Here is a 63,483-nt window from a genome sequence, read left to right on the forward strand (position 1 = left end):
AAAGAAACATCAATTTGAAATTCGTGAGTAAAAGAAATAAATTTGACTAATTAGGAAAGGAAAGGGATTTAAAAACGGAGGTCGATCCCTTCCGCTGATTAAAGAAGAAAGCAGCTAACGCAACCAAAGCCGCGATTTAAAACTTTCTTCCTTTGAAAACTCTCAAGTAAACTTTGTCGTCCCCCCTTCTAGCAGGGGGAAGGGGGGGGAGACTAACTTCAAAGTAAATTGCCCTGCAGAAGATTGTTTGAACTGTTGTATCTTCTTTGTGGAAGCAGACCTCCCGGTGGGGGAAGGCTAGACTCTATTGTGACGTCATAAAGGAATCGGATACTTTCAACTTTTGTGTTCCTCTTTGGGAAAAACAAAGTAACTACAGCTGCCAGAACTCTAAAATCACTATTAATAGTATTTCAACCCTCGGAAACAAATTATAGCTTTGAAATAAAACTTATGGGATCTCAGTTTAAGGGAGCGAAGGTTTAAAAAGTTGGGGAAGGAGAGACTGCTGTTTTTTGCATTGGGACTAGTGGAGAGGCTGGGAAGAAAATCTGTTTGCTCTCTCATCTCCCCCTTGTGAGTGAGGCTGACCTTGCTAATAAAATAAAATAAAAAGTGTGGATGGGGGAGAGAAAGGAGAAAGACCAGAGAAAGTAAAAACTAAAGTAAGGAGGGACGCTAGATCACCAACTTTTGAAGAATCTGTGATGCTATTGCTTCAGGAAATTAAAGCAGAAGTAAGAGGAAATCAAAAATCTATATAAGATTTAAAAAACGACTTTGTTGAATTAAAGCAAAATTTGAAAGAAGACAGATGTATCTGCACATGAAGCTAGACTGACACAATTAAGAGCCCCTATAAGAGTCCCTGATTTGGAAACAATTCAGCAGGAAGCCCAGAACTCAATTGCTTTTCTTCAATTGAGGGAGAGGGAGACTTATTTGAGATTGCGAAGGATACCCCAGAAGGAGCAGGATAATTTAAAGGGTGGCTTACTGATGAATTTGCAGCCCACTGGGATCTCTCAAAAGAAGAATTAAATCCCTGGATTGATAAGGCTTATAGATTTGGGCCGAAAAAGGATCCCAAGATTACACATGACTGTATGGTCATTTTTAAAACAAAGGAACAAAGAGACACCATTTTAGGACACCATTACAAAAAAAAGCCTAAGGTTAGAAGAGAAGGGGATAATTTTGTTCAAAGAGATTCCGAAACACTTTTTGGCCCTGAGAAATAATTTGGTGATTGCTTTAAGAAGAATATTTTTTTCAGGTGGGAGTTTCCAGAAGGTCTCTCTTTCAAGTTCCAAGGGAGAAAACAAAGAATAAGAACTGTGGGAGAGAAAGAAAGATTTATGGAGAAAAACATAAAAGAGCTGGGATTGGAAAGTCCTTCCTCACTGGGGGCAGGGGCAGCAGGCCCCTAAAAAAATCAGGATGGTTTTAAAATTTGCTCCTGGAATGTGAATGGTTTAAATTCTCCTCGAAAAAGGAGCCAAGTTTACCACGTTTTGGCAAGACAGAATTTAGATGTAATCTGTTTACAGGAAACACATGTTATTAGACTTCATAGAAATATTTTACAGAATAAGAAACTTGGACAGGAATTTATTTCATCGGATAAAGTTAAAAAAAGAGATGTGATTTTCTATGTTAAAGAAAAATGGAATCTCAAGTTGATGCTTAAGGACGAGGAGGGGAGATACATTGCTGTTGAGATTACAGCACAAGGCAATAAATATTTTTTATTGGGAATCTATGCACCAAATGATGGTAAAGTGGATTTTTAAAAAAAAAAAAATTAGACTCAAAACTCACAGACTATTTGGATTACAAATTTATTTTAATGGGTGACCTGAATGGGGTAGCCTCAACATTTATGGATAAGTCACAAGAACAAAAACATCAAAATTCTGGCAGATTACCATTTTTTTTTTTAATATGATGGATAAATATGACTTGTCAGATATATGGAGGCTACAGAATCCTACAGAAAGAGGTCATACTTTTTTCTCAAATTCAAGGCAAACATTTTTGAGAATTGACTATTTATGGATTTCTAGAGATCTGGTCCCTAGGGTTTGTAAAACTCAAATTTGTCTAAGATTTGTTCTGATCATAATGCAATGTTTTTGGAAATGAAATTATGTCTGCAGGATTCCTTCAGATGGAGGATGAATGATAAGTTGTTGAGGAATGAACAGATGCTTGGTAAGGCCCAAAAGACTCTTAAGAGATTATTTTGAATTAAATATGAATACAGAGGTAGAAACGAGTCATTTGGGATGCTAGTAAAGCTGAGAGGTTTCCTCATACAACAGAATTCAATAAAGAAAAAGATACAGAATGGGGGGAAAAGAAAAAATTCTGTCTCAAATAAAATAAAAAGAGAAGAATTTGAGAGCAATGCCAAAGAGCCAACAGATATCAAAAGAAATTAAAGCTTTGCAAATTCAATTTTCTCAAATCATAAATCAAGAAATAAAATGGAAAATAAAAACAATGAAACGGAGTAATTTGGAATCTGCAAATAAGTGTGGAAAATTGTTGGCTTGGCAATTTAAAAAGAGAGCGAAACAGAATACCATTAAAAATATTGTTTCTGATGGAAAATCTGTTGCAAACCCTGCAAACATAAGGAAATGTTTTCAGAAATATTTTATTTTATTTAGAAATATTTATTGCGGTTTTTAAAACACCAAACATACAAATTACCATCACCATATGACATACAAAACTATAAAATAGAGTTATAGAATAAGGAAAAGTAAAAAAGAAAGAAGAAAGAAACAGATTAGAGTAGATATTATTCACAAATCATACTTTCATAATCTTCAGACTTCCTCACATCTCCCTTCCCTGCGTTCTCATTCAAATCGTTACATGCAGCAATTTATTACCTTACTTCCATTCTTTATTATATAAATCTCCAATATTATGTTCCAACTTATGCTTGGTTTAATCAAAAAATAAACTACTTAAGTCGAACATAATGTTACTTCAAATTACATCCTTTTCACTTATTTTCATATGTCTTACAATAAGATTGTTTTCAGAAATATTTTAAACAACTGTATGAAAAAGGTAAAGAAGGGCTCCGCTAGGGTCGCCGCGAAAGATGGCTGACAATACCATCTCTCCAGCTCCCACAAGGTAATTTAGAGGCTGAGATGGGAGTAATCAGCCTCCCAAATTCTTCCCACTGGAAGGGAAGATGCAGTCTCATCCGTGGATGCCCAGCAAACCACCCCTGAGTTTGTAAAGAAGGAGGGGTGGGGGCACTGGATGGAAAGCCCTTGAGGGAGTTTGGATCTCCTGGGCACTGTCTTCGTGAGTGCTCCAAGTTCCATTTCTTAAGATAAAAAATTGGATTTAAGATCTTGGACATGCTTCAGGAGAAGAAAGGGTTATTAATCTGCCAATTAAGCCACTGTATTCTGCTCTGGTCAGACCTCACCTGGAGTACTGTGTCCAGTTCTGGGCACCACAGTTCAAGAAGGACACTGACAAACTGGAACGTGTCCAGAGGAGGGCAACCAAAATGGTCCAAGGCCTGGAAACGATGCCTTATGAGGAACGGCTAAGGGAGCTGGGCATGTTTAGCCTGGAGAAGAGGAGGTTAAGGGGTGATATGATAGCCATGTTCAAATATATAAAAGGATGTCACATAGAGGAGGGAGAAAGGTTGTTTTCTGCTGCTCCAGAGAAGCGGACACGGAGCAATGGATCCAAACTACAAGAAAGAAGATTCCACCTAAACATTAGGAAGAACTTCCTGACAGTAAGAGCTGTTCGACAGTGGAATTTGCTGCCAAGGAGTGTGGTGGAGTCTCCTGCTTTGGAGGTCTTTAAGCAGAGGCTTGACAACCATATGTCAGGAGTGCTCTGATGGTGTTTCCTGCTTGGCAGGGGGTTGGACTCGATGGCCCTTGTGGTCTATTCCAACTCTATGATTCTATGATTCTAAGAAGAAAGCTCAGCCAAGGGTGGAAGGATAAAGAACTATGCCAGTAGTAATAATCAGACCAATAACTACTACAAAACTCTTCTTTACCACCACAGATAACTTAAACTCTTTCTACTAACTTTACAATTTTTAATTAATAAAGAATGAAATCTAAATTGTTATCTTGGAACGTAAATGGTTTAAACAATAGGAGGAAAAGGCAGAAAATAGAACGTATCTTAGAGAGGCAGAAGTGGGACCTTGCTTGTTTACATGAAACCCACATTAATATTAAGCATAATAGATTATTGGTAAAACTAAAGTTAGGGGAAGAATTCATCGCATCTGATGTAAGAAAAAAGAGGGGGGTTGTAATGTATGTTAAAAGCAAATACAAACCAGAATTGCTATATGAAGATAAAAAGGGGAGGATTGTAAGTCAAAATATCACTAGAAGGGGAAACAATTGTGGTAGCGGGAATCTATGGATCAAACAAAAGATAATCAGAATTCTATGTTAAAGTAAGATCATTATTAATGGAATATATAGATATGAGAATTATTGTGTTAGGCGATTTAAATGGAGTAATGGAACCAGAATTGGACAGATCGCAGAAGAGAGGGGGAAATGAAGGGAAGCTACCAAAAAGTTTTTGGAAATGGTAAGGATTTTTTATTTAGTGGATATATGGAGATATAAATTTCCTGTCGAAAAGGAGTTCACTTATTTCTCAGAACCAAAAAATCCATAGAGCCGAATCGACAGTATATGGATTACTAAGGATATGACAATTAAAGCAGAGAATGCCTAAATATTACCAAAAACACTTACAGATCATAATCTAGTATCATTAACTCTTAAAAGAAAAGAGAAGAAAGGGGGGGGGGAATGTGGAGAATGAATGTTTTCCTATTAAAAAACCAAAGAGTAATACAAGGAGCCAGAAAGTTAATGAAGGAATATTTTGAAAACAATTGGAGGAAAGGGACAGTTGTAAAAACAGTGTGGGATGCTGGGAAGGCAGTTGTTAGGAGATATTTCATACCACAAAACTCAATAGCATATAAGAAAGAAGAAAAAAAGAAAAGGGAGCTTTTAGAAGAAATTAAAAGGAAGGAAAAATTGGCCTATGCAAGCAAAAATAAAGAGAGATTAAATCAAATTAAATTACTGAGAGTAGAATATAATAAAATTATAGAACAGGAGATAGAAAAACAAATTAAATTCTGGAAATATAAAAATTTTGAATGGGCAAATAAACCAGGCAAGATCCTTGCCTGGCAATTAAAGAAACAAAGAAATTAAAAATTAATAAATAAGATAAAAGCAGAAGAGAGGACAATAAGGGATATTACATAAATTTAAAAAGAAAGAAAGATGAAGTGTCAATAGAAGAAACAGAGGAATAAATAAAGAAAAATAAATTAATAGAGATAGCAGAAGAAGACCATAAATTATTAAATGAACCAATATCAACCGTAGAAATCAAGGAATTAATTCAAAAATTACAAATAGGGAAATCCCCAGGCCCAGACAGCTTACCAGCAGAATACTATAAAGAAATGTTAAATGAATTAATCGACCTACTAAAAGAAGTAATAGAGGAAGCGGTAGAGAAGGGGATTATTACAGACTCTTGGACCCAAGCATATAAAACGCTCCTGCCAAAACAAGGTATGGACTTGGAATCTGTCTCAAATTCAGATTATAAAATTTATGCAGGATTATTGGCTAATAGGTTGAAAACAATAATAGGAAAAATAGTACATAAAAACCAGGCCGGATTTGTGGAAGGAAGACAAATAAAGGATATTAGAAATATAATAGACATAATGGAATATTTACAAGTAAGAAGAGATAAACAAGCAGCCCTGATTTCAATCGATGCAGAGAAGGCTCATGGGAATTTATGAAAAAACTATTAAAAGAATTGTGTCTCGGCGAAAAATTCCAAAAAGGTATAAATGCAATATATAACCAACAGAAGGCAAAAATTATTATTAATGGAGAGTTTGGAGAAGAAATTAATATTTAAAGGTACAAGACAAGGATGCCCCTATCCCCAATGTTGTTTATAACAGTATTAGAGGTTCTATTAAAGAAAATAAGACAGGACAACCAAATAAGAGGAATAGCAGTTGGTGAAAAAAGATCTAAGTTAAGAGCCTTTGTAGATGATGTTATGATCACAACAGAAAATCCCTTACAATGCACACCTAGAATATTGGAATGTATAAACGAATACGGCAGATTAGCAGGATTCAAATTAAATTATGGGAAAACCAAAATATTAGTGAAAAATATGGAAGAAAAAGATAAAGTGAAATTACAAGAAATTACAGGATTGGAAAGTAAAAAGAAAATAAGGTATCTTGGAATAAATTTAACAACAAATACTATGGATTTAAGTAATGAGAACTATGGGAAAACATAGAGTGAAATAAAAAAAAATTTGCAAGTATGGGGGAAATTAAATCTTTCCTTATTAGGGGAAATATCGGTAATAAAGATGAACATACTACCAAGGCTGATGTTTTATTTCAAAGTATCCCAGTACTAGGAGGAGAGAAATGTTTTAATAATTGGAACAGAGGTTTGGCCAAATTTGTGTGGTCAATCTGTGGGATTGAGTGCGGGTATGTAGGAATATTTTTAAGGATTGTGTGAAATGTATGTTTGTATATTCGTAACGTATGTACAGTATTAATGCTGAATTATTTTAATAATAAAAATTAATTTAAAAAAGGAAAGAAAATGATGTAGATGTACTAGTTGTGTTTGACTCCTACTAAGTTGGCAAAAATGTACAGGACAAGGACCTTCTGGAAATGTAAAAAAAAAAGAAGGTACCTTTTATCACATGGTGGACATGTAAGGTAATAAAAGCATTCTGGGAAACGATAGATAATGAATTGGGGGAAAAATGTTTAAAATAACTTTTATAAAAAAAACACCGGAAGCTTTTTTATTAGGAATAATAAATAGGTGCCAATATTCCAAAGGAGCAGGAAAGCCTGTTAATGTCTGTGAGGAGAGTCACAGGGCCGTTACTGGCAGAGATGGAGAGAAGACGGAGTTCCTCCCGAGAAGGCGGCAAAGGCGGGGGCTGGAGTCTGTGAAATGGCAAAACTGGGCGGAAAGGTCAGGCCAGAAGACCCGAACTTCAAGGCGGAAGGGGGGGAACCTATAATATACTATCTGGGAGATCACTGTAAACAGAGTGAAATCTTAGGAGGATTACAGTAACACTTGTAATGTGGCAACTTTGATGGAGAAAATGGAGTGACAGAAGAAGCCCCTTTTCCTCTCGGCCAGGCAGCCGCCGGGCTGGTTCTCGCCAGTCAGAGGCAAGGGGAGGCCACGCCCCCGAGGCTCGCTCCCGACGGGGCTCGGCGGCAACTGGGAAGAGCCCTTCCTCCCGCCGCAGCTCCAGGACCCTCCGCCGGGGGGCGCCCGCGCGGCGAGAGAGGCGCGCCTGCGGGGCCTGGCCTGGCGCGCCTTAAAGGGGCCGCCGCGGCCGCGCACTTGTTGCCTCCGGCCCATGTCTCTGCCGGTGGTGCTGCCGGGCTCGTGCTGCCCGCTGGCCCGGCTCTCGGCGGCGCCCGAGGCGCCCAGACCCGCCCCGCCGCCGCCGCCGCCGCCCGCCCGGCCGCCCTGGTCCCGCTCCGGGTGGCCTGGGCCGCGCTCGGCCGCGCTCTCCCCCGGCGGGGCCTGGCGCTGGGCGGGGAGGCCGCCTCCGCCGCCGCCGCCTGGGCCGGGGCTGCTGCCGGCGCGCCCTCTGCTGTCTCTGGGGCTGCTGCAGCTGATCCTGGGCTGCTGCCTGGTGGCGCTCAGCTTCGGGGCGCTGTCCCTCAGCAGCTCCCCGCAAGTCAAGAACTCCTGCCCCTTCTGGGCCGGCTCCTCGGTAAGTGCCCGGGAAGAGGCCAGCTTCCCTTCTTGACCCCGACTGTCTCCTTTCGGTTCTCCGCCAGGGAGTGTTCGCCCTCCGACGGCCGGAGCGCCCGGCCCTTGGCGAGAGGCAGCTCGGGGGTCTGGACAGCGCCTCTATAATAACTCCCGGTCTCTGTCGATGTCAAACCTGCAAGATTCGGCTGCGCCCATTTACCTAGGCATGTATTAAGATGAGACATTCCATGAACCTTCCTCGTGTGGAGAACAGTGGATTTGTTTTGTAAATATCACTTGATAAATATCATTTATCATATGACATTTGATCCCATGCACAAGGCACAATAATAATTCTTATTGGTTCCCATGGAATTTGTTTTTCTATGTGCTGCATCTCCCTGCCTCTGAGGGTTGCAAATTATGTTAACTTTCAGAACTGAAGATACAGTACTCCCATACGTAATGTATCTTCAGTGCTCAAGGAAAATAATGGGAACCTCATTATTACCTCCAAAGTTTTCCGGGTTATGCATCTCTGTTTATTTAAAGAATAACTTAAATATTATTTTTATTTTTAAAATATAACCATTTTTATACCTGCTGATTATGAAGTGCCTGGTTATGTGCTGGCTATGCACATGCACATGGTCCATCTACGGGACTGTGAAGTGGCCCAAGCCACAAAAACTTTGCCGACCCCTGGGGTAGAGCATGTGCTCAGCATGCAGAGAGTCCCAGGTGGGGATGAAAAACCCTGCCTGATACCCCGGAGAAGCACTTCCAGACAGTGTGGACAATACGCACCAATGGTCTGACCCACTGCAAGGCATTTTAAGTTTTGGGCATCTTGTATTATCTCAACACAAGAGCAACTGTTCTTCATGCTATTAAAAAACACCAAAGGCGTGCAATTAATAAGATATAATTGGGGCACCTAGCCCCCTTTTTTTGTAACCAGAGAGCTAAAACCTTGCAGAGCATCATTTCAGGCTCTAGTCATAAATTTGGGTTAATGCAAGGCATTTTTAGATATATGTTTATTTTTGTGGAGTGTTAGTAAACACAAGTGCCTGTTCTTGCAGAGATAGCAGAGTTGGGGAAGGTGGGGGGAGTGTGGAGTCAGTATCCTATCAAAGACCTTCAAAGCAAGTGATTGATGCTATGTGAATGCAGCAGTCTATAGCTGCTTATATGCAGGTGGGTCAGGGCCCATGTGGATAGTTGCTCATTGATAAGGGTTAGTCTCATGAGGTGAGGCTTTGGCTTGGAACAGAGGGGAAAGTTCTTTCTAATTTCTTGTCCACCTCTAGACCAGAAGAGGTAGAAAATGAAAGTTTTTGGGAAAATTTTGATATGTCTCATCATACAGCTCAGGACCAGGGTAGTCTCTTATACACCCAGGAGATTACTGCGGTCTTTAGTATTACTCCAGTTTCACCTGCAGATTCCAAGGTTCTCAGGAGCAGGGCTGTTATTATTATCATTATTATCATTATCATTATTAGCGTGGCTGCCCCTGTTCTATGGAACAATATTCCTGTTGAGACATGTCAGACACTCAGTTTCTGGTAACACTTGAGGAAGGTCACAACCAAAGAAGATATCTTATGCACATAACCTTGGTCAAATGAGAAACATGTACAAATGGGTGCTGTGTATTTAGTGTGGTGTGTCACCTCATGCAGCAGTTGGTTTTAAGAACAGGTCATGTGGTCAAATATGTTGATAAAGGAAGAGCAGAAGGGACCTGGGCTGCCCTTGCCCAGATGATGGACATCATTGCTGATGTTATGGCTCCAGGCCAGCAATTGTCCCATCTGTATAGTTATTTTATTCTGTTCTGATGTTAAACCACCAGTTGTGGGGGTCTGTGATTTGAATACTGATGCTTTGTTCCATATTAGATGTTCGTTTTGTAGCTGATGGCTTTTAGTATCTTTTTTTATAACCAAGAAAAAAAAAGTGAACATTTAAAAGTTCTCAAATTTATGCAAGTTTATGATTCATATATGAAAGTAGAGATTTCAGTTCTGCTTATATCATCTAGAAAACAAGCATTAGTTTGTCACCACTTCCTTGTCTCATTGGTTTTAAAAATTGATTTCAAGAGAATGTAAGTGCAACTAACTTAATTTTAATATGGATAACAAAATTGATTTGAAAATCAGTACAGCACAGATGGCAGAATTTATCATTGAACCACACTCCTCTTTCCCCCTTTTCTTTCTATCGTAACACTAATGTCTCAACAAATGAAACTGATCTGTAGAAATGTGTAACTTGAAAAAAGAGACATTGGACATACTTTTGTAAACCAAGAAATCTTTAATAAAAATATGGTGTTTGTTTTTATTTAAAAAAACCACACTAATAGAGAAGTTTTCTCTTTGTGAGCATGAGACTTATAGAAAATTGTGCAAAATCAATAACAAACAAAAATGACTAATAATGTAAAGTGTAAAAAGCATAAAGAACATAAAGGCTTGTTAGAGATAAAATTCTCTAAAAGTTTGCCAGTCCACCACCTGTTTTTGCTTCCTGGCTAAAAGCATTCCGTGATAGAATTAGATGAACATCCTTCTATGTTTAATTTTAAATTTAAATTTTAAATGTGTGTTTTAATCTCTGCTTGGAAATGGATCTTTTTTTTTTTTTTACATGTATATGCTTACTCAACTGAAGAGCAAAAGAAATAGTGGAACAAATTTTGGTTCTATTAGCAAAGCAGGAAAATTGGCATCCTACGTTCAGCACTGAAACTGCTTTTCTGTACTTTACTAGTACAGTCATACCTCGGGTTGAATGTGCTTCAGGATGAGCGCGTTCGAGTTGCGCTCCGCGGCAACTCGGAAGTAACGGAGCACGTTACTTCCGGGTTTCACCGCTTGCGCATGCGCAGACGCTCAAAATGACGTCATGCGCAGAAGCGCCGAAACGTGACCCGCGCAGACGTGCGGACACGGGTTACATTTGCTTCTAGATGCGAACGGGGCTCCAGAACGGATCCCATTCGCATCTAGAGGTACCACTGTAGAGCTTAAAATGTGTGGAATACCCTTGAAATTAAAGGGAACAGTGGGAGTCCTCTACTGTTCCCATTCCTCTTCAATAGACCATCCAGGTGTGAAGAGTTGTGTGTTTGGGAGGGTGCACATGTGTGTTACAGGCAGCACACTGAATTGATCATATATGTATTCCTATTGTGACTCAGTCAGTGGGTCTGAGCTCCTACCTTTTTAATCAGAATTTTGTCAGTGCTCTTTTAGAGCTTCAGAGTTAGAGCTATTCAACATGCAAATGATGGGTGATGAACTCTCACTTCTTAATAACTATTTGTTTTTTATTGTTGCAGGTAATTTTATCGGGAATTATAGGATTAACCACATGGAAGAGACCAATGATACTTCTGGTATGTGTTGGTTAATATGTTCTGGTTTGGTTATAGCACAATAATTTATTGTCCAACTGATGCTGTTCTATAGAATTTGTGTGGGTGAAATATTGAATCCACTTACTTGTGAGTAGTGTCAAGAAGATTATTTGCAATAAGAACAAAACCCTCTTGAATTAATTAGAAAAGAAAGATCTCTACACAGTAGATCAATACTTTCTGCACTAAGAAATGCAAACTGACAGAAAAATCTATCTGTATCCAATGTTATACATTATATTAGTCTGCTAATTCTTAGATAAGCATGAAATATACTTGAAAACAAATTACCGTATTTTTCGCTCTATAGGACGCACTTTTTCCCCTGAAGGGGAAATGTGTGTGCATCCTATGGAGCGAATGCAGGCTCCCTGGCTTCAGCGATAACAACGCGAAGCCTCCGAAGCCTGTGCTCCGGAGGCTTCGCGTTGCTTTCGCTGAAGCCAGGAGAGTCTGGTCTTTGAGGCTGGCAGTGAGGGAAAGTAGCACTTCTCCCCACCGGCAGTCCCACAGGCTCAGGGGGCAGTGGGAAGGCGCGAGACACCTCTGCGCAGCTCCTGACCTGGTTTTGAGGCTGGCGGTGGGGGAAAGCAGCGCTTCCCCCCACTACCAGCCCCACACGCTCAGTTGAAAAGCCTGCAGGAGCCGCACGCTCTTTAAAGGGTGTGCGGCTCCTGTGGCTTTTGCGGGAGATGGGGGAATTCCCGCAGGAGCCGCGCAGCCTTTAAAGAGTGCGCCGCTCTTGGGGGCTTTTCCCCAAGGAGGGAGAAGGGACGGACTGGCCGAGTCATAGAATCATAGAGTTGGTATAGACCACAAGGGCCATCGAGTCCAACCCCCTGCCAAGCAGGAAACACCATCAGAGCACTCCTGACATATGGTTGTCAAGCCTCTGCTTAAAGACCTCCAAAGAAGGAGACTCCACCACACTCCTTGGCAGCAAATTCCACTGTCAAACAGCTCTTACTGTCAGGAAGTTCTTCCTAATGTTTAGGTGGAATCTTCTTTCTTGTAGTTTGGATCCATTGCTCCGTGTCCGCTTCTCTGGAGCAGCAGAAAACAACCTTTCTCCCTCCTCTATATGACATCCTTTTATATATTTGAACATGGCTATCATATCACCCCTTAACCTCCTCTTCTCCAGGCTAAACATGCCCAGCTCCCTTAGCCGTTCCTCATAAGGCATCGTTTCCAGGCCTTGGACCATTTTGGTTGCCCTCCTCTGGACACGTTCCAGTTTGTCAGTGTCCTTCTTGAACTGTGGTGCCCAGAACTGGACACAGTACTCCAGGTGAGGTCTGACCAGAGCAGAATACAGTGGCACTATTACTTCCCTTGATCTAGATCAGGGGTCTGCAACTTTTAAGACAAAAAGAGCCACTTGGACCCGTTTCCGAAAAAACAACAACAACTGGGAGCCGCAAAAACATTGCAACATTTAAAACAAATATAACACTGCATATATTGTTTCGTGCCTGATGTAAATAATAATTAATAATGAGGCATTCGTCATTATAAAAATACCTTTTTTGACACTTTTTATTATTTCTTTGTTTGACCCCTCAGAATTACTCCTCCTCATAGAAATAAACATTAAATTAACAAGTTACCTTTTTTTGAGTGTGTGTTCTTCACTCCCCTTCAAAACAGTGACCAGTGTATATGCCCCCTTTCAATGCAGCCTGCTTACAAAGGCGGGACGACTGTTACCGGAAAAATCCGAGGGCTCCCTTGGACAAAAACAAAGACACCAACCAGGATAACTTGGAGCAAAACAGCAGCCTGTAGGCTTGGCCTTTATTGAACTGTTGCAACAGGGTGTTCCCCTCACTTGCAAGAGAGAGGAAAGACCCAGAAAGATGGTCTGCAAGACCTTATAAAAACTTTTGAAATTCCCATCCTCCAGGTCAAGCCCACCCCCAGAAACATCATGCATACATTACAGAAAGGAGGGGTTGACATCATGCATACATTACAGAAGGGGTTGACATCATGCATACATTACAGAAAGGAGGGGTTGAGGGAGGAGTTGTGGTGATAACCTGAGTGTCCTGTCACCTGGCTGGTTCCTCCTTTCCCCCTGCCCATGAGTCACTTCCAGGAGACAAAGGGGAGTTTGCAGTTTCCTGCCCCCACAGGGGAGATCTGATTATTGTCCTTTGTTTCAGTCCATGCTGAATCCACTACCGTATGCAAGTTCTTTGTGATTTTGATTGTCTTCTGTCTGGGATTATCAGGGTTGACATAGCAACTGGGCAGGGCTCCTGTGGATGTGCTGGGATGGTGAAGGGATTATGGCTGACCAGAACCAAGCCACCACCCCCTTTGATAGTCCTTGTCATATGGAGTAAAATAAAAATGGAACAGTGCAAATCTGATGTATGGTTTATTTTCTATGAATTTATAACAGAAATGTGGTGTATGTAGGTGTGAGTGAGTGTGTGTGTGAAGTTTGCACAAACAGAATGATTGGGGTGGGGGGGGGGTTCCTGCTACACGACAAAGACCAGCAATAAGCTGTTGCATAACGTTCCCCAAGGAAAGAACAATTCACCAAACTTCCCCCTGCTTAAGTTTAAAAAGGGGCTTCAGGCAACTAAAAAGGGGCTTCAGGCAACTAACTCCTCCGCCTCCTCCCCTCGCCTCCTCGCCTCCTCCCCTCGTCTCCGCTCCTCGCCTCCTCCCCTCGCCTCCTCCCCTCGCCTCCTCCTCTCGCCCCCTCGCCTCCTCCCCTCCCCTCGCCTCCTCCCCGGAGCCGCAGCAAAGGCTTTAAAGAGCCACATGCGGCTCTGGAGCCGCAGGTTGCCGACCCCCGATCTAGATGCTATACTCCTATTGATGCAGCCCAGAATTGCATTGGCTTTTTTAGCTGCCGCGTTTTTTAGCTGTTGGCTCATGTCAAGTTTGTGGTCAACCAAGACTCCTAGATCCTTCTCCCTCCTGTGGGCTTTTGCGGGAGATGGGGGAATTCCCCCACCTCCTGCAATAGCAGGGAGAAGGTACAGACTGTCCGCTGCTCTTAGAGCTGGGGGGTGTGTGTCATATTTTTCCCCTTGATTTCCCCATCTGAAAACTAGGTGCACCCTATGGTCAGGTGCGCCCTATAGCGCGAAAAATATGGTATCTATTTTTCAGGGTTTAAGCACTGCAAGAAGTTTGTGTTTCATTTAATATTGACTAGTATGTTTTCTTATTATATCATTCTTTTTCTACTGTATAATGCCATAGTTTTCTGTGTTTTCCGTATATAAGATGCCCCCATGTATAAGATGCCCCCTGTTTTTTTAAACCCCAAATTAAGAAATCGATATTTTTAAACATCAAACAGAACAACTTTGATTTTTTATTAAATATTCAAAGCACCGCACCGGAGATCGCCCAATGCACATTTAAATGCCAACTAAATGGAATCCCCCCCCCCCCCCATCATTAATTGGTACCTATCTGGATCAGAGGGCAGGCATAGCTGGGACTGATGTCTTTATTTCCTCCACCCAGAGATCTTTGTGATAATAAAGGAGGCATAATCTGTTTAACAGACTGTGTAATTTTTCCTATTGAGAGTATCAGCAAAATAAATGTAGGTTATGTCAAGAATATATTCTATATTATATTTCGTAGTAGAGGAGAAAGTAAAGTATAATTTGAATCTGTCAAATTTGCCTGTGCCTTTGCTGGAATATGCTGTTTTCAGTTCAGTGTTTGTACTATAAAGCGGCTTCATCAGCTTTCTTTCCCTTATTGCAGTGTGATCATTAGATACTTCTTCAGATTTCATAATATTGAATCCAGTGAAAAATAATGTAACAGATTGAAATATCAAATTCTGCAAGCAGTATTTAGAAGTTTCTATACCAGCCTGTCAAGTTTATGATTGCTCATAAGTGATAGAATATAACTGAATATGTAGGAATATGTTTCAAATGGCAAATCTTTTGGTGGACAATGAATTTAGCACAGTATTTTAAAACCTAACTAAGGCATAGATGGCAAAGGTAACATGCAGGGCAGTGTGTTTTGATAGTGTTTACATAGAATGCCAAGCGGCTTAAAATTCTTGTATTTTTTGTTTTGTTTTAGGTTAACCTGTTTGTTTTGCTTTCTGTCATTTGTGTTCTCTTGAACCTGGCTGGATTCATCCTGGGATGCCAAGGTGCTCAATTTGTATCCAGTCTCCCTAGATGTGATCTGGTGAGGAGACAATTTACCTGATTGTGTCTGAAGCATGACTGTAGATGACTGTGCTTGTCATATAAAGCTTTACCCTGCCAAGAAACTTAGAAGTGCAAGCATTGTATATACAAACTATAAAGCAAACTATACCTCCCTCCCATACTAACTAAGGCTGCAGTCCTGAGTTTGTTTTCTCAGAAGTAAGAAGTCAATTTAGTTAACAGGGCTTACTGCCAGGTAAGTGGAGTTCGGATTGCAGTCTAATTATATTCTACAGTGGTGCCTTGCAAGACGAAAAGAATTTGTTCCGCGAGTCTTTTCGTCTTGCGATGTTTTTCGTCTTGCGAAGCCCGGTCCGTCGCAACTGTGCCTCTTCAAGCGGCTTTAAGAAAAAAGCGGAAGACGTTTTCGTCTTGCGAAGCAAGCCCATAGGGAAATTCGTCTAGCGAAGCAACACAACACCAAAAAACCCTTTCGTCTAGCGAGTTTTTCATCTTGTGAGGCATTCGTCTTGCGGGGCACCACTGTATTATGTTTTGCTCTCTTAACAAAAAAGTGGCTTAGAAAAGGAATAACAGTAACCATATTATCAAATAATAAACGGATTAATTCGTGCATCTATAGATTATCTGTGTTCAGATACCAAGTCTGTACTCCTATTTCCATAAGCCTTTGGCTTACTTGCTTAGTCCTTATCTCCCTGAGCATAAAAATACGCATTATGCAAAACATGGAGAATACTAAAAAGAACATACCCACGTGGTGTTCAGCCCCTAAATTATTTGGATCACAGTAGATGTCCATTACATTGGTAATGAGGGTGTTGATACAAAGCTTTCTCAAAGAGGAGAAGGGATGGTCTGAAGGAACCACATTTGGTGTCCTATAAATAATCCTAATTTATAGTCTAATGGAATAATGCCTCAGCATGTTTTATATTTTGCTAAAGCTGGCAAAGAAGACTGGCAAGCTATGATTTGAGCAGTTGCTTTGAACAAGGATTGGCTTTCAGTTCTGGTTTGGAGAACTCCATCAAACCATCATTTCCTGGTTTGAATATAATGGCACGAGAGGAGGAGAAAAAGGGGGAGCTCCTCTGTTGTGTATTTGGACTTCAGAGTTAGAGGAGGGTGGTGCTTCTTAAGCACATGCCCAGCTCAGGGGCTGATGGCATGCCCTCCAACATTCTCTGATGAAAATAGGGACGTCCTAAGGGAAAGTGGGACATTCTGGGACCACATCAGAAACTGGGATGGCTTCTGTAAATCTGGGAATGTCCCTGAAAAATAGGGACACTTGGAGGGTCTGTGATGGACCCCAGCACCTTTGGGTGGTGAGAGCAGTGGGGATACCCTGGATGTGGTTCACATCCTAAGCGGACTCCTTAACATTAGTCTACCCCATCCGACTCTGTGCCTACAGCAAACCTGCGCTCATCTGTAAACAATAAAGTTGTGGCCAAATTTGAACCCAGTGTATGTTTTCTGTTTTATTTGCTGTTCATACACCCTTCTGTACGGGACGCAGGTGGCGCTGTCGGTCCCAGCTCCTGCCAACCTAGCAGTTCGAAAGCACGTCAAAGTGCAAGTAGATAAATAGGGAAGGTAAATGGTGTTTCCGTGCGCTGCTCTGGTTCGCCAGAAGCGGCTTAGTCATGCTGGCCACATGACCCGGAAGCTGTACGCCGGCTCCCTCGGCCAGTAAAGCGAGATGAGCGCCACAACCCCAGAGTCGGTCACGACTGGACCTAATGGTCAGGGGTCCCTTTACACCCTACAGACCTTACACCCTTCTATGGCCTCAGTGCAACTGGGCCCACAATTTTCCCTCAAGCAATACATTTATTAGAGTCGGAAATTGCTTTATGGATTTTTATTCTTCTGTACTTCGCTTTTGCATTCAGTGCAGTATTTTTCAATTTACTGATTCAAATTTCTCTTTTCACAATATTGAAGGCTGATGTGGGTGAAAGTAAGTTTTGTTTCTGTTGTGAAGAATTTCTGCCAGAAAAATGCACAGAGAAAGATAATGCGCTGAAGCTGTATCCCGTCCAACCATGTGGTGCAGTTCACCTTCTCCTCAAGGTAAGTCAGCATGTGACATGGACTGCATTGGCAAAGAATAAACTGCAAGAAAAATGCATTTTGGCATCATGTTGTAATTTCATAAAGAACCCATTGCTCAGAATGAAAGAGGAGGTTAACTTATAAATTCTTGGCCTATAGAATGAGATAGCCCTTGAAAGTCGTAAGACACCTTACTTCTAGGGTGTAGACGCAATCTACAAAGCAGTGGTTGCCGCTATGATATAAGCAGCTTGTCCGTAGTAGTTATGGATCTTGGAATAGTTATGGGTCTTTTTTAACACAGAGCGATCCCATTATCCTAGTATGGGCACCCCCCCCCCCCCATTTATACATGTTCAATTCCTGTGCAACTGTGCATATGTGTGGTCCCAGAATCCTGGAAGTTGGGGCAGAGACGCAAAGAGCTCCTCAGCAAAGAGGAGCCTGGAGTGGCTATCCTCTTGGAGCTCTGGGAGGGTCTCCGGGCAAGCCAGAGGCTTGCTGAGGCTGCTCAACGTGACACAAGGAAAAGTTTTCCTGTGCGTCAGGTGTGTGGCCTCAGCGAGCTTCTGGCTTCCTCAAATTTCCTGAAAAGAAATTCAGGTGACTTCCAATTTTACACAATTTCAGTGAGATGTGCAACTGTTTAGAACGTAACCCCCGTGTAAATGGAGAGACACCTGTGTTTCAGGGAGTGGAATGTAGCACAACCTGATGCAATTAAAATGTTTCCATTTTGTTTCGGTGTGCTTTATAAAAAAAGTCCACATTTTAAAATGATGCTTATTGTCATCTGTTCTGTTGGCTCACCTTTGCGTACCTTTATTATTTTTGTAGTCTTTTTTTCCTTTTTGTCGCACTACAGAAAGTTCTTTTTGCTCTCTGTGCTCTGAATGCCTTGACCACTACTGTATGCCTAGTAGCTGCTGCCCTACGTTATCTGCAGATATTTGCCACAAGAAGATCCTGCATAGTAAGTGAGTGCAGGGCACAGTTTTGTTTTCTAAAAGTGCAGAAGGAAGTCAGTCTTCCATGAATTCTGCTTGTGGTTTCAGTGCAGAAGTCTTTACAAAACAAACATTTATCTTGTCAGGAAGAGCCCCATGTTTATGTGGAAGAAGCTGAAGAACAAGGCCACGCTTCTGATCCAGAAGATTTTGTGCCACCAGTACCACCTCCCTCATATTTTGCTACATTTTACTCTTGTACGCCTAGGATCAATCGCAGGTAAAATGCTGAAACTCAACTTTCCCTGGATATTCTGGTTCACCAATAACTGATTTAAGCAACAGCCTTATTGGCACTTTCATTGAAATCATGATTTACATGTAACTTCTCACACAAGTGTTACCTGCAGTAATTTTTTACTTACTTCAGATTATAATTTTGTGGTTTTCATGTAAAAACTTCTTGACACTTGTTTCTGGATAAAAGATATATAGTGATTTGTTGAAATTTGATATTATAAAGCTGCTGCCTTGAGCCACCATAGAAACTGATTGCTAGACTCCCAACTGCTTCAGCACAGAAACTCTCTGAAATAGCTTAGAGAAGGGTGAATTGATTTTAAATTTTAAAAATTCCATTTATACTGTAGCTATTTCTAAATAAAGTGCATATGAATTGATTTTTCTAAGCATTAAAGCCTATTGATCAGGCTGGTGCTGCCCTTGGCAGAGTGAGGCGGCTGCCTCAGGCAGGAGAAGCTAGACGGAGCTTGGCCGCGCTGCCTGCCTTGCACCTCTTCATCTAGCTTGCTGTCCTCAGGTGTGGTGAAGGATGCTATTTCATTGCCCGTGTTGAAATAAGAGTCAGCAGCCAGGTTGGCTTCTGTATGTGGAATAAAAATGCTGGTCTAAACTATTTGCCTCCAACCTATTTCAAAATAAAAAAGGAGTATAAAGCTTTACTGGCTGTGGAAAAAAGGCAGTTTGAACACAACTCTTGGTCTCTGCTATTGAATGCTTCGCTAAATAATTTCCCTCCCACCATATGTGATAATTATTTTGCAGAGTTGACAAAGCTCTCACTTTGGAGGCCAGTTACAGCAAAAGAAGTCTGTGCATTAAAGGACAATCTAATGTGCCCTCAAATTATAGGCCAGTTAGTCTCCTTTCTATAATGGGAAAGCTTTATGCTTGTTTCCTCTGTGACAACTTTTTAAAATTATAATATATAATGTCTGAGGCCCAGGCTCCCTTTCGTGATAACTTTTCAACATCAGATCACTGCCATGTGATGTTCCACTTAGCAGAGAAATACACTAGACCTCTGCAGTGAAAACTATCTGTTGCCTTTATGGATTTGAAATCTGCTTTCGACTCTGTTTCCAGATTGAAACTATGGACCAAATTACATCTGTTACTGCAGGATAAATGACTCTTCTTCCTATTAAAGCTCTGTACAGTGAAATCAAATTGCAGGTTAGATGTGGATTGCAGGGCCAACTTTTGGACTGGATTGAGATGGCTAGGGGAGTGAGACAGGGCTGTATTTTGGCCCCCACATTGTTTAGGTAAAGGTAAAGGTACCCCTGCCCGTACGGGCCAGTCGTGTCCAACTCTAGGGTTGTGCGCCCATCTCACCTAAGAGGCCGGGGGCCAGCGTTGTCCGGAGACACTTCCGGGTCTCGTGGCCAGCGTGACGAAGCTGCTCTGGCGAGCCGGCACCAGCGCAGCACACGGAAACGCCGTTTACCTTCCCGCTAGAAAGCGGTACCTATTTATCTACTTGCACTTAAGGGTGCTTTCAAACTACTAGGTGGGCAGGAGCTAGGACCGAAAGATGGGAGCTCATCCCGCCGCGGGGATTTGAACCGCCGACCATGTGATCGACAAGTCCTAGGCACTGAGGTTTTACCCACAGCGCCACCCGCGTCCCTACATTGTTTAGCCTTGTACTAAATGATTTAGAGCAAAGTCTAATGGACCCAGATGGTCATCTCCCAAAAATAGGAACCAGAAAGACCCCTCTTTTGCTAAATGCAGACGATGTGTCCATCCTCTCTCGTTTCAGACCTGGCTTGAAATACCAACTAAGAAAGTTCTCAGATTACTGTTCTGTAAACAGGTTATCCATCAACTCTGAGAAATCCAAAATTTTGGTCCTCGAGAAAAGATATGCCCTTTGTAAATGGTTACTAGATAGCCATAATCTAGAGCAGACTAAATGCTTCCGGTACCTAGGGCTGTTGTTTCACCACACAAAGTCCTGGAATTGCCACTGGCAGACTATCTGTCAGAAGGTGGAGATGAGAAAATTTGCTATACTCTGTTTCTTTTTCACAAAGGGAGGTCACTATGTTCCATCAGCGATAAGGCTGTGCAATTGGTGCTGTGCAATGCCAGGTCCATAGGCAACAAAACCGCCACCATGCGTGACTTTTTGTCTCGCAGGGGATTGACCTGGCTTGCGTGACGGAGACCTGGGTACGGGAAGATGAAGTAGTCTCCCTACATGAGATAACACCCCCAGGTTGCTCTGTCCTCCATCAATCGTGGACTGTGGGTCAGGGGGGAGGAGTAGCGTTGTTAATCCGGGAGGATTGCTCTTTCAAGAGCTCTTCCATCACCGGCGATCTCCGGCATTGAATGTGTTGGTCTCGTGTGGGGCACCAAGGAGAGCTTGGCTGTCTGGCTGGTGTACCGACCACCCAGCACACCAGCAGCCACCCTGTCAGACCTGCTGGAGGTGGTGGCGGGCTGGGCCTTGGAGTTCCCAAGCCTACTGGTTTTGGGAGACTTCAACGTCCATGCCGATGCCGCTCCCTCCTCACAGGCTCTGGACCTAGTGACTTCCATGGCAACACTAGGGCTCTCCCAGTTTGTTTTGGGCCCCACCCATCAAGCAGGCCACACACTGGATCTGATCTTTGGGGCTGGCATAGATGTGATCATGCTCCCCCCTGTGGAAGTGCCATGGTCTGATCACTACACTCTGAAAGCCAAGATTGACTTCCCACTCCTCCCCTGCTCGGGTTGCGAGCCTATTGGGGCTCATCCGCGAAAACTGATGGATCCTGATAGATTCCGACAAGCCTTGCGGGACCCAGCTCCTCCTGGTGACTCATTAGATGACCTTGTTGAGGACTGGAATAACCGGCTCTTGGCAGCCATTGATGAGATCGCGCCTAAGCGCTCTCTGCGACCCCGTCGAAACCGGGCCCCTTGGAGCTCCGGAAAATGAAGCAGGATCTCAGATGGCTAGAGCGAGTATGGCGACGGACTTGTGACGGAGCTTCAAGAACATCCTATAGGACGCTTATGAAAGCCTGCTATGAAAGCTGCTAAGAAATCTTACTTTGCAGCTTCCATTGCATCCACTAGCTCTCGCCCGGCACAAATTTTTAGAATAATTAGGTCAATAACGTCCTTAGGAGGACAACCAAATTTAAGCACAAATTCGACCCACAGTTGTGAAGCATTCGCAAGCTTTTTTGCGGAGGAAGTCCTGTTGCTCCGCCGTGACCGCCCTGCCAATTTAGATACAGTGACTGAACTGGAGGCCCCTCGACTGACTTCAGGTCCAGCGTTGGACCATTTCAATCGGATACTCCCTGCTGATGTGGATAGATTCCTCCAAGTTGGTAGGCCCACCACCTGCCTCCTTGATCTGTGCCCATCTTGGCTGATTAGGGAGTGTCCAGATGTCACGCGGACGCCCCTGGTTGAAATTATCAATTTGTCCCTTAGCACGGGGACATTCCCAGGGGAACTGAAGGAAGCAGTGGTTTGCCCACTCTTAAAGAAAACTTCACTAGATCCCTTAGACCTATACAATTACCGCCCAGTTTCAAATCTTCCATATCTGGGTAAGGTAATTGAGAGAGCAGTTGCTGAGCAGCTTGGTAGGTTTCTGGAGGAAACATCAGCTTTAGATCCATTTCAGTCTGGATTCCGTCCTGGTTTTGGGAGCGGGACGGCTCTGGTTGCCCTAACAGATTATCTCCATGGACAACTGGATCAAGGTGGGTGAGGACTGCTGATTCTTTTAGATTTGTCAGCAGCCTTTGACATGGTCGATCATGATCTTCTGGACCACCGCCTCGCAGACGTGGGGATACAGGGCAAAGTCCATAACTGGCTGTGCTCTTTTATCTCTGGTCGGGGACAGAGGATGGCGCCAGGGAGAGAGATGTCGCCCCACTCCTTGGTGTGTGGTGCCACAGGGCGCAATCCTCTCCCCGATGCTTTTTAACATCTTTATGTGCCCCCTTGCCCAGATTATCTGGAGCTTTGGGCTGGGCTGTCACCAATATGCTGATGACACTCAGCTCTATCTGCTGATGGATGGCAACACCAACTCGGCCCCGAACGCACTGACCAGATGCTTGAAAGCTGTGGCATGATGGTTTTGTAGGAGCCGATTGAAACTAAATCCTTCGAAGACAGAGGTCCTATGGCTGGGTCGGGATGGCATGGGGATGAGGGACCAACTCCCTTCTCTTGCGGGGGCCCAATTAGTGCCATTGCCTTCCGTTAAGAATTTGTGTGTAATCCTTGACGCCTCCCTTTCCATGGAGGCACAGGTTACAGCGACAGCCAAGGCAACATTTTTCCACCTTCGCTGCATCAAGCAATTGGTCCCTTATCCTTCCCGCCCCGACCTGGCCACAGTGATCCATGTGACGGTCATCTCCAGGCTTGACTACTGTAATTCGCTCTATGCAGGGCTGCCCTTGAAGCTGTCCCAGAAACTCCAGCGGGTGCAGAATGCTGCAGTGAGGCTCCTAACAGGGTCTCTGTCTTGGGAGCATATTCACCCAGTGCTTTTCAAGCTGCACTGGCTCCCGGTGAAGTACAGGATCAGATTTAAGGTGCTGCTTTTGACCTTTAAAGCCCTTCACGGCCTAGGAACCTCGTACCTACGGGACCGCCTCTCCCGGTATGGAGCCAATTTGATTCCCTCCCTCTCTTTTTTCTTTTCCTTCTCCTCCTGCAATGAGGCATTTTAATATTTTAATGTTTTAATGTTTCAATGTTGTATTTTAATTTTGTTTTAAGTTGTAATCATTCAACTTGTTTTTATTATTGCTTGTTAGCCGCCCTGAGCCCGGCCTTGGCTGGGGAGGGCAGGGTATAAATAAATAATTGTCAGGGGCTCAGGGACGGAGGCACAGGGGAGAGAGGAAATGGAGAGCGAAGGGGAAGAATCTGAGGGCAGTGTAGGGGAGTATGACAGTGACCCGAGAGATTCCATGAGCTTCTCCAGCGAATCAGGAGATTCCCAGAAGGAGGCGCCGATGGTCAGGGCAAGGGGGGTCCCAGGGGACACACACCAGAAACAAGGGGCCAGCGGGGACTTCCAAAGCAGCAGTGGGAGATCAGGACCAGCTTCCCCGCCAGAGCGTAGTGGGGGGGAAGGGTCCCATGTGTCAGGGCCAGCGTCTCCTCCAGCAGGGGGAGAAGATGAGTCAGGACTGACCACGCCTCCATCGGAGGGTGGGGGAACGGAGGGGAGGTCAGGTCCAGCTAGCCCCCCCGAAGGGGGAAGCAGTGACAGGAGCAGTGTAATGGTCAAGAGGAAAGTTGCCGGCTGGGCGCGCGCGCCAAGTTCGAATGTACAGGCGCGCGGGACAGCAGAAAACCCGGATTGGGAACCAGGTCCTAAAGCCCGCCGGAGGCAGGGGAAAGACTCAGGGGACTCGGCGTCAGAAGAGTCTAGGAAGGGCGAGCCCCCAGCTGACAGGCAGAACCAGAGGAGGAAAGAGCAAAGGAAGAAGTGGAGCAAGGCTAGAGTATTAAACTGGTGTCTGGGGGGAGGAGATTCAGACGGAGCTTCGGCGGTCTAGAGTTTCAGACGTAGAGCTGCACGCTACAGCTGTGCAAGTGAAACTGAACTTCAATAAAGACTTTTGTATAAAACAACGAACTGGCGTTGGTCCTTTGTGAGCTGGGACCTAGGGCAGCTCTGACAATAATAATTATTATTATTAGGGTCTTTAATATGAAATCTGTTTCCCAACTCCTTTATGCTTCAAACGTCTGGTACAATGGTCTGTTTTCTAAGTTAGGTGGGTTCCAAGCTAAGTTCCCTACTTCACATCCCAAACTGTGTCCCTAACTCAGTTCTACTGTTGGAAACAGGTGAATGCCCACTCTCCACCAAAGTATGGTGGGCTGCCTTGAATTCTGGCCTGGGGAAGAGATTACTTTTGCATCTAATCAATGAGTCTATCAGCTCATGGTCAAAAACTATGGCCGGAAAGCCTCAATTGGTCTTTCACCATCCTTTTTACATCATCTGGGCTATGATACTGCCTTTAAATCCCTGAGGCAGAGGTTATGGGATATTTCACACAGCAATCTTCACTCTAGATTCTATGTAACCTGGGGGGCCACCAGGTGGCGCGTTGGAAGATGGCTGACAGTAACATCTCTCTGACCCATATGAGGTACTAAGGGGCTGCTATGGGAAGTAGGCAGCCTTCCTAATGCCCCCCAGGATGCGGGGGGGCTCTGCCCTGCCAGCAGTGTTCACAATGCACCCCCTGATACGAGTGATGGGGGTGCCGAACACTTGGCAAAAGGCCCTCGGTGAAGTCAGATCTTCCTGATGCCGATTCCAATTAGCGCGTGCTGGTTGCTTCAGCTTGGAATTATAATTGGAAACATACGATTGGAAATAAAGCTGAAAGCACATACATCAAGTAAAGCTCGAAGATAAGACTGCTGATTTATAGATCTCTGCGACCAGGAGTGACGGACAGATAAGTAAATCTTCTGATGAATTACCACAAGGAGACTGTATGTTTGGAACGAAGGGGGGGGTGGAGGAAAAAACTTTCCCCCCCCCCTGCATGATGTGACATAAATAACCCTTCACCCCAGATAGAAACAAGATTGTTGCGTTTTTATGAATCACAGACAGGATTTTAAGAACTATGTGGGAAAGAAAACAGGAGAATGGTGAGAAAAGTGGAAAATTCTTATGACGCAGTTAAAATATGGCGTCTCGCTAAGACAGGCTTGTCGGAGGAAGGACTGGGGGAGGAGAATCAGGACTGTTCGAACGAGAAAGAATGTTGGAATGCAAGTTTGACCTGACAAAGCCCCCAGACTCATTTGATTTATTTGAAAAATAAAGGACACATCGGAGACTAATCTTGTGTATGGAAGTGTTGTACAGAGGCTGTCCCTGATCGATATGATTTTTGGAAGAGTACAAAAATCCACATAGAATGTCAGCTTTCAACCTGCTTGTGAAAATCATCAGAGATCGCAAAGAAAGGAATTTATGATAACAACAAGAAGAGAAAGAAAGTAATAAAGGACTATCCGGTTCAAACTGGACAGAACTGTCTAATGAAAGCAGTAAGATAAGTGATGCTGTTTGGACTCGAGCCGAGCTTGATGTATGGGCACCCCCAACAAAATTTAAAATTTGGCTGTATAATTTGGAACTAATGTGATATGATAATGTGATGTGATTGGCCTGTTAATAAAGATTATTTAAAAAAAAAAAAAAAAGATTCTATGTAACCTGTGGACCGTTTGCATCTAGAATCCACTATGGCCATGATCTTCAGTTACCATCATATTTCATGAATCTGTCTGTACCTAACTATCGCCAATTATTCACCAAAGCCAGACTAAATGTATTTCCATCAGAAGTACTAAATGTCTATAAAATTTTTTTATTGCGTTTCTTTTCCATTAGTTCACAACATCTGTTACTATACAGTAAACAAGAAACAATTTTTATAAATAAACAGATATGAAAAGATAGGGAAAAAGAAGAAAGTAAAGAAGAAAAAAAAGAAAATTAGGTTTCATATTATCTTTCCAAAAAGTTACTCTCCTGTGGACCTCCTCACGTCCTCTCAACATTGCATTCTTTGAACTCACATTGTCAGCAATTTGTTACCTTATTTCACAACTTACTGTACCTTTCAGTTATTATGTAACCTATTTCAAAAGAAAATTGTGGTTCAATTTTAGTACCTTAATAATAAACATAATATATTTGTTTCGAGTTGTCTTATTTTCCTCTGTTATAACTACCGTATTTTTCGCTCTATAACACGCAGATTTTTGCTCCTAAAAAGGAAGGGGAAATGTCTGTGCGTGTTATGGAGCGAACGTGTGCTCCCTGGAGCCGAAAAATGAGGCAAAAATCAAACCGCGCTTCAGGGAGAAGGGAGCTCCGTGAGACAGGAAGTGGCAGTTTTCCTTCATTCTGCCTCAGGGTCTTACTGCCCACCCTGCTCTGTTTCGTTGCTGTGTTTGCTCAAACGGAACAAAGAGCAGGGAAAGCCCCTCCCCTCCAGGCAAGTAGAGAGGAAAGCAGAGCGTCCGAACAAAGAGCAGGGAAAGCCCCTCCCCTCCAGGCAAGTAGAGAGGAGAGCAGAGCGTCGTTCTATCCTCTCCCTGCTCCGGAGGGAACAATGTTTGTAAAGGGAAGAGAGATTACAGGTTCGGCTTAAAATTCTGATTTGACTTCCTACTTTTTGTTTTTGGAGACACACAGCATTCAAATATGCTTTCTTCCATTTAAAAGGATGAAATCCTTAAACAGTGTTTTGCCTGTAAATTCATGCGATCTGGAAGATTACAGTGTCTGTACCTCTTAAGGGATGGCAAAGCTTAGGTTTCGCTGCTAAATAGTTCTTAATGCAGATAAAATGCTTTCTTCTGTCATGCTGGTGGGAGGGAGAGGGAGAGGGAGAGGGAGAGAGAGAGAGAGAGAGAGCACGCTGGCTGGCTTGTGTGGGTGGGTGGGGGGAAACTTTTGCCTTCCTTTCCTCACGTTATAGCCCTCTCCTGCATTCTTAGCCTTTCTGTGTTTTTCCTTCCCTCCCCACTTAAAATGTGGTTACAAAGCATGGATCCACATGGATCCTCAGGATCTTTGCATTGGGTCACCCCAAATTCACCATCAGAGCACACAGCATGTCCATGGCTACAGCCTGTCCCCCCAAAATCACACACCCATTGTTGCCTGGGGCTGCAATGGTGCAAAAACGTGGTTACAAAGCATGGATCCACATGGATCCTCAGGATCTTTGCATTGGGTCAGCCAAAATTCACCATCAGAGCACATAGCATGTCCATGGCTACAGCCTGTCCCCCCCCCCAAAAAAAATCACGCACCCACTGTTGCCTGGGGCTGCAATGGTGCAAAAACGTGGTTACAAAGCATGGATCCACAGGGATTCTCAGGATTTTTGCATTGGGTCACCCCAAATTCACCATCAGATCACATGTCTGTGGCCACAGCATGAAGCACAAAAATGATACGTCCACTGTTTCATTCAGAATATTTTTTCCCTTGTTTTCCTCCTCTAAAAACGATGTGCGTGTTATGGTCAGGTGCGTGTTATAGAGCGAAAAATACGGTACTTTGTCATTAACCTAATCAAATTGCAGGAGCATAACATTTCCTAATCGTGCACATTCTTAACATTCAAACAACTTATAGTACTTTTGCAAATAGTCATTGAATTTTTTCCAGTCCTCCTCCACTTTTTCTTCGCTCAGATCTCGGATTCTGCCAGTCATTTCTGCTAGTTCCATATAGTCCATCATCTGCGTCTGCCAGTCCTCCAGTGTGGGTAAATCTTGTGTCTTCCAATGCTTTGCGATAAGAATTCTTGCTGCTGTGGTTGTATACATAAACAAGGTTCTATCCTTTTTTAACACCTTCCGGTCCACCATGCCCAGGAGGAAAGCCTCCGGTTTCTTGGGAAAGGTATATTTAAATACCTTTTTCAATTCATTGTATATCATTTCCCAGAAGGCCTTCACTTTCGGGCAGGTCCACCAGAGGTGAAAGAATGTCCCTTCTGCCTCCTTACATTTCCAGCATTTATTGTCAGACAGGTGGTATATCTTAGCTAGCTTGACTGGGGTCATGTACCACCGGTATACCATTTTCATAATGTTCTCTTTCAGGGCAGTACATGCCGTAAACTTCATACCGGTGTTCCATAACCTTTCCCAGTCCTCAGACATAATGTTATGTCCAACATCCTGTGCCCATTTTATCATAGCAGATTTAACTGTTTCATCCTGTGTATTCCATTTAAGCAGCAAGTTATACATTCTCGAAAGTACCTTAGTCTTTGGTTCTAGCAATTCCGTTTCCAATTTCGATTTTTCCACCTGAAAACCAACCTTTTTATCCATTTTAAACACCTCTTGAATTTGAGCATAATGTAGCCAGTCTCGCACCTTACTTTTTAATTTATCCTGGCTCTGCAACTTCCAGTTATCTCCAGATCTCTCAATTAATTCCCAATATTTTGGCCAGTAGGCCTCCATATTGGGTCTTTTTTTTGGAGCCTTGGCTTCCATCAGTGATAGCCACCTCGGGGTCTTGCCTTCTAGTAAGTCCTTATACTTCAACCAGACGGCAAAAATTGTTTTCCTGACAATATGGTTTTTGAACAATTTATGAACCTTCGCCTTGTCATACCACAGATATGCATGCCAGCCAAAGGCATTATCAAACCCTTCCAGATCTAGGACATCAGTGTTCTCCAGCAGGAACCAATCCTTCAACCAACAGAAGGCTGCAGCTTCATAATACAACCTCAAGTCCGGCAGGGCAAACCCCCCTCTTTCTTTCGAGTCAGTTAGTATTTTAAATTTTATTCGGGGCTTTTTGCCCTGCCAGACAAACCTAGATATATCCTTCTGCCATTTTCCAAAACACTCCACTCTGTCCACGATCTGTAGGGCTTGAAACAAAAATAACATTTTCGGCAAAACACACATCTTTATAGCTGCAATTCGACCTGACAAGGTAAGTTTCAGTCTTGGCCAAATTTCCAAGTCCTTTTTAATTTCCAACCAACATTTTTCATAATTATCTTTAAATAGATTCAAGTTTTTGGTGGACAAGAATACCCCCAGGTATTTCACTTTTTTAACCACACTTAGTTCTGTTTCTTTCTGATACCCATCTGTTTCTGTAGATGTCAAATTTTTAACCAAAACCTTAGTTTTTTGTTTGTTTAACTTAAATCCCGCCACCCGACCAAACTCCGAAATCAGTTCAAGCACTCTTTTTGTACTAGATTCTGGCTCCTGTAATGTTAAAACTAGGTCATCTGCAAAAGCTTTCAGTTTGTATTGTTTTACTCCGACCTCTATACCTTGCACCAACCGATCCTCCCTAATCATGTTCAGCAACACCTCCAGGACAGAAATAAATAGCAGAGGAGATAGAGGGCACCCCTGTCGTGTCCCTTTTTCAATTTTGAGTTCCTCCGACACCACATTGTTCACTATCAGTTTAGCTTTTTGTTCTAAGTAAATTGCGCCTATTCCATTTTCAAACCCCCGCCCCACTCCCATCCCTTCCAAATTTTTCTTCATGAACAGCCAAGAAATGTTGTCAAATGCTTTCTCCGCATCAATAAAGATTAGGGCCGCCCTTGTGTTCCTAATCCGCAAAAGCTCCAAAATGTCTATAATGTTCCTGGTGTTATCAGACATATGTCTACCAGGGAGAAAGCCTGCTTGGTCCTTATGAATTACTTCATTTAGTACTTTTTTAAATCTACTTGCCAAAATGTCTGCAAATATTTTATAATCCACATTCAAGAGTGAGATGGGACGGTAGTTCTTAAGCTGGGTCTTTTCCAGTTCTGATTTAGGTATCAATGTGATGAATGCTTCTTTCCACGTTTCCGGTGCCCTCTTCCCCTCCATAATCTGGTTACATACCTCCATCAAAGGTTGTATCAAATAGTCCTTCAAAGTCTTATAATATTTGGAGGTAAGCCCATCCGGGCCTGGAGATTTGCCAAGTTGCATATTCTGGATGGCACCTTCAATTTCCTGTTGAGTTATTTTGCAATTCAAGATTGATCTTTTATCTTGGCTTATTTTTGATAATCCATTTGTCTTTAAAAATTGGTCTATTTCAGGTTCTTTCTGAGGCCCTTGTGCATAAAGGTCTTTAAAGTATCTGTGGAAGCATTTCCTGATTTCTTCTGGTTTCTGAACTATTCTTCCTTGAATCTCTAAATTTGTAACCGTATTTAACTTTTGTCTTTTTTTCAGCTGCCATGCTAGCAGCTTTCCACATTTATTTGCTGATTCAAACGATCTCTGTTTCATTTGTTTGATTTTCCATTCTATCTCTTGATTAATCAATTTCGAATATTGTGCTTGATGGAATTTAATTTCTCTCAGCACCTCCTTTGACTTTGGTTTAGTTCTCATTTTTTTCTCTCCTTCACTTATTTTCTGTAAGATTTTCTCCTTTTTTCCATTCCAAAATTTTTTCTTAATTGTGTTCTGTTGTATCAGAAACCCCCTCATGACTGCTTTACTTGCATCCCAGATCGTTCTTTTTTCCACCGTAGTGTTCAAATTTATTTCAAAATAGTCCTTTAGCGTTTTTTGGGCCTTCTTCACAATCTCTTGATCTCTTAGCAAGGTGTCATTCATTCTCCATCTAAAGGATCCGGTTGGGATAAGTCTCAGTTCCATTTTCAAAGCGTTATGGTCGGAGCAGGTTTTTGGGCAGATTTCTACCTTTCTTGTTTTAGGTGCCAGCCCTCTAGATATCCAAATTTGGTCGATTCGTGTCCATGACAGGTGGGCCTCAGAAAAGAAGGTTCCTTCTTTACCTAAGGGGTTCTTTGTCCTCCATATATCAAGTCCATATTGTCTGTCAATTCAAAAAAGGTTTTAGGAAGTCTGCCGTCTGTTGTTAAATTTTGGTTTTGGGATTTGTCCATATTTGTTGACACCACCCCATTCATGTCACCCATAAGGATGATGTTAGAATAGTCCATATAGTCCAGCATAATCTCATGCAGCTTCTTGTAGAATTCTGATTTTCCATCATTTGGTGCGTAAATTCCTAATATCAAAATTTTCTCACCTTGTGTTTGGATTTCAATTGCCAATGTTCTTCCTTGGTCATCCTTAAATAAGAATTTTGGTGACAGGTTCTCCTTTGCATATATCACCACACCTCTTTTCTTAACTTTGTCCGATGAGATAAATTCTTGGCCTAGTCTTTTATTAATTAGCACTTTCCTGTGGAGCCTAGTCACATGTGTTTCTTGTAAACATATTATGTCCAATTGTTCCTTCTTCAAGATGTGAAAAATCCTTCTTCTTTTTTCCGGGGAATTCCCGCCATTTATGTTCCAGCTAAGCAGCTGCAGAGACATCCTGTTCTAAAGTTGGTCCTAGAGTGGGGTGTCTTCCTTTTCCTCGGATCCCGAGGGCGTAGGCGTTGGCCCACCTCCAGGTGGTGCTGGTGTAGGTAAGGGTGGTAGCCAAGCTGCTCCTTTCTGCAGATCTTCCCCGTGGTCGTGCAGGAACTTTTGGTTGTCTTCAGTTGTTCTAATTTTAATCTTTTCTTTGTAAGTAAAAGATAGTCCTTGTGGGAACTCCCACCTATAGGGTATTGCGTTGTATCTCAGCAGTTTAGCTAACTCTGAGTAGGTAGCTCTGAGTTCCAGTAGCTGTCTCGGGATATCTCTATAAATCTCCACCCTTTTGTCTTGTATTTCTATTGCTTTTTTGAAGTGAAGGCCTAGGATCTTGTCTCTCTCTTCCTTTGATCTTAAAATTATTAAACAGTCTCTGGATCTATCCTTCCTTACCAATCTTCCCAATCTGAATGCCGAAACAATTTTAAAATCTGTATCTTCCTTTATACCCCAGAACTTGGAGAATTCTTGTGTCAAATATCCAATCAGGTCTCCTTTCTCAAGTTCTGGGATGCCTCTCAATTTAAGATTATTCTCGCGGTTTTTCAATTCCACCATTGACAGGTAGGCTTGTTGTTCACCCACCTGTTTGTGCAGAGGCTTGACTTCTCCCTTTATCTCCTCGACCTCCTTCTGTAAAACTCCCACTTTCTGAATAGCTTCCCCAGCTAATTCACGATTTTCAGCTGTTGCTCCTTGCAGGTTCTCTATTGCTTGTGTATGCTGGGAAACTTGTTCAGTCAATTTCTGGATTGAGGATGTCGCTTTATCTATTTTCAGAGACTGGTCGTCCACCTTTTGATTTAGCTTTGACAATTGTTCCAATATTTGTTTCAAGACTGCGTCTGATCCACCTGTTGCCATATCTTCCTCAGTGGGTTCAGTGGACTTCTCAGTCTTTTCAACTTCTGCCTTTTGTGTCACTAGCACAGCTGGAACCGATGACCGGCGTCCTTGGGTCAGAGTTGTTTGTAAAAGTTGTGCTGGTTTTTTTTCTTTTTCTTTTTCCTTGGCCTCCTTAGTTTCCTTGGCTTTAGATGCTCTTGTTCTCCCTGCACCGCTCATTACACATCTGTCAATGTTCAAGGTCAGATTGTCAATTGTCCCATGGGAAAGACAGAGCCAATTGTAAACAGTCAGTAGAGAGGAAGTCAAAACAAAAGTCAGTTCCCAGGTTTTTGTAATCCCACAGCCCTCTAGGGGGAGTGCCACCAAATTTCAAGAACAAAGAAGAAAGTTTTCCGCCATTAATATTTCAATTGACGCAGTTCAGAAAATACAACAGTTCCTGCATAGACGAAAAGTTCACCAGAGCACTTTTTATCATTAAACAAAGTTTCATAGAAGGTGTCTGCAACAGTGTCACATCCAGTCTGTTACTGCTCAAAAGTATCAGTTTAGTTCCATAAGTTTCAGCAACTGTATCCGCAGTTTAACAATCTCTCCTCTCTGGCAGCCCGATAGTCTGGCTCTTTAAAATTGCAGCCCAGAAAGTAGGAGGAAAGTCCCAACTTAGTACTTAAAGTCCCTTTTATTCAGTGACAGTTCCTCTCTTCAATTTAAAAGAAAAGCAGCTCCGTAAGCGCACGGAAGTTTAGACTTCCTAAAGTCCCTTTTAAAGTGCTTCCCGCTTCTCAAGTCCTTGCTTTGATCTTGCCAGCAATGCCGGGAGGCGGACTTCCCTTTTATCGTCTCCCGGTTTCAGCCAAATTTAACAGATTCTTTATCAATTTTAATGCCCCTTACTCACGGGTATGTTGCTTGCAGCTTGGTGTTGATTTTAGGAAGAAAGGTCAGCGCTCATCTGCAACAGCCGCGCGGCTTCACTTCCGCGGAAAGAGCGATGAACTCACAGCACCGCTCCCCCTCCTTCACTCCGGATCTCCTTACGGGGTCCCTTCTGTGATTTTGGGGTAGCTTCTGGTGCCCGCCGAGTCCCACGGCCACGGGCTCACTCTACCCGTGGTTTTTCTTAGTGGGTCGCCGCTATGCCGCAGCGTGCGACCCTTTTCCGCGGAGCCCCTCTTCAAAGAGCGAAGAGGACCGCCAGTACAGTTTCGCGCCGCCTCCGGAAGTCCCATCAGAAGTACTAAATGACAGACTGTCTGGTATACCCTGTCAGAATAGGCTCTGCTTATGCTGTCAGGGTGTTGACTCTATGAAGCATATTCTACTACAATGGTACTACCTTGGTTCCCAAACTTAATCCGTTCCGGAAGTCCGTTCCAAAACCAAAGCGTTCCCAAACCAAGGCATGCTTTCCCATAGAAAGTAATGCAAAATGGATTAATCCTTTTAAAACATTTAAAAACAACCCCTAAAACAGCAATTTAACATGAATTTTACTATCTAACAAGACCATTGATCCATAAAATGAAAGCAATAATCAATGTACTGTACTATAAAATAAAAAGATAGTATTGTAGATGATAAAAATTACATTTTTCCCCCCTTACTTGCACTGATGATAGTCATTGTTTGGATGGGGGGCTTTTATCCATTTCTGCAGTCACACAATCAATCAATCAGTCAGTAGCTGAACTGGGTTCCACACAGTCACAAAAACAAATTAACTGAAAAAGCCTCAAAAACAAAAACACAAAATAAATAGCAAAAACAAAAGCACCAAACTTAATCTGTTCCGAAAGTTCGTTTGACTTCTGAAATGTTCGAAAACCAAGGCACAGCTTCTGATTGGTGCAGGTGCCCTGGAAACAATAGCCAACAGCCGCATCAGACGTTCAGCTTCCGAAAAACGTTCAAAAACCAGAACACTTACTTCCAGGTTTTCAGCATTTGAGAACTAAGGTGTTTTGAGTGCCAAGGCGTTTGAGAACCAAGGTACCACTGTACATTGTGAGCAGTTCAAACAAGACAGGGATCAATTAATTAAACCTCTGTTGGTAAACGTAACTGGAAAATCTGAAACCTTCCACCTATCCTTGGAGATATGTCAAATGATACTATTCTGGCTGGGGCTAAGTTCCTCTCAGAAGTATTAAGAAACAGAAACCTACATGTTCCCGCCTTGGAACCCTTTCCCTGTATTTCTGATTTATTTTGCTTTTGAAAATGTTTCTGGGGTTCTTTGGACTGAAATAAAGTGTGTGTGTGAATGTGGAATGAGAGGTGGTGCCATTTTGTGCAGCAAAATGTCTTAGACTTCCCTGACGTCGATTAGTATCCATATAGAACTTAAAGAAGTAACTTTCTCCTAGTGTAAACTATATACACTTTCTTATATATGTAATAGGGACACAGGTGGTGCTGTGGGTTAAACCACAGAGCCTAGGACTTGCCAATCAGAAGGTCGGCGGTTCGAATCCCGGCAACGGGGTGAGCTCCCGTTGCTCGGTCCCTGCTCTTGTCAACCTAGCAGTTTGAAAGTACAAGTTTCAAGGTAAACGACGTTTCCGTGCGCTGCTCTGGTTCACCAGAAGCGGCTTAGTCATGCTGGCCACATGACCTCGAAGCTGTACACTGGTTCCCTTGGCCAATAAAGCGAGATGAGCGCCGCAACCCCAGAGTCAGTCATGACTGGACCTGATGGTCAGGGGTCCCTTTACCTTTATACAGTGGTGCCCCGCAAGACGAATGCCTCGCAAGATGAAAAACTCGCTAGACGAAAGAGTTTTGCAGTTTTGAGCTGCTTCGCAAGACGAATTTCCCTATGGGCTTGCTTCGCAAGACGAAAACGTCTTGCAAGTTTGTTTCCTTTTTCTTAACACCGTTAGTACAGTTGCGACTTGACTTTGAAGAGCAACTCATAGAACACAGTGTGGTAGCCTTTTTTGAGGTTTTTGGCGATTTTTGAAGCTTTTCCAAAACTTTTCCGACACTGTGCTTCGCAAGATGAAAAATTCACTAGACGAAAAAACTCGCGGAACGAATTAATTTCGTCTTGCGAGGCACCACTGTATATGTAATAATAAAACTGGTTTTTGCAATTTTAGAAGATATTTCACTTTTAGAATTTTAGCAAATGGTATATGATGATATATTCTTCATTATTTGTGTCAATTAGATAAAAATAATTTGTGTACTTTGTACACACAATTTACTTCAAAATATAGGCTTCTGTTCTGTTCTGTTTTCTATATTCATTCAAGGGACTGTATTTGCAGAAGATACCATGCTAGTTACTAGTTTAACTATATTTTTCCATGGGGAACAAATTTTCATGTTGTTTAGTTATTTTATAATTTGGAACTGAGTAAATAGGAAGGCATAAAAAGTGTAAAACAGGAATACAGTAATCGGTTGGTGGATTGCTCTAGTGAGATACTTGATGACATCTCTTGGGACCAGTGACTAGATACTAATACATATGATGATTTGCCAGACCCTGGTCCCCAATATCAATCCCATAATAATAAATTTAGTAAATGAGTAATTGTATCCTATTTATAATGTCTGCTTTGAAACCTTGCTAGTTAACACCCTTCTCCTTAAATTGTGTTTTTTTGCAAAGACTTTAATTATATTGGCATTCTGTTACTGATGTTTGGAGGATCTTAGCCAGGGTGGGGAATTGGATCAGACCAGGAGGCCAGATGGTTACTGCCCCCCCCTTGTGGGTCAAGTTTGGGTGCTGCTGCCCACTTTCACCATATTGGCTCAGAGGCTTCTAGAATTGGTATTTGAACGCCTAAAGATAGAATTCCTCACAGATGTATCTAGGATATGTATTTTGTCCCATGGAACATTCTCCTCTTTTGCGAGCTGTCGTATCATAATGCATGCTTATTACAGTGGTACCTCGCAAGATGAATGCCTCGCAAGACGAAAAACGCGCAAGACGAAAGAGTTTTCCGTTTTTTGAGTCGTTCCGCAAGACGAATTTCCCTATGGGCTTGCTTTGCAAGACGAAACTTCTTGCGAGTTCTTGCGAGTTTGTTTCCTTTTTCTTAAAGCTGCTAAGCCATTAATAGCCGCTAAGCCGTTAATAGCCACTAAGCCGCTAATAGCCGTGCTTCGCAAGACGAAAAAACCGCAAGACGAAGAGACTCGTGGAACGGATTAATTTCGTCTTGCGAGGCACCACTGTACCTAGTTCTGTATACAAGTATAACATGGTGCCATCCCCATTTGAATTATATGAGATGTTTTCCCTTTCATCCTGAACTGAAGGGATCTCATCTTTCTGTAAGGAGGCAGTTTGAAAGCTGCTCTGCAACCTTTCAGATGTTAAAAGACCAGCATTCTGATTCCAGGACGGTTCCCATGGAGCCTGTCCCTTCTGTACAGGCCTGACTTGTCCCAAAACATTCCCAAGTGCCTAACCAATCCAAACTCCTCCTCCCAGCACCCCTATCTCTTTCCACACACTGAGACCTCTTAGCTTTACCTCTTCTACTGTTCCTGCACATCACAGGAAGATACATTGCACATATATCTTCTTAAACTGATTGTGGAGCCAAATCAATTATCTTCTAAAGCACTGAAGGAAGGAAGCTACACACAAACACTGTACTTTATACATGCTGAGCATTTCACTGCTACCTGCAATCTTGCTGTCATCCCAGTGATGAAAATACTAATTAAGTAATTGCTAATTGAGATAACACTATTAACTGTTAAGGCTTCCATAGGAGAAGAAGGAAGAAGGATAACAAGTGAATATTTCATTAAGAGCAAGGATAAGTTCACAATTTTGTGTTGAAGTAGTATGGATTATAAGCTTTCTTTGAGAAGTGTATGTTTTACGTTTTGGTGGAACACTATTATCGTATTTTTCGCTCTATAGGTCGCACTTTTCCCCCTCCAAAAATGAAGGGGGAATATGTGTGCGTCCTATGGAGCGAATGCAGGCTTTTGCTTGAACTCCCACTGCGCTCCCCGGGCTTCAGGCAGCTATCTGCAAGCCTTCTGAGTGCAGCAGGAGTTCCCGCTGGGCTCCGAAGGCTTGCGGATAGCAGCGAATAGCAGCCTGTTCTGGGGGTTGGGGTCAGGGGAAGCTCGGGCTTCCCCCGCTCCCAGCCCCGCAAGCTCCAGGAGCGGCGGTGAGGTTGCGCGCAATCTTGCTGCCGCTTCTGGACCTGTTCTGGGGTCGGGGGAAGCTCGGGCTTCCCCAGCCCCGTGGCTAAAAACGAAGCCAAGACAGCGAGCGGGATCCATCCCGCTTGCTGTCTTGGCTTCTGCCAAAGCCGCGTGCGGCCTCCCCCAGCTGGAGAGGTTGTGTGTGGCTAAAGAGGAAGCCAAGACAGCCAGCGGGATGGATCCCGCTCGCTGTCTTGGCTTCTTTGCTCTTTGGGCCTGGGGGGGAATAAATCCCCCCCCCAAAAAAACTAGGTGCGCCCTATGGTCTGGTGCACCCTATGGAGCGAAAAATATGGTACATTGTCTGCTCTACACATATATATGTGACGTTGGTCATAGCCAGAGTGGACCCAATGATCTAAAGTGTACTCTTGAGTAGGACTCATGTTTGAGATCAGCCTCTAATATGTGCTTGGGAAGAAAAAGATACTGTAGGTTCTGTTTATTATTACTGCCAAATAACCTCCATATTTACTCATCCTAAGTACAAATTCAAGAAATATTGTTATGGCAAGTGCTAACCCCATCAGCTGTTTCTGAAGAAATACTCTGAAACTGTGCAACCAGTGTGTACATGCAGTGTGTCATTTGAAAGTCCTTGATGTAAATAATACTTCAGCATTTAATTTAACACAAAATTGGAGGAAGGAGGGTGGTGAGAACATGGCTGCTGGGTATCAGATGTTGGCGGAAGCCAGAGTGGCTAAATGAGGAAGGGAGGCAGGAATCTGGTCCTGGAGGAGACAATGGCTGGGTGGGGTGCAGGGAAGCATGAACAGAAAACGATACTGGGACCAACTAGGCGAGGGGATGGGTGAGGTGTCAAGGGGAGGTTCGTCAGGGTGAAGGGAAGAGGGTCGGAACGGGGGGCTGGCAAGCAGAGCTCTTGAGAACCATATAACTGGCAGAACAGTTGCTGCTTTCCTCCAGCAGAGAGAAGAAGAAAAGCAGCAGCTGTTCTTTTCTTGCCTGTCCTGAATTGCTAACGGCACAGAGAAAGCAGAAAACCTATAAAGGGCTGAGTAACAGAAATGGGCTGTAAGCTATGAAGAAGCAAGTGGGTTTCCCGTCTCTTCCATTCCTTACTGTTGCTTTTCCCTTAGTTCTTCTGCTTATATCAATACCCAGATGCAAAAAAGCAGACACAACCATTCCTATCACAGAGAGAAATTAATTGGCATGGGTCGTCCTGTTAAGGCCCAGAAGAGAGCCCCTCAAAAGATAACTTTAAGGTCTAAGGAAGAAGCAAGACCTAACAGCTAAGGGAGAAGGAAGATGCATTCACAAACTACTTGAATTAACCAGAAAAACCTGCAATTTCACAAGTGCGTTTTGTGTACATTTGGGAGCACAGATAAGTTTGGTCTCCATTTTAATGGCAGATTCTAACCCTAAGATCATGAACAGTCTTAGGAAGTTTTTTGCTATAGCTATCAAAACTAGGCCACAATTATTGAAAGGGAAGATGTTTTGAGTCAAAATTGTCTGCATTTTTAACCATTATTGTTTATGGATTTTGTATTATTATTTCAAAAGGCATAATTTGTGTGTGCATGCATACCGTATTTTTCGCTCTATAAGACGCACCAGACCATAAGACGCGCCTTGTTTTTGGAGGAGGAAAACAAGAAAAAAAATATTCTGAATCTCAGAAGCCAGAACAACAAGAGGGATCGCTGCGCAGCGAAAGCAGCGATCCCTCTTGCTGTTCTGGCTTCTGGGATAGCTGTGCAGCCTGCATTCACTCCATAAGACGCACACACATTTCCCCTTACTTTTTAGGAGGGAAAAAGTGAGTCTTATAGAGCAAAAAATACGGTACTTTCCCTCCCCTTTGATAAGTCTATACCATATGTGATTATTGTTGTTCATAGACCAAAGAAGCTGAAAACAAACCCAAACCTGGATCAGTCTGGGTTCCTCTTGTGTTAGCATTTCTGTCCTCTGACAGGCACAGAGGTTGCTGCTGCTGACTAGCAAGATGATGAACGGATTGAATTCAGCCCTCTCTTGCTTTCTGACTGCATGCCAAAGACTGCATCCGTTGTGACTGTAGCCTCATAGTAAACCATCAGAAAGCTAGGCTCTTCAGTGGAAAGAGCCATGACCTCTAGAATAATAATAATAATAATTTTTATTTGTACCCTGCCCTCCCCAGCCAAGGCTGGGCTCAGGGCGGCTAACAAGCAATAATAAAAACAAGTTGAATGAATACAACTTAAAAACAAGATTAAAATACAACATTGAAACATTAAAATGCAGTTTCATCACAGGAGGAGAAAGGAAAAAAGAAAGAGGGGGAGGGAATCAAATTGACTCTAAGCCAAAGGCCAAGCGGAACAACTCTGTCTTACAGGCCCTGCAGAAAAAAATCAGATCCTGCAGGGCCCTGGTCTCATGAGACAGAGCGTTCCACCAGGCCGGAGCCAGAGTTTAAAAGGCCCTAGCTCTGGTTAGGCTAATCTAACTTCCTTAGGGCCCGGGACCTCTAGGGTGTTGCTATTTATGGACCTTAAGGTCCTCCGTGGGGCATACCGGGAGAGGCGGCCCCGTAGGTACGAGGGTCTTAGGCCATGAAGGGCTTTAAAGGTCAAAAGCAGCACCTTAAATCTGACCCTGTACTCCACTGGGAGCCAGTGCAGCTGGAAAAGCACTGTCCCCATGGCAGAGACCCCGTTAGGAGCCTTGCTGCAGCATTCTGCACCCGCTGGAGTTTCTGTGACAGCTTCAAGGGCAGCCCTGCATAGAGTCAAGCCTGGAGGTGACCGTCACATGGATCACTGTGGCCAGGTCGGGGCGGGAAAGGTAAGGGACCAACTGCTTGATGCGGCGAAGGTGGAAAAATGTCGCCTTGGCTGTTGTTGTAACCTGCGCCTCCATGGAAAGGGAGGCGTCAAGGATTACACACAAACTCTTAACGGAAGGCAGTAGCACTAATTGGGCCCCCGCAAGAGAAGGGAGTTGGTCCCTCATCCCCATGCCATCCCGACCCAGCCATAGGACCTCTGTCTTCGAAGGATTTAGTTTCAATTGGCTCCCACGAAACCATCCAGCCACAGCTTCCAAGCATCTGGTCAGTGTGTCCGGGGCCGAGTTGGTTTGGCCATCCATCAGCAGATTGTGCTGGTCCCGGCGGCTAACTGAGAGCCGAGGTCCGAGTCCAGTCTGAGGTCAGTGGTGCGGTATGAAGGTTGTCCGTCAAAGTTGTAGCTGGGTCCAAGGCGGGGAGTCGGGTGGGATTAGGAACTCTGGCAGAAGAGCAGGTCAGGCTGCAGGCAGGAACAGGCTAGCAACAACGTGGGACTGGGACCGCAACCTGGGACTGGGGCTGACTGGCTTTTATCTGCCCCGAGGCATAGGGCAGCCCCAGTCCACAGGTGACTCGCCTTTCCTGGCCCGGAGGCGAGCACTCCTCCTGCGGGAACTTAGTTCCCTCCGCCTCTCTGCCCTGAGCCTCTGCAGCTCAGGAGAGGCTGGATGGTTACTGGACCCAGAGGCAACCTCCTCTTCCCCTGACGGGGCTGAGAGTGGAGCACCTGCAGGCAATGGGTCCTCCATCACCTCAGGAGCCAGAGCAGACTCAGCTGGTGCCTGCACCTGAAGATCCAGCACAGGTGAAGAGCCTTCAGGCTCAGGCCCCAGCCCCAGCTCAGCTGGTTCTGGAGGTGGGGACTCCTGTGCAGGCTGGGATTCGTCAGGTTCAGCCTCTGAGTCCGAATCCTAGGCCATCACACAGATAGAGCTGGGTGTCATCAGCATATTGGTGACAGCCCAGCCCAAAGCTCCGGATAATCTGGGCAAGGGGGCGTATAAAGATGTTAAAAAGCATTGGGGAGAGGATTGCGCCCTGCGGCACTCCACACACCAAGGAGTGGCGTGACATCTCTCTCCCTAGCGCCACCCTCTGTCCCCGACTAGAGATAAAAGAGCACAGCCATTTACGGGCTTTGCCCTGTATCCCCACGTCGGCAAGGCGGTGGTCCAGAAGATCATGATCGACCAAAAGAATCAGCAGTCCTCACCTGCCTCGATCCAGTTGTCTACGGAGATCATCTGGTAGGGCAACCAGAGCCGTCTCGGTCCCAAAACCAGGACGGAACCTGGACTGAAATGGATCTAAAGCCGATGTTTCCTCCAGAAACCTACCAAGCTATTCAGCAACTGCTCTCTCAATTACCTTACCCAGATATGGAAGATTTAAAACTGGGCGGTAATTGGATAGGTCTAAAGGATCTAGTGAAGTTTTAAGAGTGGACACACCACTGCTTCTTTCAGTTTCCCTGGGAATGTCCCCTTGCCAATGCTTGACTATGTAACATAGCTAGACTCTTAGAGCAGTCCAGTTTTCTCTGCATCTTTCCCTTTCCTCCTTGCACACGACAGTTTTATGAAGAGCCTGGAGAATCTGTTCGCAGCCCTTTATAGTATGAGGCGGCGGCAGCTGATAGTGTCTTGCAAATAGAAATGGCTTGGACTAATGGAAAGTAAATTGATTGTGCAGGATAAAATACTAATCAAATCCTGGCCATCCCTGCCACCTCCTGTAGTCTGCCTGATCTATAGAGTCATTATTATGCAGATTCCCTTCGTCAAAATAAAAAATAGAAAGCAAGAAGTGTGAAACAAAACTAAGTGAAGCAGAGCTCATGGAAGGAGTGGAACTGAAGTGTTCCCCTGTCTTTTCCCTAGTCCCAGATTGGTGCACCTCTCTTCACCCACAGTAAAATAGTAGGATGTTGAGACACATTGGACTCAAGCAGGCTTTTTACCCCCTGCTGGTTCCCCTAAAAAAAATAATCTCAAAAAACTGGAATGGTAATCATTGCTCTTTACTTAAATCCTGTAGGTATCAGTTTCAAATTTTCATATAAAGTCAAGTAAAGCATAGCATAATAGACCATTTAAGTATGGGGAGTTTAAATATATAGGCACATTATGCACCAAATAAAAATATGTCTGTTAATTAGGAAATTTGAATGGCTTGGGATTCAGAGTATAAAAGTTTGCTGTCTAAGGGATGAGGGAGAAATTCAATTTACATTGCATGATCATGGCGCTGAATTTTCACACAGCCTGATCTAGAATTAGCTGTGAAGGTTTTCTAGAGCTGCAGCCTAAGCATGAAAAAGGATCTGAAGAATGTAAGGAAACATTAATAGCACATAGCAATGTGAGAGAGGATCCTTCTGGGGCACCACAGAGGCCTTTCCTGCCAACCTCTTACCTAGGAGTCAGCTGTGCAGCTGGCTTAAAATATAACAGCATCTCCAGCTGCTTATGCCACTTTCTGTTGCTCATGTGATGGATTTCCAAGATTATGTGTCTAAGTCCCAGCATTTATTTAAATCACATATACTTTTATTGGATTTAGTATTTAAATTATTTGGCTTATGTTTTCACAGATAACAGTCTGTTTGGGTTATGTTAGAGGCCCTGTGAAGATTCTTGAAAGAGTATCCTACAAATTGCTCTTCCACAAAAGAATGATATCTGCTGTGGTCACTGAATTCTGTGGGACCACTTTCCATAGAAGAGTCGAGGGAACTTTATAGCTGATACAACCTTTTTCTCCTAGGATGCTGGGTTCTGATGTCATCCCACTGCCACATATTTATGGAGCCAGAATTAAAGGAGTTGAGGTTTTTTGTCCGCTTGATTCCCCACCTCCTTATGAAGCTGTGGTTGGCCAGAATCATGCACAGGTACTGTCCATTGGATTCCACCAACTTGATGTGCTTTCACAGCAGGTTATTGAATTTTCATTTTTCTGCTTAGGAATAAGTAGCTAAATACGTTCAGGTTTTAACTGGAAGTTGCTAAATTGGGAATGAAAGATATTTAGCTAGTTTGGATTTTATATCTCTTGAGTATGTACTTTTGCTTCTTTTGTAGTGTTGTTTTTTGTAGTATCCTAGTATTAGATTATATGTATCTTGACTATATACTTTTGGTTTTTGTAGTATCCTAGTATTGGATCCAAACATAGTCATGCACTGAGTAGACCCATTTAAATAAGTGGAACTCAACCTCATTGATTTTCAGTGAATCTACTCCATGTATGGTGAGAATCAGAGTCCAGTCCCTAAACCTGAGTGTAATACTAGAAGCTGAAAAGGCATAAATAGCATCTTCAATTTCACTGGTGATCTGAATTTTAAAATATATACCGTATTTTTCGCCCTATAGGACGTACTTTTCCCCCTCCAAAAATGAAGGGGAAATCTGTGTGCGTCCTATGGGGCGAATACAGGCTTTCACTGAAGCTTGGAGAGCGAGAGGGGCTGGTGCACACTGACCCCTCTCGCTCTCCAGGCTTCAGGAAGCTATCAGCAAGCCGCAGGAGTTCCCGCAGGGCTCCCCACGCTGCGGATAGCAGCCTGCCGCCCGGCGGGCAGGGCACCCTGAAGCAGAGCGCCCCGCGCGCCGGGCAGACATCGGCCAGCCCCACAAGCTCGGGGGACAGCGGGGAGGTGCAGTGCCGCCATCCCGCTGTTCCTCGATCTGGTTTGGAGGCTGGCGCTGGGGAGAAGCGCGTGTCTCCCCAGGGCCAGCCCCAAAAGCTCGGGGGACAGCGGGGAGGCGGAGTGCTGCCATACCGCTGTTCCCCCACCTGGTTTTGGGGGGGAAATAAAGGGAAAAAATTTCCTTTCTTTCCCCCCCCCAAAAACTAGGTGCGTCCTATGGGACGGAGCGTCCTATAGGATGAAAAATACGGTATAACATGTTTTGCTGTTCAAAGCAGGTTTTAAAAATAATAATGAAGTTTTCCCTGAGGGATAAGCTACTTTCCATTTGCATAACTCATTTTGATAATAATTAGTTTGAAAAACCAAGCATAATATGGTTTGTCTTGCTTTTTGCCCAGCTTCTTATACCCCACCCCCATCTATGGCCTAAGGATTATATGCTTGCTTGCTAGCTCCTTAATATTTATTGGTCTTTGAATGGGAGGATAGGTGTTGGTTTTACCAAGATACTGAAGAGCTCTTGAATTGTCCTTTCTATGAATTCCCTATTAATATTTATGTGGATAATGTTAATTTTTTATTTAGGGAAACACATTTCAAATTTCAGATGCTTCAGAAGCAGTGATTGGCTCACCAGGACAGAATGAGGCACAAGTATCTCCAGGTAAAGATGTAGCCTTGATTTTAAGTACTTGAAAAAAAGGCCTTTGGAAGTGTGGTGGTGTTGATGCTGAATGAATAAGCAGCCAGCGGATGCACCTCTGTAACAAATGTTTCCTACTATTGTTTTCAACAGTGCAGCATCTGACATGGGATTTCATTAGAACAATTGACTACAGTTAAGAGTATTAAAGGTGATTCACCTGCAAAACGTGTTCCTAGAACCCCACATCAGGAATAAGGGGTGACTAACCATTTTTATCTGAATTATGGGAGAAAGCACTCTCTGCTTTTAAGCTTCAAACAGATTCATAGAAGATTCACCAGATTGTTCAACAGTACTTTATAATTTAAAAAAATTACAGTGTAGCTTCAGATAAGAGCAAACAAAAAAACAGTATGCAGTTCTACCAAGGTTGGTCTGTGAAAAAAGTTTTAAATAGGTTTTGAATAAATGCATTTGGTTTATTTAAACTTTTTTGCAGAAATATTATATTCTATCAGGGAAATGTTGAATTCAGGAACCCTGATAGAATAAAGTTTATGGCTTTGTATCACTAGATGGATGAGGACAAACAGATTCGAGCTGACTTATGGTAGATTTCTGTTAATATAATGCTTTTAGAAATGTTGGTGGCAAAGAACAGTATTGGTTGTCTAACTGCAGAGCAGCTGGATGATGCTAACTTTGTGCATCTCTGGCAGAAATCCTGAAACATGGCTTTTTCATGGAAGGAGCCATCACAGTTCCTGTGCTAGCCAGCTAGCTCTGGACCCCTGAACAAGACTTTGTCTGCCACTCACCCCATCTTTGCAGTTCTCCTGTTGATTTGTCCTTTGCAGGCAGCAGCTAAAGAGGTTAGCAGATGGTTTTAGCAATTCAAGCTGATCTTGAATTGAATTGAATTGAGTTGAGTCTGTGGTTCAGCAAGCTTTTGTCTACACCCAGACGGGCAGGGTAGAAATAAAATTATCATCATCTAAATTATTTTCATTTCACTAGGAACTGGGCCAAGATGATCACACATGTACCCAAAACATTTGTTTCCAAAGCTAATTATATCAATTATTTATTTATTTATTTATTTGAATATTTTATTAGTTGACTATAAGAACAACATATAATCAAATACAAGCAATCAAATACAGTTTTCCCCTACCCCCCCCCCAAAAAAACAGCCCCAACTACGTCCAGGTAATTACATTAGTAATATAATCAAATAAAAAAATATTTCTACAGTTTCTGGTTTAAAAAATATCATTCCACATGCTTCCATGTGTCTTAGGTGGTTTAAATGCATGTTCTTTCTTTGATGCATATGTAATAAAGGAGGACCATGTTATGTAAAAGTTATGTAGTTTCTCACGTTGTCTTCTTTCACATACCCTTTCTGTTAACTTTTCCATCAAAATTAATTCCCAGACATAAGCATACCAGACTTCATATAGGTTCACGTTTAATGTCCTCCAGTGTCTAGCAACAGCAAGACGTGCTGCAGTTATAAGATGCACAATTAAGTCTTTGTCTCTAAGATTTTGTGCTTCATCTGCAAATATAGAAAGCAATGCTATTTTGGGATCTAAATTGATCGATTGAGATGTAATTTGTTCCATTTCCTGAAATATTTTTAACCAGAAGTTTTTAATCAATGGGCATTTCCACCACATGTGTATAAATGTTCCTTCATTCCCACATTGCGGAGAAATATTTTTGTCTATTTTGCTCAGCAATGTGGAATGCAAGTACCATCTGTGGGTTAGTTTTATGGTGTTTTCTCTTATTTGGGCAGAAATAGCTCGAAAGGGGGCTTTTTGCCACATTCCTTCCCACAATCCATCATCAATCCCTTCTCCCAAGTCTTTCCCATCTAGTCTTCAACATGGAGGGCTTTGAGGTTGAAAAATTTACCATCACTTTATAGATTAAAGCAATTAGACCATTACCTCTAGGGTCTGTGGTATATAAAATATTTTCAAATGTAGTTAGTGACTTCGTCCCTTGTTTGCAGATTTCTGTGCTACTTATAAAATGGATGACTTGATGGATTACCATCCAATTGTGGGAAAAGTTTTGAACCATTTCTTGTAGTATTAATCCAGACAAAGGGGTGTTTTCTTTGTAAAAGTCTTTAAGCCAAAACAGGCCCACATTTTCCCATTTTTCAAAGGGGAATGTTCTGTCTCTATTATAGAAAGTAGGGTGAAATGCCAATGGTATTACAGGAGAAAGTTGAGAGGCCATCCTTGGGAACCATTTCTTCCACACTTTTAGATTAGATAATAACGAGGGGTTTTCTATCTCAATTTTTTTTTTATTAATTTGCCAAAATGGGACCCCTCTTGCTGAATTCTGTTCATTTGGGTTTTTCATATTTAGCCAAGCTATTTGTTGAGATCCTTGAATTACCAGAAAAATGCTATGTAGATGGGCAGCTGCATACATGATATTAGGTACTGCCACCTCCTTTGGCTGGTTTATATAAAGCTTTATATGGTAACCTTGGCCTTTTATTCTGGTGTATAAATTTTAGAAGCATGTTTTGCCAATTTTGTAATTTTTTGTCTTCTATGGTTATTGGTAAGAATCTGAAGAGGCACCATCATTTTTATAGTGGCGATTTGGCCCAACCATGACAGCAAACCCTTGCTCCAAGTTTTCAATTTTTGTCTAATCTCTCGGATCATTGGACCAAAATTAAGCTTTTCCAAATTTTGAAGGACTCAACCGACTCCAAGTCTTTATTTGGTTTTGGTAGCACTATAATGATGTGTGTGCTTTTCCAAGTTCCATGTATCAGGCCACGATCCTTTATATCTGTAAATATTTCAGCAAGAATGGGGTCTTATATCATTTTTGTATTACAGTTGAACCTTGGTTTTTGAGCTTCTCAGAAGCCGAACAATTCGGAACCTGAAAGCCAAAAACCCAGAAGCAATTGCTTCCGTCTTTGAATGTGCCTTCTCCACTTTTTCAATGCATTTTGCCAACCGCCCTTTGACCCTCAGTTTTTGAAAGTTTCAGAAGTCAAAGAGTCTTCTGGAACAGATTACATTTGAAAACCAAGGTTCCACTGTATTACTGAAGGAATGAACTTGGCCTTTTCTTTTTGTCCACAATGTTTGCTTCTTTGTGTTTGACGGATTTGAGATGGTACTCCTAATTTTTAATTGTTTTTATTTTGTCTTTCTGAATTAACTCCTTTTTCTATGGACCCAGCTGTTCAACTTGGGTGATGTCAGATTCAGACACCCCAGATTAAGTGAGCCTTTGTGCACAGGACTGAGATGTAGCCCTGTGTTACCTGGCAGGTCATTCAGCCTATAGAAGTCTCCTGTGGTCTACTCAGACCATGTGGAGGGTCCATCCCAAGAAACCTGCAATGGTAGGAGGACGCTTGCTGTTGGATGGGGGGGGGGGTAGAGGGTGAGGATAGGGAACCAGCTCACCATGATAAGATTGTATCTAGTAGGGCTTTGGAAGCCTTTTGTTCTGTAGATGTGAACGTTGTCACCTGTGGTACCAGCTGCTTCATGAAATGACTGAATAATGCCCTAACATTTCTAAGATGTTTTGCTTAAACTTTGGTTCCTTGAGTAATGTGAACATAATTTTGCCAGATGTGACACACACACACAGTAAAAATGTTTTTGGATGTTGCTCTAGAATGCCCTGTTGGTGCTACCTGTGACAAGGAGTATTTTTTCTCTTTTACAAATAACTTAGTGTAATACATAGTTTTTTAAAAAATAATAATTGCTTGGGATCCAATATTTGATTTAAAAATAGTCATAGAAATCTGTTTGAAATAAATATTAATGCATGTCCCGAGGATATTTTTTTCTACGCACTTCATTACATGCAAGCGTATTCTAACTGATTTTCTTTTCCCTTCTGAGTTGTTACTTTGTTTTTGCAGTAGGTGGTGATGAACGTAATTCTGCAACTAGAGAGACCACCTTGCATCCGGATGCCAGTTTAGTCCCTGCAGGAACCTCCAAGACAGTCCTCAAGCCTCTCAGGAAACGATCAGAAAGTGATCCTGTGCTGCATGGATTTCTACCAAGAGGTGACTGGGGTTTTCCCCTAAGGAAATTTACTATAGCTTTCAGTTGTGGACCCACTCACTTTTATTTTCAGCCAGTGGACGGGAGTGAAGACCTAGACTCTGACCCTGTTTTTGCCCAATTGGGCAGTTCAGATTTTGGTGTTAGCAGGTTATCTTGCCATCCACAGTGGCAAAGGAGGTCCCAGTTGCCAGTCATGACAAATAGGCTTTTTGTCCCCCTGGTGGAAGAGGGGAAGCCGTCCTAGGCCGCAACTGCTGCCCACCCAAGAGCCAGGTAAGCAGCCATTTCAGGCTGCAAAATAAAAGAGGTCTGCAGTGGTACCTTAGCTTACATACGCTTCTGGTTACATATGCTTCAGGTTACACACTCCGCTAATCCAGAAATAGTGCTTCAGGTTAAGAACTTTGCTTCAGGATGAGAACAGAAATCGTGCTCCAGCAGCGCGGCGGCAGCAGGAGGCCCGATTAGCTAAAGTGGTGCTTCAGGTTAAGAACGGACCTCCAGAACGAATTAAATACTTAACCTGAGGTACCACTGTATTTGCATTTAAGACTTTTTGATCTGTAATTGGACTGATGCCTTGGAGGAGCAAGTTAACTAATGTAAAAATTGTGTCTGTCTGTCTGTCTGTCTTGTTAGTGTGTATTCCTTAGTAGTTTCTTAATCCTAGCAACAATTTTGTAAAATACATCTTCAGGGATGTCATTTTGCATACTACTACAAATAGTAGATGAAGTGTTAGGCCTGTATTTGCACTTTATCATTCAGATACTGTATTTTTCTGTGTCTGACACTGCTGTTTGCTAAATTTGTTTAGTCCAAAAACGGGGGTCATCTTATACATACATGGTAAATGCACAGGGCTTGGGCTTGGGCCCTGGTGCAGTTGCTCGGGTTCTGGTTTTTGAAATATGGCAACCCTAACTTGGGCCAACTGCTGCTGCTGCTGCTGCTGCAAAAAAAAAAAAGCTCAGGGACTTAAGGCAACTTCCCTCAAAAAAGCTCAGGAACTTGGGGTGACCTCCCCCCAAAAAGCTCAAAGTTGTTCTGTTTGATGTTTAAAATACTGATTTCTTAATTTTGGGTTCAAAAAAATAGGGGTCGCCTTATAGTAGTACTATCACAAACAGTTTTACCATCTTATTTTCTGGTTATGAGTTGCTGGTCTAGTGGCAGAGTTAAAGCCCATCCAATGAATTTTTGGCAAATACAGGATTTGAATTGAAGTCTTTTGGGGCCAAAGCCAGATTAAGTTTCTGGAACAGAGCTAGAAAATACTAATAACTTCTTAAGCAACTGTTCCAGTCTGTTGTATGCCTATTCTATACAATACTAATATTTAGAATTATTTGAAGCCACCATTAAGTTTCACGCCAACTAAGTTTTCTGCATCTAGTAAGCAGTCAAGACTGCTATCATGCCATCAAAGCAATATTGTGCAAGTTGCAAGTAGTATGGTTGAGTGTGGATGACCACAGTAGGTCATAATAAAAACATAGACTTCTCTGAAATATATATATCCTTAATACTGATTGACTCTACACTTTTGTAAGACCTATGATTATCAGGTTCCCTTTTTTATAGCTAGAGACAGCTGATCTGCCTTATTCTTTGGGGAGGTGGGAGGGTTTGGCAAACATCATACGCTCTGCCGTGCACAATTCGAAGTGCTGGATGCAAGCCTACGTATATGCTACCCAGAAGCATTTCCTTTTTCTTTTCAGGTCCAGTGCTGAGTTGTGAAGCTGCTACCCAAACAGAATTGAAATCAGAACTAGCTACTGTCACTTTGCGAAAGAGTCTGAGAGCAAAGGCCTTGCGCTCACGGCCTCGGTCTTTGATAGACTACAAATCCTACATGGATACTAAACTGCTCGTGGCAAGGTTTCTAGAGCAGTCGTCCTGCACCATGACCCCTGACATACATGAACTAGTGGAAGACATAAAATGTGTTTTAAAATCAGATGAGGAGCACATGGAGGAAGCCATCCACAGTGCCAGCTTCCTTGAGCAGGTAATTGATTATTGCAGCTGAACTCCTATGTTCCTTCACTGCAATTGACATATCTGGCTTTCAGGATGCAGATTCATTTTGTAGCTGCAGTTTTGGAAGTCTTGCTAGCCTGTGTCAACTTGGTTTTTGAAAGGAAAAATAATAGTTCAGTCAGAATCAAACAGTTTAGGATTCTTTTTATGCTAGGTACTAAATGTGGTGATGGAAAAATCTAGTCACAATTCTCTTCACATTTCTCCAAGCTAGTGATAATAAGTGGTGAATCTGTGTCAATATTTTTTATTTATTAACTTTTCACTTCTGAATTTATAAAATTCATTCCTATGGCAGAGTGAAACAGCAAGAAGGATAAACATATGCTAACTTCATGTGGAGGTAGTGATCATGTTAATGCAGGGGGAAAAACTCATTATATACTGATGTAGTACTACTGACAAGTATGGAATAATATTTTACTCACTTGGAAAATAACCAAAAGGACTATGATACTTGTCAATGAAGCCTCCAAACTCATTTAGCACAACATAAAAATATGGACCAGCCCCTTCGATTATCTGCAGCCCTTTAAAGTCTGGAGCTGAGAGGCGGATAAGTCTTAGATACACAAATAACACCACAAACAGGGGAAGAGGAGTATGTGCTGGGGGAATGGATCGTCTCTTAATATATCTGCTTTGGTTTGCTAGGTTACTATCAAATACGAGATTATTTCCTGCTTGTCCAATTCCATACTGTACTTAGAAAGGAGTGGAAATGGCTCAAGTTTTGAAACCAGCCTGTTTGCCATAGGCCTCTTGTTGCTTTTATCCTAAAAAAAAAAAAAAAAATCTTTTTAAAAAGCAAAGTAGATACAACTCATTTGTCTGGATTACTGAATAGTTTTGCTATCGTTAGGAGTAAGTGCTATAGACCCATCAATAAAAGACTAAATTAGAGTCTTTTTAGGTAGCATTCCAAATAAATAAACTTATGTACAGGCTCAAATTCACATGTGACTTGACTCTTTTTCAACATACTGAATGGCCCATTTTAGTGTTTTAAGATTGTTGGGATTTTCATAATGAGAAGTAACTGTTTTCCTCCCTTGATATAAAAATGTGAATGGAAGGTGTTATAAGGTAAACAAAACTGTACTCTCCCCCTTTTTTGTGAAGGTAATGATCCCTGCGTGTTCATCTGCATCGAAGGCATATACGCTGCCTTTTAGAAGGCACCCGGGACTCCTGCACTTGGAGAGCTGTGGGGATGTGAGTACTTTTACTACAGCAGAAACCCGGCGGCTGGAGAGAACACAGAGGTCAGAGCCTGAACGGCCACATAGTCTCATTGGAGTTGTACGCGAAACAGTGCTCTGAACTAATAGCTATGAGTACTTTTATCAGATGCAATGAACAGACCAGAAAACCACTCTGTGAAAAAACAAGTTAATCTGTATTTCATACTTATTGCTGCTTTTGGAAACAATACTTGAGGACACTGTTGGAAGAGGTTACTTCTAGGAAAACCTCAGAATGTTCCAATGTTGAAGCTGTCTTTAAACCAAGTATATTCAGGTGCAATTTGTATATATGAGAAGCACTTTTTATTGGGTGTTGGGAAGAAATAAGAGCATGTGTTTGAAGATGTTTGGAAGCAATTGATTCATTCTACTAAAACTTCTGTAGAAGGGCTTTATGCCTCCAGTAGCTGTGGTTTCACTTACGATCTGCAGTTAACTGCTTGTGTTTTGTCTCCAAGGAAATATGTGATAGAGTTAGCCATTGGAATTGATGTCAAACTAAAAGTGTTCTCTCTCCTCCACCCTTCTCTGGAGATCAATTGGTGCTATACACCCATTAGCAGATGAATCACACCCTCAATCACAACTATTCAGCTGGATAAATATGTAATGGAAAACACCAATGTTGTCCACATGTACTGTGTTAAGAGTAAAAACAAAATTAATATAAAGAGTTTACAATGGGCCTCTCAGCCATTGAATGAACCTGGCTTTAATTTTTTGAACATGCTACCTGAAAGTGTTAAGGAGATAAGGGGAGCCCTCAGAAGAGCGTACATTGCTGTCCCATTCAGGAAAAATGCTAAGGTGAAAGTACAAGCCACTCTAGCAAGGAAGGACTGCACCTCTGAGTGTTTTCACTACCCTTGGTTCAACATTATACCGTATTTTTCGCTCTATAGGACGCACTTTTTCCCCTCCAAAAATGAAGGGGAAAGTGTGTGCGTCCTATGGAGCAAATGCAGGCTTTCGCTGAAGCCTGGAGAGGCAGCTCTCTCGCCAGGCTCCGCAGGCTTGCGGATAGCAGGCAGCAGCCTGAATCCCTGGGAGCGCAGCGCTGCGCACCCCGGGCTTTGGGCAGCTATCCGCAAGCCTTTGGTGCTCCAAAGGCTTCAGGGTTCTTTGAGGCTGGCGGTGGGGGAAAGCAGTGCTTCCCCCCACCGCCAGCCCCACAAGCTCAGGGGGCAGCAGCAAGGCCTGCTCTTAAACGCACCTTGTTTTTGTTTGTTTTTTTAAATAATTGTTATTAAGTTTCATATTACCAAATTAAACACATCAAATCAGTTAGTCCAAATTATAACAATACATATCATGTAGTCCAATTATTTTCCAAATTATAAATTTTTGTGGGGGGTACCCATGCTTTTTGATCGGCAGGAGTCCAATCCTCAACTGTTTTCTGCTACTTTCATATTAAGAATGATATTTACAGACCCCTCTTCTCAATGCTTGTCATTCCTCATTTTCCTTTCCTTTCACCTCCGAATTGCTCCGCAAGTGGGTTGAAAAAAAACAGTCTTGTTTGTATTTCTGTGTGGACTTTATACTGCTCTCTCATAAATCCCAATAGTCCGAACAGTTCCGCTCGAGCAAGCAATCGCCATCTTGTTTTCCGATGAAATACAGTCCAAAAGCTCGCTCTTTAGCTTTCCCAACCTGTTGCATCGTAAATTAGTCTTTTTCCAGGAGGGCTGCCCCTTCCAGATTGCAATCTCGTCGAAAATAATAAATCTTCGGCTTGCCCTTCCCCAAGACCAAACCTTCCTGCAACACAGGTCTCATAGGGAATCTCCATTTTAACTGCGTCACAAAAGAGAGCCCTTCTTCTTTCCAAGCCCTTTACAGAGTAAAACCTTTATCTTATTATTCCCACACAGTTTGTTTTCAGTCCCATTTGCCAATTAGTTGCTGTGACGGATCTTCTAAGAGGGAGGGTTATTAATTAATCACATAGAGGGGGAAAAGATAAAAAGTCACCCCCCCTTTCAGTTCTGTTGCACTCCAATCCACATACCAGCTTGTCTGTAGTACTTGATGTAATCTTCCGTCTCAGTCTTCTTCATTTCGGTGGTACGATTGTTAGCAGATCAAGACCTCCTGCCTCTCTTGAAGCATGTGCGTTATCTTTCACCATTTTTCTTTTCTTTTAAGTAACGTAACTAGTTTCGCTCCTGGAAGCAGCTTCAGAGGAGTTCCGAGGCCCACCGAGGGTTATGCACCCAGTGCCTCACCCCCTCCTTCTTCCGAACTCGGGGGTGATTTATGGCAACAGTGGGTGAAAACTGCATCTCTCCCCCCTGGAAAGATGTTAGGGACACTGATTTACTCCCCATAATCAGCCTCTAATTACCTTGTGTGGGCTGGATAGTTAATATCCGCCATCTTTCAAGGCGCCCCTAGCGCCCCCCCCCCGAACGCACCTTGTTTTTGAGGGGGAGAACAAGGGAAATTTCCCCCCCCATTCTCCCCCTCCTATGGTCCGGTGTGTCCAATCGAGCGAAAAATACGGTATGCAGAGTTTAAAGAACATATTCAATTAATGTTATTAGGCATAAAAACCAACTCTATTTACTCATGCACGGCGTCATTGAAGGATAGTAATGGGTTCTTCAAGGATCATTGAGGAACCACAGCCTTGTAAGCAGGTCTTGCACCAGTGTCAGTAGTAGAACCAAACAGCACTTGTAAGCTCCCTTCCTTTGATTGTTTGGAAAGTGAATGTGAATGCAGGAGAGCTGGCAATGCATTGAGAATTACTGCTATTGCTAGGTCTTGGAGTAGGGTTCTGTTTGGAAAATGGAGCTCCTGGAGAAGTCATCAGCTTCCAAGGTTTTTCTCACTTCTCATGGGTGTCCAGTAGACTAAGACGGTTCCTATAATCTAGTTAAGAGATAGCAGCAGTGCTTCCCTTGCCCCCAATACTAGAATACTGTTATTGCTGGCTCTTACATCACTGCTAAATAATGCACATTTCCCTCCAAACTAATAAAAAATAAAAGTGAAAGGATGGTAGGTGAAAAAGTTCCATGACTAAGAGTCAAAAGAAAACAGTGGACAAGCATTTGCCCTGCCCCATGAGAGAGCCAGGACCTCGGCTACAGCTCTAGAACATGCCCAAAAATGGTTCTATGGAAACATAAAATCAGTGTGGGATTGCACATAAACTAAATGGCCTATTCAGATGATGTAGCTAAGTGTGCAACAAGCTCAAATCTTAAACATAAGTATACATTTAGTACCGTAATTCCAGCAGTCATGGCAGATGTTCTCCTGGAGACAGTTTGGTTATCCTGGGGGATTTTAACATCCACGCCGACACCACCTTAGGACTTTGCTCAGGACTTTGTGGGAAGCATGGCCTCCATGGGGCTGTCCCATGGACATGGGCCCAACTCATACTCGCGGACATGCCTTAGACCTGGTGTTGGATGTGGATGATCTGACACTAAGTAACAGCAAAACTAAAGAAGTGCCATGCTCAGATCACTTCCTGGTGCAACTGGACTTCTCTGCGACCCTTCCCCTCTGCAGGGAGGTAAGAGCAATTCAGATGATCTGCTCCGCTGCCACTTAATGGATCCAAATGGTTTCCAGAGAGTGGTAGGGGTTGCTTTATCCCATGTTGATGGCCTTTCAACTGGTTCCCTGGTGGCCCGCTGGAATGTGGAGTTAACCAGGGCTATTGACTGTCTGGCTCTGAAGTGCCCTCTCTGATTGCATTGGAGCCCGGACAGCCCCGTGGTTTTCCCCGGAGCTGAGGGCAATGAAACAATCATTGAGACAGCTAGAGTGCCAGTGGCGGAAAACTCATTCTGAATGGGACCGGACACGGGATAGAGGTCAACGTTGAGCCTACCAAGTGACTATAGCACCAGCGAAGAAGACCTTCACCGCCTCTATTGCATCTACAGAAAACAGCAGCAGGAGACTCAGGTGGTTCGCAATTTAAAGGAACCATTGGGGCCTGGTATAGGTCACATGATCTCCTGCAATTATTTTGCGAGGTTTTTTGCAGATAAAGTTGTTCAGATGCAGAATGACTCCACTGTGGGAGCAGGGCTGGGGCAGGAGAGTGCTGGTTGCGTGGAATCAATTCCAATCTGTTACCTCCAAGGATGTGGACAGGCTGCTTGGACGAGTGAAACCAACCACCTGTCTCCTTGATCCTTGCCCATCCTGGTTCATAAAGTGAGCCGGGAAGGGCTGGGCTCCACGCAGTGATGAATGCTTCCCCTCCGTGAGGGAGCTTTCCCAGACCTGCTGAAAGAGGCGGTTATTAAACTGCTTCTAAAAAAACATCTTTAGACCCGGCCAATTTGGCCAACTATTGCCCAGTCTCAAATCTTCCATTCTAGGGCAAGGTGATTGAGCGGGTGGTTGCTGAACAACTTCAAGCATGCTTGGAGGATGCGGACAATTTAGATCCCTTCCAGTCAGGATTCAGACCTCATCATGGGACTGAAACTGCCTTGGTCACGCTGGTCAATGATCTTCGGCAGGCTAGAGACAAAGGTGAGAGCAGTTTCCTAGTTCTGCTGGATCTCTCAGCGGCTTTTGAAACCATTGACCATAACATCCTTCTGGACCGCCTAGAGGGGCAGGGAGCTGAAGGCACTGTTAATACAGTGGTTCCGCTCCTTCTTCCTGGGTCATATCCAGAAAGTGTTGTTGGGGGATGAGTGTTCAGACCCCTGGGCTCTCACTTGTGGGGTGCCTCAGGGTTCCGTCCTCTCCCCCAAGCTTTTCAACATCTACATGAAGCCGCTGAGAGAGATCATCGGGGGGGGGGGCTGGGTCACTATGCAGATGCTACCCAGCTCTACCTCTCTTTCAAATCAACCAGTGAAGGTCCTGTGTGAGTGTCTGGAGGCAGTTGGAGGATGGATGGCGGCTAACAGATTGTGGTTGAATCCTGACAAGACAGATGTACTGTTTGGGGGGGATGGGGCAGGCAGGTCTGAAGGACTCCCTGGTCCTGAATGGGGTAACTGTGCCCTGAAGGACCAGGTGTGCAGCCTGGGAGTCATTTTGGCCTCCCAGCTGTCCATGGAGGTGCAGGTCAATTCTGTGTCCAGGGCAGCTGTCTACCAGCTCCATCTGGTATGCAGGCTGAGACCCTACCTGCCTGCAGACTCTCTCGCCAGACTGGTGGTGCATGCTCTAGTTATCTCTTGCTTGGACTACTGCAATGCGCTCTATGTGGGGCTACCTTTGAAAGTGACCCGGACGGAAACCACAACTAATCCAGAATGCATCAGCTAGACTGGTGACTGGGAGCGGCCACCGAGACCACATTACACTGGTCTTGAAAGACCTACATTGGCTCCCAGTACGTTCCTGAGCACAATTCAAAGTGTTGGTACTAACATTGAAAGCCCAGTATACCTGAAGAAGAAGAAGAAGAGTTTGGATTTGATATCCCACCCCGCCTTTCACTCCCTTTAAGGAGTCTCAAAGCGGCTCACATTCTCCTTTCCCTTCCTCCCCCACAACAAACACTCTGTGAGGTGAGTGGGGCTGAGAGACTTCAGAGAAGTGTGACTGGCCCAAGGTCACCCAGCAGCTGCAGGTGGAGGAGCGGAGATGCGAACCCGGTTCCCCAGATTACAAGACTACCGCTCTCAACCACTACACCACATTGGCTCACACTGAAGGAGCGTCTCCACCCCCATCGTTCAGCCCAGACACTGAAGTGAAGTGCCAAGGGCTTTCTGGTGGTTCCTTCACTGAGAGAAGCGAATTTACAGGGAACCAGACAGAGGGCCTTCTCGGTAATGGCGCCCGCCCTGTGGAACGCCCTCCCACCAGATGTCAAACGAAAAAACCACCAAACTTTTAGAAGACATCTGAAGGCAGCTCTGTTTAGTGAAGCTTTTAATATCTGAAGGAATATTGTATTTTAATCTTTTGTTGGAAGCCGCCAAGAGTGCCTGGGGAAACCCAGCCAGATGGGCAGGGTAGAAATAATAAATTTCTTAATCTTATGTAAAGCACTCCTTTTGAGTTGTTTGTGAGACATAACTATTTAAACTATTTCAAAGTACAATTACACTCTTCTCTTTAGATGTTAAAAGTAAATTATGCTTCATAATGTTCTTCCTCACTCTGTGCATATTTGTAAGGGTAAAGCAAGTTAATCTAGTGATTTTCACCAATATTATTTTATGTCAAAAAAATGGAGGGCTGAATCATTAATTGCAGCTTCTTGTAAAAGTGGGAGTTGTTATGGCTATGGAGAGTTCTCTGCCCAACATGGATACAAATATTTATGGAGTTCTGGAAGGTTGTGGAAATGGAAATCCATTAATAACAAGGTAGTTCAATCAGAATAAACCTTCCTAGTTCAGCATTAATGAAGATTTGGCTATAATCTAATGCCTTTTTTGGTTTGCTTCATTTTTTATTGTTGCAAATCTTACAGACATTAGCACTCTGTTAAGTAAAGGAATGTAGCACACATGAATACATCACAACAAAACAGAGGCCAAAAAATTAAAAATAAAGTAAAAAAATAACCACCCCATCCCACCCACAAGCTGCATTACAGAGAAAGGGGCCAGAAATCTGTGATAAGAGTCTGAGAAATTACATTCAGTAAATGTGCAGTACCAACATTCCAGGTTCACATTTATATGTAGAGAGAGAGAGAGCTCATCAAGTTTAGTGTTTACAAGAACAATATTGTTACAAATACAATACTATACTTCTCCTGACGCATTTCAATGATTTCTATTCACCCTCTTTACAGAACAGTAGTATAAATTTCATATTCTTTAGTACTGTGCTCAGTCCCCATGTATACACACACACACACACACACACACGCTTGCCATCTTCAGACACAGATTTCTTTTTATTCCCAGAAGTACAAAGACCTCCCCTCCCTCTCCCCAAAAGCTTGTACTTGAAAAATCGCAAAACATATTGCAAATTATAATGCAATTCAGACACACACATAGAAAAATGGTAAATCAAGAGGCAATTTCAACTGTTTTGTAAACATGGAAGAATTAATAAAGTATACAAGTAGGCAACTATCATTCTTGCTGAGTTTAGCAAACCTGAAGTATAAAATAAATTCTTCCTTTGATCCCAATACAGTACGTAATGCTTACTAGAATTTCTTAACAAGCTGTTAAAACATCAATTTTAACATAACCTTGCAGTCCATATGGTTCTTTAACATTGAGAGGTCTAGAGCTGGAAATCAGGTCACAAGTCAAGATTCCTTATGTACAAGCAGCACAACACTGCAGCCGTGCTGAGAAATGTCCACATGAACCAGGTTGTATGTGAACACAGTTGACAATGTTTTTTGTAATTGTGACAGCACTCTCCCAAACTTCTGCAGTTCTAAGCAGCAGCAGCGGTTTGTCTCCATGTCTGGCTCCCCCTTCCACTGCACCTGTGAGGCCCTGTGTGCGATAGCCCTGTCTGTGTGTGAAAGCAATGTGAAACTTATGATGGAGCAATAAAGAGCAAAGAGGTTTAGGACATGGATAATTTTACTCCCATGTAATAATTTGAAAGACATCGAGTTAAGGACATGGTTAAGTTTCCACCAGTAATGGTCTGATTATATATATATATATATATATATATATATATATATGCTTTCGTAGATTTTCACGGGTACAGGAATGCAGGTTTTGGTGTCTTCGGGTGTCTTCCCGTGTAAGAGTTGGGGTGTCTAGGCGACGTTTCGACGAGGTCTCACTTGAAGATGACGAGTGAGACCTCGTCGAAACGTCGCCTAGACACCCCAACTCTTACACGGGAAGACACCCGAAGACACCAAAACCTGCATATATATATATATATATATATATATGCAGGTTTTGGTGTCCTCGGGTGTCTTCCCGTGTAAAAGTTGGGGTGTCTAGGCGACGTTTCGACGAGGTCTCACTCGTCATCTTCAGGCTGGTGCTTTCGGCTTCTTGTTACTGGAACAGAGCGGGATCTCAGTGTTTGAGTTCCTATAAATACTGTAGAGGGGTGTGGTGTATTGCCTCAAAAGTTCTGGGCAGAGGGGAAGTTCCCAGGCTAGTGTTCTTTTCTTCTTTTGTTCCTTAATTACTTGAGGGATATCTTGAGTGATTTCTTGAGTGATATTCTGAGTACCACTTAGGTGGGTCATTAGGTGTGGATTAGTTGCTAAAGCCTTCGTGTCTTGACCTCTTGAATTTGTGAAGAGTTTTTCTGGGAAGATGGCTGTACTGCACTTAGTTGTGCTTTGGCTTGGCTTCGTGTATAGGGGCGAGCTGTGGTTTTGTGCCCTGTGCCAGCCAGATCTGTGTAGGGATTGCAGGGGGGTGCAGCATCCGGAGGTGCCACTATGGTTTGGTTACTGGATGGTGTCTGTAATTTATCTGTGGAGAGGGTCTGGGTTTGGGTCTGGTGTGGTTGATTGGTGGTGGCGTTCTGTGTGCCTCTGGATCTGGTGTCGGTTTTTGTGGGGAGGGCTAATTTCCAGATGTCTGGCAGGCGGGACGTGTCGTCACGCTTGTTCATGTTGTGAGGGTGTTTCTCTATCTCGATGGCTTCCATGATTATTCTCTTGTGGTGATGTTCCATGTTAAAGAGCAATTTGGAATCTGCAAAATTAATTTCGTGTCCTGTTTCTTTCATGTGTTGGAAAAGAGAGGAAGATTTTTCTTCTTTTTTAACGGCATTCTTGTGTTCTGCGATACGTGCATTTATTCGTCTGTTTGTTTGTCCAATGTACGTGGCTGGGCAGACTTTGCAGGGTATTTCATAGACCCCTTGGTTTTCCAACTGGATTTTATCTTTGGGGTTTCTGAGGATATTGGCTATTTTTTGGTTGGTGCAAAAGGCTGTTTTGATATTGTGTTTATGGAGGATTTTGCTAATTTTATCTGTAGTGCCCTTGATATAAGGAAGGAGGGCCATGCCATTGTTTTCTTCCGTGTCTTGGTTTTTTGGGGGTGTTTCTTTTTGGATTAGCTTCTTAACCCTGTTTTGCTGGTATCCGTTGGCGATTAACACATTTGAGAGATTCTGTAACTCAGTTGTCAAGTGGTCTTTGTCAGCCAGGCGTTTGGTTCTGGAGATGAGGGTCTTGGCTACGGAGTTTATTTGTGCAGGGTGGTGGTGTGATTGAGCATGTAAGTAGCGGTTGGTGTGTGTTTTTTTCCGGTAGATAGTGTGTCCTAGGGAGCCATCAGGTTTTTTGTAGATTAGGACGTCAAGGAAGGGAAGCTGGTTGTTGGCTTCTATTTCCATAGAAGCCGTGAAAATCTACGAAAACAAATATATATATATATATATATATATATATATATATATATATATATCCATTCCAGTCCCATTTCTATCCTAGTATCTTGGATGTTTCTTAATAACAGCTGTGAAAAGATGCCTCTTGGCTAAACCTGAAAAAGAAAGAGATCTATTCTGTGAGTCAACATGGTTGAGTGTTTGGGCTTTCAAGACCAGCTTTTCATTCAGGGATTTTCTGGAAAAGCTGTTCTGTATATAGAGAAACAAGATTTTCCTGACTGGGTGTCGATAAGATGAATAATGGCTTATGACAGGCATAGGCAAACTCGGCCCTCCAGATGTTTTGAGACTACAGTTCCCATCATCCCTGACAACTGGTCCTGTTAGCTAGGGATCATGGGAGTTGTAGTCCCAAAACATCTGGAGGGCGAGTTTGTGTATGCCTGGCTTAGGAGGAAGAAAGTGTGTTTCCTTGTGGGAAGCGGGAAGAAAGGGCTATAGGTTAGTTGGAGTTGGTAGGAAAAAATGGTCAACAACACTATGTATAATTTAATTTTATATGTTCTCTACATTTGCTACTTTTGCATTTAGTTAAGGAACTTAGGGGTTGTGTGCTGTTGTGTAAAGTCCATTCAAAACATCTTACTGAATCTAGGTAGCCTCAGACTAAGTACAAACTATGCCTGTTAATCTGGAATAGAATTGCTATCTTTAGAGATCCCGTGGCTTAAGAATCCCTTTAATTTAATAAAAGAGTTGTGCAGTGTTGTTACTCTGAAGATATTCAATTCCTATATTTCTTTGCATCATTATTTGGCCTAGTCAAAAGGATACTGATAGTTCTCTTTTCTACTGCAACTCCCTATTTCAGAAGTGAAAATGCAATCCTTGCACGCTTCCCATTGTCCCGGTAGAAAAGCTGTAATGACATACACAAAATCCACATTTTTCAAGGCCATTTTTGAGACACAGGGTGGCTTTTTCTCTCTCTCCAACTTTTTGTTCATTTACACCTCACTCCCCCTGCATCACAGCTAATTAACTTCAATAGGCTGTAAATCCTACAGCTGAAAATAATTCTTCTGGTTTTGCTTTGGAAAAAATGTGGCCAATTTTTTTGGAAAAAGACTTTGCTTACATACATTTGCTAATGGTTTCTTATCTAGCATGCTGTCCAGGTCCACACCACTTTGCGGTGGTGCAATAAAGCAATAGCATCCGACGCCGGCCAAAACATGCCGCCAAATATGCACAAGTCCTGCCCCCTCCAAAGCAGAGTTGCCTCTTGGTTTCCGTGGGCTGAGGGGTTAGCCAAGTGAAGAAGATATGGTTGCTAGACTTGTCCAGGTTGAAATACTTCTCGCTCTCTCTTATTATCTCCTATAAGACTACTACAGAGTCTTTTAAAAGAGGCCCAGTGGAAAATGTGTACTCTGTATCCACAGGGCTTCTTTTAAAGGACTCACCCTGTATATGGGCAATATTATGCAACTGTACATGAACAATTCGTTTGTGAATAAAGAAAGGGAATTAACATTCCATTCCTTAGCCTCCCTAACAACTTGTGTGTATCGCAGGGCTTGGTTGTGGCTCAAGCATCTGTTACACAACCAGCTCCTTTCCTTCCTAGAACTTCCATAGCTGTAGTGGGAAGTAGGATCCACGTGTAACACCCATGCAGGGCACTGAATCCCATCAGAATCTGCAACATGTGTGCATATCCATGCAACATGCAAACACCCCCAACCCCCTCCCCTGATACGTCAGTGTTGTCCTGGTCAGTAAATTGGGCTACCACTTTATCAGTAGTATTCCAGATTTCCTACCCCCTACACACAATATTAGGTTCCAGAAATGCAGCTCTCTTTCCTACAAAGAATACTGGGACCCCTTGAAGAGCAACACATGTATTGTGAATGACACAATCTTTTGTGGGCTCTGCCCCCAAAAGGATCATGCCATAATAAATTTTTAAGTGTTTAAGGTGCCACAGGAGCATATTACAGTCTATGGACTCCTTTGATTTTAAA

At 43.1% G+C, this 63,483-nt stretch overlaps 1 protein-coding gene across 2 annotated transcripts; it reads left to right on the forward strand.

Annotated features, from left to right (window-relative positions):
* Window positions 1-7,491: 7,491 nt before the first annotated feature.
* On the forward strand, window positions 7,492-52,918 carry ENTREP1 (endosomal transmembrane epsin interactor 1; the record flags this gene model as incomplete). Of its 2 annotated transcripts, none has more annotated exons than XM_083464915.1 (11): window positions 7,492-7,854; window positions 11,191-11,247; window positions 15,349-15,459; window positions 17,397-17,525; window positions 18,373-18,480; window positions 18,601-18,734; window positions 43,301-43,472; window positions 44,778-44,856; window positions 48,770-48,919; window positions 50,645-50,934; window positions 52,089-52,918. In XM_083464915.1, the coding sequence occupies 11 exons, from the start codon at window positions 7,492-7,494 to the stop codon at window positions 52,287-52,289; spliced, it is 1,794 nt and encodes a 597-aa protein (XP_083321041.1). In that variant the 3' UTR covers window positions 52,290-52,918. The 2 variants fall into 2 exon arrangements, with proteins under 2 accessions (XP_083321041.1, XP_083321042.1); XM_083464916.1 differs by having other exon boundaries at window positions 43,301-43,427.
* Window positions 52,919-63,483: the final 10,565 nt, after the last annotated feature.

The sequence above is a fragment of the Podarcis liolepis genome (genome assembly GCF_965112155.1).
Source record: "Podarcis liolepis genome assembly, chromosome: 11".
NCBI classification, from domain to species: Eukaryota; Metazoa; Chordata; class Lepidosauria; order Squamata; family Lacertidae; genus Podarcis; species Podarcis liolepis.